Source organism: Patagioenas fasciata, chromosome 1 (genome assembly GCF_037038585.1).
Source record: "Patagioenas fasciata isolate bPatFas1 chromosome 1, bPatFas1.hap1, whole genome shotgun sequence".
In the NCBI taxonomy this organism is placed as follows: Eukaryota; Metazoa; Chordata; class Aves; order Columbiformes; family Columbidae; genus Patagioenas; species Patagioenas fasciata.
In genome coordinates this window covers 12,098,286-12,159,747 of record NC_092520.1, presented here as the reverse complement: position 1 = coordinate 12,159,747, position 61,462 = coordinate 12,098,286, and the positions used below count along the sequence as shown (strand labels likewise).

General features: G+C 40.2%; 1 protein-coding gene across 1 annotated transcript; it reads right to left on the bottom strand.

Annotated features, from left to right (window-relative positions):
* Positions 1-13,519: 13,519 nt before the first annotated feature.
* Positions 13,520-51,881, bottom strand: MTNR1B (melatonin receptor 1B). Its single transcript, XM_065851199.2, has 2 exons — positions 51,617-51,881; positions 13,520-21,031 (listed from the first exon to the last, which is right to left on the bottom strand). Exons 1-2 carry the CDS (start codon positions 51,825-51,827, stop codon positions 20,163-20,165), a joined length of 1,080 nt encoding a protein of 359 aa, XP_065707271.1. The 5' UTR covers positions 51,828-51,881; the 3' UTR covers positions 13,520-20,162.
* Between the last annotated feature and the right edge of the window lie 9,581 nt (positions 51,882-61,462).

Sequence of the window (61,462 nt, the reverse complement as noted above, 5' to 3'; positions counted from 1 at the left end):
TTACTTAATAAACCCAAATGGCTGTAAATAAAAAGGACCTTTTTGAATTAGTGAGTAAATAATAATTGCTCAAAGCCTTCTTGCCCCAGCAGACCTCAATTACAACTGCACAGTATGTCAGAAAACATTTAATTACCTTCCAGAGGGCTCTGTAATTCTGCTTATAATAACTACCTTCCAGAGGACTCTGTAATTCTGCTTATAATGACTACACCTCCCTATTACTCCTGTGCAAAAATTACCCTTCTGAAGAGTTTTTGGTTTGTTTCTGTTGCAATTTTTTATTAAAGGAAACAAACAACTCTAGGAAGGGTCTTGTTGCCTGCCCTTCAGTCCCTCTTGCCCAACAGAAAATTTGTTGTTGCTTAACTCCTTGTTTTCAGGGCTGGGTATGGTGCTGATGCTTCGGTGAGATCAGAGCTGATAGCTGACAGTTTGGTGGGATCAGATCTGGCATCAGCTGAAGTCACTAGCAGTAGGGTTCAGTTCTAATTTAAGACATAAAAATGAAAATTTTCATATATGAGCTAAGTGTCTAAGCTCACCTCTATGAGAAATCCACTCATAAAACTCACAGAGCACTGAAAGCAAATTTGCTGATCAGACACAAACGGCCCAACTGACCAACCTATGCAAAGGCTTTTAAAATTATCTGAAATGCCCTAGGGTTTCTCCAGAAATGTACACATTTCCCACAGGTCCTTTGTCATACATGCCTTAGATATCTCAGGTTATTTAAAACAGCATATTTCTTTCTAGGTAACTGGATGATATCTTGGTTATCTACTGTAGGGTCAGCTGAAGTGTTGCACAGATTCTACTGTATGATAAGGCCTTGGACACTCAGATCACATGCAGATATGTACATAAAATCCCTGCACTGAGATGTCTTAAGACTGATATCTTACCCTTTCCATAGAGAGTAATAATTTTGCTTCAGGCCCTAGAAAGGACCTATGTTATTAAAGTGGGATGAGAAGCAAGTCAGGCTATATGTGGCTTTAGCTTATTGCAGTTGGAATTGTTCACCAGCTCGTAAGTGGCTGAAAAATACCAGGAGTATTGCTTTGAAAAATCAGCCTAGCTCTTTTCTGCTGATGCATCTCCATGTGACTGAGTGTGGTGACAGAGGCCGTGCTGTACAGGGGATAATTTCCAAGTCTTGTAGTATTAGAGCAAGTTGGCTTCAACACTGAACACTTCAGACTCACCCTTTAGGCTTCACAGGAGCTTGAAGAGAGGGCTTCTCTGTCACATGGTGTGCGTGCAGTCCTCCCCTAGAAAGGATTTTTATGGTACTAATTGCAAAGGTCAGAAGAGCATGGCCTATAGCAAATGTCACCTCTGTCTGACAGAAACAAAGAGAACTATAAGCAACTAAGTAGGTGTTTCAGCAATTAAAGGTTCAGCTCTCTTTCTTGATCATATTAAGTAATATTTTAATCTGAAAGGAAACCCAGTCACCTTCATGAAACTGATATATCATTTGCCCTGTGAAATACCCTCAGTTTAAGACTGAAGATGAGTATTTCTGTCCACTAATTTAAAAACTGAAAATCAGGATAAAAGAAAGGAAGAAACAAGTTTGATCCTACTGGATTGGTAGTGTTTGTTTATTACGGATATCTACCAACATGATTCCAGAATTATCTACTTCCCTGGATTTTCTACTCATCTGTGGAGGAAAACTGGAACTGACATTTTATATCAACAACAATTTAAGATGAAGGAGTGTAGGTGGACCAAAATCAAGCTAAAACCAGTGACCTACTCGCTGCATCTCAAGGGCTGTCTAGAAATGCACCACACAGCTTACAGAAGTGGCACTGTGACACCTATGAGGTCCCATCAGGAAACCTGTAGGACCCTGCATGTCTTAGTGTGCTTGGTGGATTAATATGGCTGACAGGTGGCTTAAACCTCTGTGGCGGTAGCAAATTCGACGAATCCAGACGCCGGCATAAGCTCTTTGATCGAACGGGCGGGCCGGGCGAGAGTAAGGAGTCTAATTCAATGTGAATTTACCATCCGTACTCTTTAATGAACTCTTAAACAACACTGAATATCAATGTCCCCGAGACCACGTTTTTCCAAGCCTTATATACTCTATACCAAAAGGCCATGCGGCAAGCGCAGGCTACAATTGGTTACACTCACAGTCACTCATCCCCCCCCACTATGGTGATTGGCTGCAGGGCACTGTTCACAGACTGTTCATGCGCAGCGGCAACGCCCCTCCTGCAGCCTGGGTCGAGGGCAGAGCGGCTTCTGTTTACTTTCCTTCTGTCTCTGGTGTCTCAGGGAAATCCTTCCGTGTAGCACAGCCGCATCAAGCCCTGGCTTGTTCACAGCACACAGCCAGTAACTCTCCACAATTCCTCCTTTTTTTTTTTCTTTTTGGACAAGCCAGGATTGATTAGCTGTGTGTTCTAATCCTTTTTTGATATGTGATAAAAAACAACTTATACATAACATATAAATAACAACAACAATCAACGTAAACAGTGTACTTTGCAATAAACCTGAGGTATTCCATTGCCGTTTAAATATCGCAATGGATTGATTAAACAAATTCCAAGAACTTTGGTTTAAAGATACTCAACTTATAACAAACGATGTGCTGGGTGTTGATAAACTTACTCAAGAGGTAGTGGTGTTTAAAGATCTACTTATATAACTATAGTACGCATACATGTCACAGCTAAATCAATGCAAAGGTTACACCTCACTCTGTGACCTCCGAAGGTTCTGCTGCAGGGAATTGACTTGGTTGAGTTTGTTTCAACTCCGGCTTTACTGCTCGGCTTGGAACCCATAATGGACCTTGATCTGTGGAGAGACACATATACCCTCTACCATTAAAAATAACAGGTACTGGTCCCTTCCACAATCCAGTGGTGGGATCACGATATCTCACCATGAATTCCGGTAAAGTGTTTTTCCTTCCTAGTCTGATCTGATAATGATGAATGATCACAGGAGGCTCCTCATGATCTCCAGTTAGACATAAATAATTCAAGGTAAACAACACCTTTGCTAAACGCTGTTGACAATCTAACTCTTCCTGCTTCTGTTTGCTCAAATACCCTTTAATCATTTGATGTGCTCTCTCGATGATTCCTTGGCCTGTTGGGGAATGAGGTATACCTGTAATGTGTTTCACTCCCCATTTCATTAGAAAAGTTCTAACTTTCTGGCTAACATAGGCAGGGCCATTGTCTGTCTTAATCTTTTCTGGGACACCCATTACAGCAAAACAAGCTGCAAGATGTTTACATACATGTAGTGCTTTTTCCCCTGGTAAAGCAGTAGCCCATATCATTTTTGAAAAAGTATCAATTGTGACATGCACATATTTAAGTCTTCCAAATTCTGGCACATGTGTCACATCCATTTGCCATACTTCTAAGGCTTTTAAACCTCGAGGATTGACACCGATTCCTATACCTAACATCTGGCTTCCACACTGAGGACATGCCTGTACAATACTTCTTGCTTCATTTAAAGTTAAATCAAATTGTCTTTGGAGACCTCTGGCATTCTGATGAAAGCTCTCATGACTTTGTCTCGCTTGTTGGAATTTATCTGTTGGAGGCATGTGCTGTACTGAACTTACTAAACTATCTGCAATTTGATTTCCTTCACCTAGACCAAGATTCCATTGATGACTGCGGATGTGAATCACACAACAGGGTTCTTTTCTTAGATTTAAAATAGCTCTCAATTGTACAAACAATTTTCCTAATCGAGGATTATTCGATTGTCTTAACAGGGCATTTTCCATTCTGGGTATTACACCTGCTACATACAAAGAATCTGTGACAACATTTAAAGCAAATTTCAGCCAATTATTTAAGGCTCATATCACTGCCGTGAGCTCTAAAGTCTGCAATGAATCCTCTTTTGAACCTTCAATTAAATGCTGTTTCCATTGACTATTCTCTTGCCAGACACATGCTGCCTGGTGTCTTCGTTTTCCTGCATCTGTATATACTGTAAGGCCTTCAACAGGTTTTGCTTTTACTTTGCTTCTCTCTAACCACTGATTTGTTCTAAGGAATTGCCATAGTTTACCTTTTGGTTGTCGTGAATGTACCTTGCCTATAAATCCTAATAATGCATTCTGTATAGGCATCGAATGTCTCAGCCACCATTCTAAATCGGCTCCATTTATCGGAATACTGATATCATCTGGTTCCTGACCGCTAATTTCTAGTATTCGAGATCTTCCTTTTCGAATCAATTCTCCAATTGCTTCTGGTCTCGTTTGAATACTGAATTTTGGTTGGACACTGAGAAAAATCCACTCTAATAATCGTAAATCATTTTCTGTTTTCAATCTGACAGTGGCACAAAAGGAAGAATCTGTAGCAACATCTATGGGGAATTCCCCGTTTTTGTTTTGCCACTGGCAGATGATTGCACACGGATGTTCTAGATTGCTAATAAGGAGGGAAATTGGTCGATCAGAAAGTCTTCGGCTAGACCAATTTGTCTGTACTTTTTGTATAATATCAGAAAGACATTTGAGATGCACGGACTCTAAGCTTATTTTCTTAGCTGGATCACCTCCTTTTAGAAGTGAAGTAAGAGGTGCTATATCATTGTTAGTAATGCCTACGCAATTTCTAATCCATTGTATGTCCCCTAACAATTTTTGGACATCATTTAATGTTTGTAAATCAGTATGTAATTCAATTTTTTGTGGACGAATCTGTGCATCACAAATGGACCAACCAAGGTATTTCCAAGGTGCAGACTTTTGAACTTTCTCTGGAGCTATGACCAACCCCTTTTCTTTGAGTTTGATTGTAATTTGGACTATGGAATTTTCTGTGAACTCAGCTTGTTGACAGAACAGAATATCATCCATATAATGATAAATAATTGTTTGTTTCCATGATGCACGAATAGGTTGAAGTGCCCATGCAACATACATTTGGCACAGTGTAGGAGAATTTTTCATACCTTGCGGTAGCACTACCCACTCATACCTTTTAGCTGGTTCCGCTTTGTTTACTGAAGGCAGTGTAAATGCAAAACGCTGTGTATCTTGCTCATGTAAAGGAATGGTAAAGAAACAATCCTTTAAATCTATAATTAGAATATGCCAATTTTCTGGTAACATTACAGGTGATGGTAATCCAGGCTGTAAAGCACCCATGGCTTGCATTTGATCATTTACCTTTCGCAAGTCATGTAATAATCGCCACTTTCCACTCTTTTTTGGTATTACAAAAATTGGGGTATTCCATGGACTAGTAGAAGGCTTGATATGGCCTGCAACTAATTGCTCTTCTACTAATTCACGTGCCTTTTGCAGTCGCTCTTCTGTTAATGGCCACTGGTCAACCCAAACTGGGCTATCTGTTAACCAGGTCAATGGAGGGTTGGGCAACTGCTTTCCAGTGACCACTAAGGAAAAGGTGAAGTAGTTAACACGGCACCAAGTTGCCCCAAGACGTCACGGCCAATAAGCGCCTCAAGGCTGCTTGGCAATTCCATTACATACACCCTAAGGGTAACACATTGACCTTCAGGGAAACTAATGGAAATGGGATCAACACTTATATTTGGAGTAGTTTGACCCCCTACTCCAGCAACAGTGGAAGAGATTGATTTTTGAAGTTTCCAATTTCGTGGCCATTTGAATTGACTAATGATGGAGACATCAGCTCCAGTATCAAGCATTGCATTTACCTCTACAACAACAGTAGAATCAGACTGAAATAGTTGCACACGTAACATGGGACGCTGAGTCATTGATGAGGTGAAGCAAACTGCAGGACCTGTCGATCCAAATCCTTTATCACGCCTTTCTGTTGAGGATGCTGGAGGAACTCCTGGAAGCATTGGTAGGCAGTTTTCTAGTGCTACTACCTGAGCTATTCTACTCCCAGAAGGAATAAAAATTGGCGGATGCAGAGTGTAGGCCAGGATTTGAACAGTTCCTGTGAAATCTGCATCAATTATACCTGGTATTACTATAAGACCTTTGATACTAGCAGAAGAACGGCCAATCAATAGGCCTCCAATGAGACTATCTTGTCTAAATAAAGGTCCTTTAGCATTAGTTGGTATTCTATGAATTGCAGTATTGGTCAATGTTATATCTACTGCTGTCTCCACATCAACTCCGAGGCTTCCTGCGGTGCTTGGCTTGTTGAGGTGAAAGAAGCCTGGTTCACAGTTGGTCGCTGATTGTGATACAGGTTCGGAGATGTTCTTTGTGTCCTCGCGCGCACTCCGTTCGCGCTCACTTGACCGTTTCCCGATCTCCGGCAAATTTTTGTAGCATGAGTGTTAGACTGGCATCTGTCACACCAAACTGCTGCAGTACAGTTCGTTCGGACGTGTTCTTTACTTCCACAGCGATGACAGGAATTGTATGATGATTTACAGAATTTATTTGTTGATCGCTGAACTGCTGCTACAACTGGTTGCATTGTAGATGAGACTTGCTGGCTAACTTGTCGGAGAGATCTCTGCATGACCCCTTCGAAAGCGGCAGCCATCACCTCTGCACTTCGGTGTTCTTCTGATCTGGCTACTCGTGTCAGCATTTGTTCTACTGATGATCCTGGCGGCAGAGTTGCTAATATTTGTTTAGTCTTTGAATTTGCATTATCAAAAGCTAACAGCCGAAACATTTGATTTTTCATTTCTTCTGATAAGTCCGGATTTTGCATTACTCCCTCATGTAGCCGGTCAATAAAATGTGAGAAATCTTCTGTGGTGCCTTGGCGTATTCCGCTGAATGAGGGAGCTAATGGTCCCGGTAAGGTTAAGAAGGCATCTAGGGCAAGTTGTGCAGCTTTTCGGTGAATTTCAGCTGTAAATCGCAGTTGAACTTCTATGGTAGCATACTGTCCACGACCTGTATAGGCATCAGGTACCACATTGGTTAATGGGTCATTTGGACTGGTGTGTTTTGCTGTTTCTTGCTGCGCTCGTTGATACCAAGCTGATTCCCACAGGAGGAATTGCGCTGGAGTTAATAATAGGCGCATTAAATTTTGACAGTCCATGGGACACAATAAGTCAGCGGTAAAAATCCAATGCAGTATTTGTCTGGTCGCTTCTGAACGTATACCATAGTTGGTGATTGTTTGTTTTGCTTGCTGCAAAATTTTCCAATCGTGTGGTTCCCATACCGCTGAGTGTTCATATTTTGAATTACCGGTAGGGCTAATTTTGCTGGAGACCAATCACCTTCTAGAATGGCATCTTTGATGACCCCTGACCATCTGCCACGTCGGGGCTGTGGCTGGTCAGTAGAATCTATAGGCACCTTTGATTGCATTGTTTGTGAAGGGCAAGCTGGTTTTTGAAACTCAATTTGTTCCTTATTTTTCTCTACATTTGACAGTCTTAAGTTGTTCAAGCTTGTTGGTAATGACTTACAGTAACTGCTCTACTGCTTGGGGTGAGCCCAATGATGTAGGAGGAGGCTCACAAAAAACTTCCGCGGGTGCTTGCGGAGGCAAAGTTTGAGGCGGCCCCGGCCCCGGCGACGGCGCCGCGGCCGGTCCGGGACGGGCCCCCACGTTTTTCTCGGAGGGAGGTGGGGCGTCCGGCTCGGGGCAGGGCAGAGGCGGAGCGGTAGGAGGAGGGCGGCACTCAGGGCCTCCCACATCCGGACAGTCGACTAGTTGCACTTCCGCCTTCTTGGCACATTGCCCCAGAGACTCGGAGGGGGAAACTTCCGGTCCTTTGTTTACGAGCCGCGCAGTTTCTAATCCGCGTTGCAGATCGGATTGTGAAAGTATTGGCTGAGCCGGGACCCCGCGACCACCCCGAACGGCAGGCAGACCCCACAGAGTAGCCCACAGGCCCCTCTTTTCTTTTGGACGACAAGTTTTATCAGTCCAGGTTTGTTCTGGGACAAGCGCCTCCGCGGCTCTTAGGGCGGCACGTTGTTCCGATTTCATAATTTCTAATGATTCTAATACGGTTTTCCACAATTCTCTCACAGATTTAATTTCTTTCTCTTCTTCCCCTCTGATAGTTTTGTCCCACATAGTGTCCCCCACTGATCTCCATTCCGTTGGGGAAAACAAAAGTGGAACTTCTCCAAAGTGTCCCCACTTCTGAGCTAAAAAAATCAATGTGATTAGCTTTTCCTGTGACGATTCAATACCTCTCTTAGAGAGAATAGTCGTCAGCAGTGCCGCGGCTGTTTCAATATCCATTATCTTATCAGCGCGGTCTTAACGTAGGATGCGAGTGGCCAGCTCGACTGGTGCCCGTCTTTTGATACCGGACTAAGCACACTATCCCACACCCCGGCTTGGCTCCGTTTTTATGAACGCTGCTCACCGCAGTAATTTCGATCCGGAGCGATATGCTTTGCTAACGATCCATCCTTCTGCTACCATATGTAGATCCGAAGCGTTATGCTCTGCTAACGAACCATCCTCTGCTACCAAATGTGGCGGTAGCAAATTCGACGAATCCAGACGCCGGCATAAGCTCTTTGATCGAACGGGCGGGCCGGGCGAGAGTAAGGAGTCTAATTCAATGTGAATTTACCATCCGTACTCTTTAATGAACTCTTAAACAACACTGAATATCAATGTCCCCGAGACCACGTTTTTCCAAGCCTTATATACTCTATACCAAAAGGCCATGCGGCAAGCGCAGGCTACAATTGGTTACACTCACAGTCACTCATCCCCCCCCACTATGGTGATTGGCTGCAGGGCACTGTTCACAGACTGTTCATGCGCAGCGGCAACGCCCCTCCTGCAGCCTGGGTCGAGGGCAGAGCGGCTTGTGTTTACTTTCCTTTTGTCTCTGGTGTCTCAGGGAAATCCTTCCGTGTAGCACAGCCGCATCAAGCCCTGGCTTGTTCACAGCACACAGCCAGTAACTCTCCACAAACCTCTAGCAAAAAGACATTAACATGCTGTTTGGTGGAGGCTTATGTGACAACCTTATGTACAGGAATCAGGCAAATCTAAAAGCACCTTGTGCTCATGGATGCTCCAGAATCCACTCGTTTGGATAACATATGCGTAGTAAGCGTAACTATTGTGCCCCTCTGGCTGAGCCCTGAATATGGGGAGAAATGCAGAGTGTAGCTGGATCTTCCATACATCTCCTGTTGTTTGTTTCTCTTCCAGTAAAACAGAGATGAAATTTTGTAGATGCACTGACTGAGGGAACAGGAAATAACAGAAGAAATAGGCAGCTGATTTTTTTTTTAATATATTGTCTTTGAGATCCAGAAGATTTTTACTTGATTCTGCCCTGGTTAAAAGATCACCTTCTCGTTTAACCATGACAGGATGAAATCCCAGGATTTTTTTTTTTTTGCCTTTTATTTACTTAGCACATATACTTGCAGCAGAACAGATGCCGTATACTAGCCATGTATGATTACTGCTACCCTACTGAAAAAATGAAATCTTTAGGGAGGAGACTCCCTACTACACCATCAGGCAGCATCACCATTACGAGCACCATTGGCAGTTCTGATCTGCCTTGGTCAGGAAACTGTACATGTGTCTTGCATAAATGCATCAACTGTACTCATAGATTGCTGGTACTTATGCAGCATGGGATGAGGCTTCTTGCTTGTTTTGTGGCTGCATGGGAGAATTAAATGTTCTTTTCCAAGCACCTTTCAGTAACGCTAAGTGCAACCTGAGGCTGGATGGCCTCTATTTCTGTGTAGTTAATGAGCTAACAACTCAGATGTGACCACAGGTATATTTTCTTCTGCTGAAATCCTTGTCTTCTTCTTTTCTCTATGTAACTATGGAGATTTCTTTCTGTATAATCTAGAGAAAATGCCATTCCAACATGGGAACCTTCATTGTGAAGTCTGGAAATCATGCAGCAGTTTAAAAGTTTGAAGTTTAGAAAATAACACATTAACATTTAAACAAAGTGTAAACATAGTAGATGGCTGCTGAAGTTCAAAGTTGAGGATGTGAATTTTTTACAAAGGGCACTTAAAACTTCAAAGACAGAATCACAGGCTTTTGAAACTTGTAAGCTAAATCTTGCAGCCTACAACAATCCAGTAAATATGAATTTAAAAGGCTATGATAAAGAAGTACAGGGGCTCCATAAAAAGCTATGCAGTAGTTACCTGAATGAAGGCATCTGAAAAGGTCTCTTATGTTTAGTTTACACATTTTTTCAAAAGAATAAATAAGCTAGTTTAACACTTGAGTTACCAGAAGATTCTCAGTCAAATCTGAACAATCTGTCTCCTCATGAAGAGATAGCCATTATCCTTCCAGCAGCTAATGTCTCTGAAGAACCACAGGAAATGATTCAGCCCTTATTGCTGTCAGATATCATATAGCAGAGAAGAAATATGGATGTAATAAACAGTGGTTTATCCTGCTTTCCTAAACATCACTTGGGTGCCTGCTCCTGGTTTTCTTGGTGTGTCGCACTGCAGTCTAAGAGGTCTATCAGCCATACATTAAGTATGAGATGATAAAAAAATAGCTTGCCGAGTCTTTAAAGAGATTTTTAAAAATAATATTTCTTAATTTTATAATACTATACATTACAATTTATCTAATTCACACTATAAAGAAACTGCTTAATGTGTCACAGAAGTTAGCTGTCAGACACTTGGAAACAAAGAATGTGTTAACTACAGAGTTGGACACAGGACTACAGGTGGGGTCTCATGAGAGAGGAGTAGAGGAACAGAATCACCTCCCTCAACCTGCTGGCCACACTCCTGTAGATGCAGCCCAGAATATGGTTTGTTTTCTGGGCTGCAAATGCACATCGCCGACCAATATTGAGTTTCTTGTCAGCTAAAATCCCAAGTCTTTCTCCTCAGGGCTGCTCTTAATCCATTCTTTGCCCAGCATAATTACCACAACCCATGTGCAGGACCTTGCACATAGCCTTCTTGAACTTCATCAGGTTCACACAGGCCCATGGCTTAAGCCCGTCAAGGTCCCACTGGATGGCATCCCTTCCCTCCAGTGTGTTGACTACACCACGCAGCTTGGTCTCGTCAGCAAACTTGCTGAGGGTGCACTCAATCCCACTGCCCATGTTGCTGACAAAGATGCTAAACAGAGCTGGTCCCAATATGGACTTTTGGGGAACACCGCTTGTCACTGGTCTCTGCTTGGACACTTAGTTGCTGACTGCAACTCTTTGAGTGCAACCATCGAGCTAATTCCTTATCCACTGAGTGGTCAATCTATTGAATCCACATCTCTCCAATTTAGAGATCTCATGCGGGACAGTGTCAGATGTTTTGTTCAAGTCCAGGCAGATGACATTCGTTCCTCTTCGCTTATCCACCAACACTGTAACTCCATCATAGAAGGTCACCAAAGCTGGCAGACATGATTTGTCCTTAGTGAAGCCATGTTGGCTGTCACCAGTCAGCTCCTTATTTTCCATGTGCCTTAGCTTAGTTTCCAGGAGGATTTGCTTCACAATCTTGCTGGGAACAGATGTGAGACTGGCTGGTGGTTTCCCATGTCTTCCTTTTTTTTCCCTTTTAAAAATGAGGGATATGTTTCCCCTTTTCTAGTCAGTGGGAAATTCACCAGACTGCCAAGACTTCTCAAATATGATGGATAATGGTCTCGCAACTTCATCTGCCAGTTCCCTCAGGACCCACAGATGCATCTCATCAGATCCCATTGACTTGTGCACTGTCAGGTTCCTTAGATGGTCTTGAAACATTTCCAGAACTACAGTCTCATTACTCTGGAGCAGAAATATATCATTTGTTTGACCATTTATCTTACAGCAGCTCACAACAAATTTGTCCTCACAGCCAGTATAATTTGACCTTTTACTTGGATCTCTGCTCCCTAAGGCAGTATGATTTGTAGTGTCAGCAAACCTGTAGAGATCAATGAACAAAAGCACAGGCAGAAAATTTGCTTACCTGGGTTTCATTTTCAGTGATCCATGTAGGACTTGTTATGCTAACAGAGATTCCTGCTGCTCTGGAGAGCAGTCAATGTATGCAAGTAATCACATGTGCATGATGTGTGAAGTCTAGCAGGTCCCCATACCATAGATTGAATTATATGGCTGTAGAGACACATTTTATGATTTTTATTCATATGTCATAATTCAAAATTATGAGACATTTTATTACTCTTATCATTAGAGAGAACCTTCTGGGCAGGAATCTGAGTAACATAAATGTATTATTTAATAAGAGCAACAACAACAACAAATCCGGTCTCCTGTTTGCTGCATACTGGGCTAAAGACAGGCAGAATGGATCATGGTTTGCATTCATGCTCTTTGGTGATTGCTATAACTTCAAATGTTTTTAATTAACAAGCTATAAAGAAGATATCACCGTTTCAGATATGATTTTTAATTATATTTACCTGAGATAGTCACATTCAAATTTACTGTAAAATCTCCTCCTCTTTCCAAGAAAATGAGCACAAGGAAAAATCAGTAAGGTTAAAAAGAGCATGGGATGAAAGCCTTGTTATAACAAAGCTGTGGTCCTCTGGGGTGGAGCAGGGTAGACACAGAACAAAATGCATCAGTAGCACATCAGATTCTTTCAAATAAGACCATTTTTGATTCATAGGTTTCAGTTCAATCCATGCCATTTTTTTTTCTTACATTAGAAAAGGTCAGATGATCGCAGAAGTTGCTCAACAAGCAAATGTGCCTCTTTGGAAAATAGCTAGAGAATTAGATGGAGTATAGCACTCCAAGGTCTCTATTGTTTTTCCCCAAAGAAATGGTACTTGATGCTGTCTAGTTCCTTGCATGTAATGCGTTTGAAAGATGGTCTCTATTTATGAGACATTGTCTTCTTGTGTGGTGGGTTGGTTGGTTGGTTGGTTGGTTGGTTGGTTGGTTGGTTGGTTGGTTGGTTGGTTGGTTGGTTGGTTTGTGTGTTTGTTTGTTTGTTTGTTTAGGGGGACGTGTTTTGTTTTGTTTTTAAATTTTCTTTTTCTCTACAGAAACAAATCTGTGAAAAAAAAACCCAAAACAAAAACAAAACAGAAAAAACCCCAACATATGCAGAATGTGCTTTAATACGGATGGCTTGAATGACATATCAATTTATTATATACATCAGAGAGAACTATTAGAGCTATTGTGTTAACTTTTTGTATTTCCAGCTGAAAGTCAGGCATTGTAACCAATGGCCCAAGAGTATGCAGATAAATTGTTGCAGTAGCTTTTTTGTAGTTCATATCTGCTAATTATATAAAATAATTTAAAATACTAAATGTCTGCTTGAAATTTAGCAGCAGAACAGGCGCTCATGATATTGCAGTGACACCTAATTTAAAATTCATCCCACTTCAGAGCAAAGGGAAAAAAGTCTTTTGATTCACTATGTTTAATGATATCATGCTTTTTCAAATTCCTATTTCTTGCTGTGCAATTGTGTGAAGTGTTGGACTAAGACTAATTAACCCTTGCAGGAATCTAAGCTTATGAACACAAAATTTGTATTGATTCCCAATGATATAGTAATTAAAGAATGACAAAAAAGCTGCAGTTGATTAAAGACTGAATTAGGGTTTAGTATTTGAAAAGCATTGGGATCACTAGTTCTTGGCTTTAGGAATTATCATATGTAACTCAGGCATGTGGGACTGGTGAATACATTGCAAAAAGGAAAATCTATCTTGTATTTTTAAGATTACATATATATTGCATATACTTTCATAAATATTTATGGGTCCTTTTTAAACAAAGTAAATGATAAAGAAAGTAGAAAAAAGGTATGCAGCAGTTACTCTGGCTAAGAGCAACTTTTGACAAGGATTCTTTAACATGAAAGGGCATACAACTGCTTGAACCAGGCTAATGAAATGGACTTCTGGTCAAGTTCTGCTTGAGAATAATGAAAAGTGCAGGATATGATAATAACACTTTCAATGTCAAAAGTATATTGTATTTGAGAAGTCCCTAGATTGGTATTGAAACATAAAAGGAAAAAAACCCTAAAGCCTGATCTTTCTTTTTGATTGATTGATTCCTTCACAGAAAGATTTACTTCTCAACAGGCTCCAGCATTCGATCAAAGTGTCATTGTCAAGGGATATTAGATGACTTGTCAATACATTCTCTCTTCTACTGAGCTATGCATTGACTTCGGATCATCGAGAATATCCTGTGCCAGCTGACCTTTCTCACTATAGGAAGTCACATTAAATAGCATCCACTTCTCCAGTTGCAAGGTCAGGCTGCTGCAAATGGAATGGAAAGGGAAAGGTTTCTTCAGACTTTGCAGCACAAAGACTCGAATCCATGCAATAATCTCCTTCACATGGTACATCGTCCAGGAGGCAGCAAGGAGAAGGGCAACAAGGAAGGTCTCTATAACTGCATTGATGTTCAAAGGAAGGGTAAGGAGTGTGGGGCCCAACGAGATGCCAGAGAGCAGCTCTGTGGAGAGGAATATCTTATGGGGACTGCTGAAAGTTGGGAATCGCAAAATGCACATTTCTGCAGTAAAGTATATTTCACCTTGGAACAAGATTTCTTTTTGTTGTTGTTAATTTTGCAAAGCTTGTTAGTTTGGTAGGGGTTTGTTTTGTGTTTTTTTGTGTGTTTTTGTCCAGGATGAAATGGTTACATTTACACTAAACACATGCAAACACGTGATCTGCCACAAGATTTCTTTGTGAAGAAATTTAAAATTATGGTCACATGGCTTGCTTTCACAGGCTTTTTAAAAATTGTTGGGTTTTTTTTTTGTTTGTTTGTGTTTTGTTGTTGTTGTTGTTTTGTTTTTTGTTTTTCTAAGGACAAAACCCCGCTGTTCATTAGCTTGCAATTAAAACAACACAGCTGACATCAACAGACCTCACTTGTCACTGCCTATTATTTCTGTTGGCATGCATTTAGTTGATTTTATCACATGACTGTAGGCAGAAAGGAACCTCAGTAAGTTTACAGAAGAGTAAAATTATTTGATATGCATTTCAGACATAAAATATGATTTTTAAAATGCTGTTACTGTAGCCAGCTCTTCTTTATTCTCCCAAAGAATGATTCTTTATACAGCAATTTCAAGGCTTCTTTCTGTAGTCATTGATCGATTTGGAGCTTTCCATGCACAATGACATGAGATTAACTTGTTCTGTGAGTGGACATCAACGATATTCCATAGGACATTCCCAGCTGTCCCCAAGGACTAAAGACTTCAGGACTGAACATAAGAATTTCTACAATTGATGAATGTGACAATCCCAGGTCCAGTGGGCAACATAGTGGGTCATATTCTTTGTGGTTTCAACCTCTAGCTCCAGTCATTAAATTCAGAGTATCCATTTTTTTGACAAGTCATTTAATGCGGTTCTTACCCCAGAGTAAATTTATACCACAAAATACATATAAAAATATAGATTTAAAACATGGGTTTAGTAATATTTTTGTTACTACAGCTTGAGGTTTTACTAACAAGAGGATGAACAGAAATCAACTATGTGTTCTACAGCTGACATCCATAGTGGTCTCTTTGCATGCTCATTATAACTCGAGGCAAAATATTGATTTCTTATTACAGACCATGTATGCAAGATTCAGTTAAAATAGCAACGTATCAACGTATGACTGAAAAGAAATTATCTTCCACATTTTCTATTGAATCTGTAAATGTCTTTAAATGCAAGAAATTGTTCAGATGACCAAAACCGTGTTATATACACATTAAGAAATATATACAATCTTCCATAGATATTTGTTCATTGTGAAATTCCCAGACTTGTGCTGTTCTTTAAAAATACAATTGGGAAATAAAAATAATCAGTTTTATCTAAATGTGTCCTTAAAGGAAGAAGTGGAGAGACAGAAATGTATTTCTGCCCCTGAGAATGAGAATTATTCTATTTTGTCAATAATTTGGTATGAAAACCTGATCTCACTGAAGTCAACAGTAATAGGATTGAACCCTTAGCTCTAATTCTTCCTTGAGAGTGAAATTTTTACTTGCATGGAGAGACAGGATAAGGCTAATGCATCACTTCAGTCTCATTTAGACTTTACCACACCTTCATTTTACTGAAAGAATTTACAAGTGGTCTTCACCCATCTACATAAGGGTAAGCATTTTTCCTACTCAGTTCTATTGTAAGAACAATTCTAGAATATATTCATTTCTTTTAATAAGTAGAAAACACTTTTTTTTTTTTTTTAATCAAGATAACATGAAATACTTGAAAATACTGCAAATGTTCTGGAAACAGACTTCATCCCTGAGGCCCTGGTTTTGCCTTCACTAGTTACCTTGTGCAGAACACAGGTTCTACCTGACTTTCTTTCTCCTTTTTCTTAAAGTGTCTATGTCTGATACACTGGTATAAATACATTTATATAATGGAAATAGTATTAATAATTTCCTAAAAGATGCAAGGCTGGTATGTTCTTCCTGAGTATACTTTCAAATCATGTTATAATCGTATCACTTATATTGATGGTTAGTTACAATTCAAATTGCACTTAGATTTTTTTTCTTCAAATGTAAATTCAAGGAAAATGGATTTTGAATTGCAATAAAAGAGGGAGAAAATTAATTTAAGGCTTTTGATATAGGCAGATGGATACATTACTATATGGAAAAAAAATTGCAACATAAAGAGGTTTCACCAGGCAAGAGCTGCATTTAGTCATGCAAATTAACATAAATTTTATGAATTTGATTGATTTCCAGGTCAACTCAAATGCAATGCTTTATAATAATATGTGGTACAAAACTTACTTTGACAGACAGGGACTGTACATCAGGACTCAAGAAGTAACATCAGGACTCAAGAAACAACAGTACCTGGCACACTAAGTAGCTCCACTGGCTTTGCAGACACCATACAGAACAGGATTCCATTGAACAAATGTTGTAGTGGTATAATCCACACTGAACAATTTAGCACCGTTCCAAAAATTTTCCATATTTTTTGAGGAAGGATCAACTTTTGGAACACTTCTTTCTTTGAAAATGCATGACTATGTTCAAGTACTGTGTTTGGCTCTGGGATCCACAAGAAGGACATGGACCTGTTGGTCCATCCACGGAGATGATGAGGGCACTGGAGCATCTCTCCTATGACAGGCTGAGATAGTTAGGACTGTTTAACCTAGAGAAGAGAAGGCTCCAGGGAGACCTTATTGCGGCCTTTCAGTACCTAAAGGGGATCTAAGGAAGATGAGGAGGGATTCTTTATCAGGGAATGTAGTGATAGGATGAGGGTTAACACTTTTGAACTGAAAGAGTGTAGATTTAGAGTAGATATGAGGAAGAAATTATTTACTGTGAGGGTGGTGAGGCTGCCTAGAGAAGCTGTGGATGCCCCATCCCTGGAAGTGTTCAAGGCCAGGTTGGATGAGACTTTGAGCAACCTGGTCTAGAGAAAGATGTCCCTGCCCATGGCAGGGGGTTGGAACTAGATGATCTTTAAGGTCCCTTTCAACCCAAACAATTGTATGATTCTATGTTTCTATTCTATTACTCATGTGAGCTTCATTTAGTATAGTTGAGGAGGTACTAGCACAAGTATTCTTTTAAGTGAGCTTTAGTTTTTAATGTGCAGAGGTAATTTGTAAAATGGCTTCATAAAAATTTCAGATCTTCTTCCCATGAGTATGCAGAATGATAGCTGCTCACTTTTATGCCCAAGCAAGTGGTAACAATGTTTAGATTTGTTTTATGGAACTAAAACACTAATGGGAATTTGATCCAAATTCTGTAGTCTATTCTGACCCATGTCAGCAAGTGATAAATCACAGTCGATCAATTTACTTCTAATACTAGTTCATCTACAAGTCAGGTAATAAATTTTGTCTTCCAAGTCACAGTTTTGACTGCTCATAGAAGTCAGAAAAAGCAGGATTATCAATGAAGCAAACCTGATGTCCTTTTCCAAAAGTTTCCCAGACTCTTTAAATACCTTATTTATTCTGAGGGAAGTTTTCACATTGCATATATTAGCTCTGTGTTGTCTCTTGGTATGGAAGTCATGAGGAAAGACAATATATATCAAAACTGTGTCAGACTTACAAAATTATGTTCCAAGTAGAGACTACATTAATAGTAGTTGCTACTTTTAGCTACAATGTTTTTACTGTCTACCACTAGGCTAAATTTGTCCCATCTCTTTCCTACCCCCATTCACAAGGTTTTCAGCTTTCATCAGACTACTCTCTCTGAGTGTCAGGGTACCGAACTTCAGAGATCATCAGAAATTATTAGAGGAACATACAGGAAGCTACAAGAATCATCACATTTGTTACTTTGTTGTAGTTTACATAGATTTTTGGCAAGTAAATTAAACATTTAAAATACTGGTTCTTTGATGGTTATCTGTAAGTATAGCAACAAAAGGGTGATGTTTAATATGTCTTTATGGCTTCAGGAGCAGTATTTGGCTGTACAAATTAACATTAGTACAAAAATATTTTTCATAATAGCCAGATCAGGAAACCCAAACTGGAATGTAACAGCAACCTGAATTCCTCTTTTCCTGTTTCAATACCTGAACAGTGCTACTAAGAATAATGTGCGTTTCAGGTCTAATGACAAAATAACTTTGCTGACTGTGTCTTTGCACATAGATCCCTAATCTGGTTTAGAGATAATGCAAACCACACTGTGCAAATAACTATGAAGCTGTGGAGCATAACCCAAATTGTAATCTGATCTGTACAGTCACTGCTACAATGTGTTACCTGAAGCAGAATAAATCCAGTTTGGGTTTGGGCTGAGTTTGAAAAGAAAATGGAAAAACATCCTTTTATTTTATGAACTGTGTAAATATGATATGCAGATACACTAGTTATGGGATTGAGATCACCTGTCTTTGCCTGAAATGTGTCTACATGAGCTGCCCAATCTCTGTTACAGTTAATGAAGATACAGTCAGTGAGTTCTGTCAGTCACTTCCCCTGACCGATAAGGATGCCTGTTTCAAGATAAAATTAATAATTTCCTGTTACTCCATGGACTACAGCAGGAATTTAGAAAATAAACTATGTGCAAACACCTACACTGGAGACATCCCAAATTAGGCAAGATTAATTCCTGTCTAGCTATCCAAAGTGAGAGGTTTGAATTAGTAACGAAAGCTCATTCTAAAGTCAATGAGAGGAGATCAGCATCTTCACAAAGCATTTAATCTCATCCTTGGATGTGTATTTATAACAGATGGAAGGAAGCATATCTCCACTACAGGGAACCTTGCAGGTCAATTAAAGTTAGACACCAACAGTGGATTTTGTTAAAAATTGGATGTAGGTAAGTGAGGCAAGTATCTCAGATACCATTACCATCAAAAGGGTTTCTTCTTTGATCTAGTGTCATTTGAGATGATGCAGGATATCCTACCTGGCGGCCAGTTGTCACAGGTCGTATGCCATAATTTCCAGTCTGTTGTAAAGGTATAAGGTGTGCTAAAGTACATGAAATGACACTGCTAGTAAATGTTTAGGTGAATAAATGGAGTGCAATTAAAATTCAGTCCTCTTTAAAGGAAGAATATTGCATAAAGTAAATGTGTAAGAAATCAACCATTTATGTTATGATATCTACCACAAAATCAGCTGCAGAAGATGAACAGACTAAATACCCTGTATTCCTAATCTCAGTGTATTTAAGTATTAAAAACCTGTGAGGAAAGGCTCATATGTTAATATTTGCTTTTATACAAACATTCTTCTCTCCAATTTACCAGTTTGATTTAAAGATACTACTACTGCCACCAGTACGTGCACAGAAATGTGGTTTGGCTTATGTGTGGAAAACACTATCTGCTTCACCCTCTTTGTTCAGATACAGGAAGGAGGAAAAACTCACCCTGCAGCCTTGATGAGTTGCTGTGCCCACAGACAAGTACCATCACTACATCTTCTAAAAAGTGAGTCCTGACTTTGTAAGAAGAACACAAAACTATCACTGAAGTAAAAAAAAAATGCCTCATTTATATGTCCGGGAGCAGAGTTCAACTCTCAGAACTAAAACAGTTGCACTCACCTGCTGCTTTACTTCTGAAATGCGTTTTCAATTGCTACCTTGCACAAATCATGAATTGAAAGCCACGAGCTTTGTCAAGGAGATGATATTCCAGTCACAAAGTTTCATCCAAATGGAAAGCCCCACAAAGTAAGCAAGAATGACCAGAACATCACAACTGCATTCTTGGAGTTCTCCAGGACAGACTCCTGCATTGATTATCACACATCTACAAGGTATCAGTTTTCATTTGGTCATTGTTGTTTAAAGCAGGAGAAGGCTTGCTCTTCTGACCATCAGTCCCTCCTTTGGATGTGTCCTGGAAGAAAAGCCTTGGCGTCCACAGTGACATTAAAATTCGTTTGTATTCATTCCGAAAATTCTGGTTAAGAAGTCCATATATTATTGCATTAAGGCAGCTGTTGAAATAAGCCATGAAGTAGCTTATGATGAATAACCATTCAGGAACTTTTGGTGCCATTTCCATAGGATCGATGGCTACAGCCAGTCCAATGAAGTTTAGAGGTGCCCAGCAAAAGGCAAAAATCACAAAAACCACAAACATAGTAAGAAAGTTTCTGAAGTCACTTGGCTTCAGTCTTGGCTTTGTTTCTGACTTGACTCGTCTTCTGACTTGAAGCACTAAAACCCAAATTCGAAGGTAGCAGAAGCTCACAATGGTGATAGGGACGATGAAGTGAATTACCACAACAGCTATCGTATAGTAGGAGCTTGCAGTCTGAACAAATGTACAGGAATAGACTCGTGGATCATACTTTAAAGAGCCGACAAAAAAATTTGGCACAATTGCAATTACTGTTAATACCCAGATTAAGGAGACATACAGCATTGTGTTCCAACAGCTGTACACTTTCTCATAGGCAAAACTGTGACATATATAGCAATATCGGTTTATTGCAATTGCAGTGATGTTGAAAATAGAGCCTATTACACTGAGTCCCATCACAAAGCCACTCGCTTTACAGTGCATTTCACCCAACGTCCATCCATTGTGGAAAATAGCTAAGAGCACCAGTGGGTATGGATACAAGGCCACCACCAGATCAGCCAAAGCCAGGCTCACCACAAATGCATTACCTGGGGAAAAAGAAAAATATATAGGCATAATTCTGAAAGCAAGCATAGTTGTGAAGAAGAAGTAAATATATTATTTTGGCTATCTGCAATGCTAATTTTTTGATGATGTCAGCACGCAGCAGGTATATAGGACCAATAGGTAGAATACCACAGAAATATCTGCAGCAACATGATACTTCAAATCTGTTGGTGACTTGATTGTACCCTCCTTTCTACTTCTTTAATAAACAACCGTCAGCAAGCATATGTTGAGTTGCTTCAGTGTAGTTAACTCCACAGCTGGATTGAATAATGTGAAAAAGAAGCAAGTCTGAATTGTGGCAGGTAGGCAGACCATTATGCCATTCTAATCTGTCCCTGAAATACAACAGGCTCAACAGGCATCAAAGGAAGAGATATGCAAGTACTGGGTCTGTAGGGATTAGAAGGATGTGTTGGTTTATGTCTAAATTGCTACACAATAGTCTGTTATATAGATATTTTCTGCATGAATGGCCTACCTGTACTGCAGTTATTTTTCCACCCGATTGACTAAGAAAGTGGATATTGCCTTCACCATCCTCTGCAGAAACACATTTTAATTATACCAAGGAAAAATGCATGAATGCAAGATAAAGAATTCAAATTAATGGGAGGAACCTTTAGATTATTTTTTTGCTGATGATGTTTAAAGAACTTTTAGTGATGTAGTTGCCACTATTGTCTCTCTTTCAACAGTGTCATTTTCAAAAATTTGAAATTTCTGAACATTGTATCTAGGATATATTAATAAAATATTGAGATAGTAAACTATATTCCCGAAAAATTAGATTCTTACCATGGTAAGTAGTGCTTTCCTTGCTTTTTAAGAAAAACATGAAATCATTCTCTAGGAACTCCCCAGGAGACAGAAAATAGAGGTACTAACTTTAGATTCTTGACATTTAGGTAGCATAAAACACATTTCTGGTTTGCTTACTCACTTTTTTGCTTTTAGTCCTTCACAGTATGAATAGAAGTGCAAACAACCCAAGTAGCTTTTAAAACTGTGTGTAGAACGTAATTATTTTTTTAAAGAGCAATTAGATGCTCAGTCCTACAAATTCTGAGCTTTATAGTAAACATATATAAAAGAATTTCTCCACTTAATTTTAATCACAGAAATAATGCTGTGGATAATTATATCTTCATCTGGGAGCCAGAAAACCAGCAACTCTGTAAGATTTAACTGTTCACTCCACCTGCTCTATATTTGTAGCTTGCTTAACCTGACTTGAAGAATGGGGAACTCTTTTTCTCCCAGAGGAAGACCAAGCTCATCTGAATTTGTGCAGCAGCAACTGAACTTCATAGAACGCACAGTTTTCCATCTGTAGCTAGAGAGATATAGCACATCTCAGGAGTGGTGTGCAACTTATTTTACATGGTTCCTTGCTCTACATTTAGCAGTCCGTCTCACACTCTCTTTATACTTCAAAGGCCAAGTGTTATCATAGCTACAGTTTGCTGCGAGGCATTTCCATGCTATTTGTCTTAGAAGTAGGATGGAAAACCAATACCATTGCAGTTTTTTGTGTCCTCCCACATCACTGTCCCTCGCTGCTTTAAGGTTGAGGGGATCTAGGTATGTTGTTGGACCTGCACAAGGAAACATTTCCTGCTAGCTTTATACGTGCTAAACTGTTCTAAAAAAGGTGAATATAATTTTCAGATGCATAACTGGAACTCTTTGAAAATACATAAATTAATTTTTCTGTCTTACTCAGGATTGCTGAGTTGTTGGAAAAATGTCTCCAGTTTGGGGCTCCACACTTCAGGAAAGAAGTAAACCCTAAAGAGATCTAATCTAGAGGAAAGCAAATATCTAATACTTTACTAACTCTGAGAAAAGATTGAACAAACTAGGGAGAGGATTAAGGGGGACGTGATAATCTCAGATAAGTGAAGCTGAAAGGATATTATCCATTCTTATCACTGTTGTGGGCATAAAAAAGCTTCTGTCACAAGGTGGTTTTAGAGTAGACATTGAGAAAAAACATTTTAAAGGCAAGAAGAAGGAAGTGCTGGAACATCTTGGTTTGGGTTTGCAATTGGAGGTTGAAGAAAAAGTTAAATAAACATTTGTCAGTACTGGCCTAGATACACCTGATCCTTGTTTTGAGCACAGGAAGGATGAGATGAGTTTGAAGGCCTTTTCCAGCCATACGATAAATAAGATAAAGGACAAGACTAGCAATGAAGTAGGGGCACCTTTATCAGAACATGTTTACATCATGGCAACAAGAATTTATCTTATGTTTTTTCATCACTGTGTTTGACATTAGAAGATAGATAAGTCAGGAGAAAGAAAATATACTTTGTACTGTTTTAAAATGCCCTTTGGAGAAAGACAGAGTTTAGTCCAGAGTGTGTGTTAAGAATAATCTAATCTCTAAGGCCTCCCAGCATTGGTTTATACATAAAATGTAATTGTTCAGTTAAAATCAAGTGGGCATTCAGGTCTTTCAATCATATTTGGGAATTTATTGTAAAGTACATTTGGCAAGAGAATTTCAAAATTGTGTGTGTAATTTAGGACTTATTGAAAATTCCAGCTGCAATGAATAAGGAGAGTTAGCAATGAACTTGTCAAAAACTTAATATATCACTTTACAACACAGAAGAAAAATGGTGCAATATCTATAAAGGGCTCAAGTGATTTGTCACTTTTACGGCTGTTTACAGGGTCAAGCGTTCACACCATGCACTGCAAAATAAGGTCCGGTGTTTATTTTCTTTTGATTTGGCTGACTGCAAGATGAAGTTTAACATTATATTACTGCAATGAGTAATCTACAAAAGTAGAGAGAAACTGTTCTAATTCATAAAAAATGCATAATCAACATTTTGAGAAATTGAAGATCTTAGAAGTCCTGTAAGTGCTTGGAGAAAGTAAATCTTCCTTGATACACCTAAGACACACCGTTTGGAGTGGTCATAATTACATTAACAAGGAAATCAAAGAGGTAATTTTTTGCTAACTGTGACAAAATAGAAACCACAAATGCTCATCTAGTTGGAATGATTATCATTATTTCCATAATCTACTCAATGGACTTTGTTCCTGGATTTTAGTTTTATCAGGCAGAAGATTATATTCATTTAGAAGAAACATGAATTCACTGAAATGGAAATGCTCCTTAATTACAAGCAGTTGCTACTAAAAGCCAAATATCTAACCAAGGAATCAAAAAGATACACATCTGCACTGTTCTAAACATCGATAGCTGGGTGCATAGAAAAGGAAATAAGTTCTGATCTTCACTTTGGGTGCAAGGGAACTGGATCAATACTTCATGAGGCATGCTTGCATAGTTTTTTTTTACCTCGGTTAACAGGAAAAAATGAACTTTCACACCCTCATGCAATCCTGTGACTTGATATTGTAGGAATTTAATCACAGAACAAACTGTTTGGTAAGGTCTGGACTTCTAAGAAATAAGCATCTGCCTTCTGCAAAGACAATTGAGTTCTAATATCTCTACAAAAACCAAACAATTGCAATCATCAACCACTTTTTAAAAGGTTTTGCTTCTTGGTTTCAAACTGGCTGAAATGGATCATTATATAAATCATGAAGTTTTATTTTTTATCAGGTGTTGTTTTGATCATTACACATTTGAATAAGAAATCGTGACACATTGCAAAAAGATGTCACCCTCTTAGCTCTGTTTCTCCCCCCAGCCACAGTCATGTTCGTCCTCATGTATTCTTGTGCATCCATCACTGTTTTCTTCTTTAACATTCAGATGCCTGGTTTCAAGACAGGAAAAGTATTTGAATACAGACTGTTTGTCTCTTCCTCTCCTACTGTCAAACTTGTGGCGCTGTGGAGAAACCCAGGCAAGGAGTAGGGACAGGAAAGGCAGAAAGTATATGCATCTATTGGCAGATTTTTTAAAATACCAGTGACTGATGACTCAGGATAGCTGTTTTATTCTTCCATTTCCATATCCTAACCTTAAGGGAAACCTAGAGTCACTCTTGCAAATTTCTTACTTCATTATGCCTTCAGTTCAAATGTAAGCGGGAAAGTTCTTTGGACTTAAGGCTTAAAAACCCCTCTAATTATCAGTACTATGTTTATAAATAAATAGCCTTTTATACTGGTTGAGAATGATAAGAACTCTACGATATCACTCTGCCAACTACCTGTAGTTATTTTTATGTACTAAAGGAAGAGGAGCAAGATTTTTACTTTAATGAAGTAAATAAGAGTCCTATCATTATATAAATCATTCCTCTGCAGAGTTCACAATAATGGACATCTTCAAGAAGGAGTTGAACTAAAAACTAGGCATTTTTTTAGTGCTAGCTCACTCTTCAGACCCCTTTTTCATTCCTCTGCCAGACTACTGTAGCCCCTGTACTCAAAATTCACTTAAAAAAAAAAGAGTTCTAGAAGGCTTCCAATAGCTTTCTTGTTGTGTTTGCAATCACACAGCACCTCCAGGATGGACCAGGGATCAGACCCAGCCAGCATGGGTTTAGGAGGGGCAGGTCCTGTCTGACCAACCTGATTTCCTTTTATGATCAGGTGACCCACCTAGTGGATGAGGGGAAAGCTGTAGATGTGATCTATCTAGACTTCAGCAAAGCCTTTGACACTGTCTCCCATAATATACTCCTTCAAAAGCTGATAGCCCATGGCTTGGACAAGTGCACTCTCTGCTGGGTTAAGAACTGGCTGGAGGGCCGGGCCCAGAGAGTGCTGGTAAATGGGGCTGCATCTAGCTGGCGGCCAGTCACTAGTGGTGTCCCCCAGGGGTCAGTGTTGGGTCCAGTCCTGTTTAACATCTTTATTGATGATTTAGATGAGGGGATTGAGACCACCATCAGCAAATTTGCTGATGACACCAAGTTGGGGGGCAGTGTCGACCTGCTGGAAGGCAGGAGGGCTCTGCAAAGAGATCTGGATAGACTGGAAAAATGGGCTGATTCCAATGGGATGAAGTTCAACAAGGCCAAGTGCCGGGTCCTGCACTTTGGCCACAACAACCCCCTGCAGCGCTCCAGGCTGGGCACAGAGTGGCTGGAGAGCAGCCAGGCAGAAAGGGACCTGGGGGTACTGATTGACAGGAAGCTCAACATGAGCCAACAGTGTGCCCAGGTGGCCAAGAAGGCCAATGGTATCCTGGCCTGTATCAAAAATAGTGTGGTCAGCAGGACAAGGGAAGTGATCCTTCCCCTGTACTCTGCATTGGTGAGGCCACACCTGGAGTATTGTGTTCAGTTCTGGGCCCCTCAGTTCAGGAAAGATATTGAGGTGCTGGAGTGGGTCCAGAGAAGAGCAACAAGACTGGTGAAGGGACTTGAGCACATGACCTATGGTGAGAGGCTGAGGGAGCTGGGGTTGTTCAGCCTGGAGAAGAGGAGGCTTAGAGGTGACCTCATCACTCTCTATAACTACCTGAAGGGAAGTTATAGTCAGGTGGGAACTGGTCTCTTCTCCCAGGCAGTTAGCAATAGGACAAGGGGACATGGGCTTAAACTCTGCCAGGGGAAGTTTAGGCTGGATATTAGGAAGAAGTTCTTTACGGAAAGAGTGATCAGGCATTGGAATGGCCTGCCTAGGGAGGTGGTGGACTCACCGTCCCTGGAGGTTTTTAAACTGAGATTGGACATGGCTCTTAGTGCCATGATCTAGTAAATGGGCTGAAGTTGGACCAAGGGTTGGACTTGATGATCTCTGAGGTCTTTTCCAACCTAGCCAATTCTGTGTGTGTGATTCTGTGTGTATGTATAAAGAGAGAAGCTGTGCTCAGTTTCTAGACAGACTCATAGTCATAGACACAAGATATCACTTCAGGGATGTAGGGTGTTATTCATTCTGTTAGTTACTTTTATACAAACACTAAGCATACAAACTGCTTTTTTGCTCTAGTTTTTAAAGTGTTCACAAAATAAATGTTCACAAAATACACAAGGTGAGTCTAATCTTATGGTTCTTTCTTGTAAGTTATTACAGGTAAAAAAACCCCAACGTTTTACAGTCTTGATCATAATTCCAGATTTCTGCAAGTGGTAGAAAGTGGTCTGCATACAAAATCCTTCCTCAGCTGTGACATCACCTCTCTCTAGTAAAGGCAACCTTGATCCTGATCTTAGGCTTGGTATGGAATGTGCTGGTGGTGGCTTGTAATTTGCGTTTCTGACTATCAGCAATTTGTGGAAACAAAATGTTATTTTTATAGTTTTAATCTTAATGTTATTGTCTTACATTACATTACACTACATTATATTACATTATATTGGTGCAAATTATCTGCCTTTTAGGCCTCTTTAATGACTGCTGAAGATAATGGCAGAGTTGCTATAGTCTTAAAGAAGACTATTTTAAAGAAAATAAATACCTCTTATTGATAAGAATATGAAATACTGAAAACATTTCATCCATATAACAAGAGCAACAACAATGAAAAAAAATGAACCACTTGAATTATATTTGGCTTTAAAAAAAATAAAAAACAACAAAAAAAACACACACAAAAAAAACAAAGCCTAAATCCATTTCTTAGTTCCTACAACTTTTAAAAGAGCAGATCTTACTTTCAGACAAAGAGAAATAGCAGTGAGTTAATCCCAAGACATGTTAGTCATGATTCACTACAAGAAGTGGCTTAGTGGATCTACTGTTTGAGTCTAGACCAGGATGAGGATGGAAGAGCCATATATAACATCTTGAAGAAAGCAATCAGTCCTTCAGTCAAGAAGGCTGTTCCCCTTTAATCTCCCCTTGTCTATAACTACTAATTAGTAATAGAAACCATGAAGCTCTGATGAAGTATTTCCCTGGATTTCCTGTGCAACATCACCTTTTGAAAACCAGGCTTAAATATAATTTCCAGGCCTACAGAATTCTCATTAGAGTGAGCCTCAAGGTCAGACCAGACAAACCAGGAGCATACTCAACTAACAGCAAATTGGTATAAAAGTGACTTCATGTGTCTATGTCTCCACTCCTGATTGTGTTAGAACAATCCTGAAACTGAAACTAAGAACCAATTTGCTCAGCCAAACCATTTAAGCACAGATTGTTCTAAGCACCAGACTGAGTGCAAACCTAAGCTAGTTATGAGTGGTTTTCCAGATGAGAGTTCAATATTTTGACAAAACAGATTATTACTGTAATGGAACTGTGTAGCTGGTCCCACTCCTGAAACTTCTGCATTATATATATGCCCATGTACACAGGGATACTTGCTATTTCTTCACCTGATAATCTTTCCCCAAATTTCAGTTAGTTTTTAGCATATTTTATGAAAGGATTGCATAATAAAACAGAAGGCTATGCTATCAGAGCCAGGGCTTCTGCTAAACTCCCAGGTGGTGGCTTTTAAATGGAAACCCTGGCCACTTTATTGCTGGTTCTTGAAGCTGCCAGTGACACCTACCTTTTCCAACCTATTGTATTTTCTACTGGGCTTCAGTTCCTACAGTTCTTGCAGCTCATTTCAGGCTTGATTGTGAGAGTTCTTATTAAGGTTTGCTCTTTAATGTGGAAGGAAAAACATTTCTCTGGAGGCACTGAAGAACTGGCATGAGGTAGGCTGGCAGAACTAAGGACTACATAGATTTTTGTTTCTCTTTCCAGAGTGGCTGTGCGTATTTGGCTCAAATGACACGCAGGGAGATGTTAGCTGCTCCTGGAGAAAGGCTGATGTTTCTTACTTCTTCACTACTAATTTTTGTCTCTTGTTTTGGCTAGAGTGGTAATTTTTTACAGTATTTAAGCTCTTGTAGTTCTTGATTCTTTGTTTAAATATATAACTTTTAAATCTGTTTAAAATTACCTGTGTCGACTCTTATTTTTTCTCATAGTCCATCAGAAAAATAAAACCTACTACCCTAAATCAGATGAAACTCCATTCATGTCAGCAGGAATGAAGCCACCAGATGTAGATAACGGCAGCAGGTAGAGCAGAGAATTAAGTATTTCACACACAGACATATGAATTCCCTGTGACACTACAAGCCAAGACCTAGGGTAATCTTTGATTTACTGAGACATGTTAATCTAGTATAATGTTTAACAATGTGTTACTAAACAGAAAGTTTAACATAATGCTTAAAAAAAAGTGCCTGATGGGTTTTTTTTTTTTGAATATGACAGTTTAAAAGTGGTGATACACTGCTTTGTGGTTATGTTTCATTATTTCAGATGTTAGTGGGATACACTGCAGACATTGATGTAATGGAAAGGGACTGGCAATGTATTTTCATTACAACCACAGTACTTTAGAGACTCCAGCAAAAAATATAACATAGACAATGAATCAAGACTGGTCTTTGATCTATGGAATATTCAGGTTATTTCTTTTGAGAAAACGTATGTTCTATGAAACTGTTTAAAATATTTAGTGAAAATATTGATCCTATGATATGTAAAAGGAAAATTCTCTACCACCGCTGGTAGTACTACAGGCAGAACAGAAGGGGAGTATTTACTGGGGTAATTATCCCTTTATTGTGCAGCTCCCCAAAGGCTTTGGGAGAGCTTCCTGCTCAGAAGAAGTCCAGGCACCCTGAAAGTCAGATGTCTGTGTTTTCACATAGAAGTCTGGAATCCAGACTAAATAGGGTTTAAACCTTAGTCATCCGCTTTCTGGATGAAAGCACTACGCTGTTATGCAGAAGATGAGAAGAGGAACTTTTTGTTTTAAGATGAAAAAATACAAACACCCTACAGTGGGATAGTTTAGTGGAGGATGCTCTGTACGTCCCTTGTTCAGGCTGTGCTGCAATGCAAAGAATGCGGGATTCACAGGAATAAAAGCTTACCGTATAAAAACGAGCTTGAGACTGTAGCTTAGTGACCTGCAGACTGCTGGACTGGGACAGACTTGTGTTCTTGGCCCTACATCTGCAAATATGAGTTGGTGCTGGAAGCTACATGTGCAGGAGCTGAATTTTAGGCTTGTAAGCCACAGCTCTCAGATGTCAACATAGCCTTGGTGAAAAGAGGCACCTCAGTTGCACCGTTGATTAATACGTTTTTGAGTTCATGATTTTGGCTTGCTTGGCAGCCAGATATGGATATAACCCAGTGAACAAAACCTCAATTTTTTCTGTGTGCTCAGGCTTCTTCTCCCTGTGGTTAAGTATGGAAGCACTGGTACTTGTTGAGGGTTTGCTACCATGACTTTCATAATAGACTGCAAGTGCAAAAAATATTTCTAATGCTGTGCTGTTACAAACTTAGTAAAGGTTTGAGATTTTTAACTCCTAGGTGTGTAATTTTACTCACCTATGGCTTTCTCTGGTGCAGGTAGGGGCAGTGGTGACTCTCTTGGTACCTAGTGCACCAACCACAACAGAAACAACACACTGTATCATCAATCAGGGCAGAAAGCAAAAGCAAGTGGTTGGTTCTTTTAATGTAAAAATCTCATCACTAATCAGAGAATATGTTTATGGGGTGATAAATACTTTTCTGGGCTCCTGATACTTTCTGATAGTGCAGGAACTTTCCTGCTACTGGGTGTTTTCAGAGAGAAAAGGGGAAGCAGAAGAGACAAGAGAGGCTCTTCTGAGAATTCCCTATTGCCTAGTGGTTAGGACAGTTCCATGGTAGAAAAGCTTTTCTTTGAGAAAAGACTTGAGCCTATGTCTCCCGTAGTCCCAAGAGACTACCCTACTCACCAACCCTGCTGCTCTTCTGGGGTTAGCCTGTTTGTCTCTTTATAGGTTATGTTCAAGAATTTCACCCTAGAACCAGAACACACAGGTTTTCACTTATACTGTAGAGTGCTCTTCATCAGTATGTTTCAAAGCAAAAGCAAAAAAATTAAAAAAAAAAAAAAAAGTCTAATGATTTAACAGGTGGGAAACAGAGAAACTGAGACAGACAGATGCAGAGACTCTACCAAGACACAGATTAGGAAGAACACTCTAGATTCATGAGCCTTGCTCTTCTTTATTAGATAATAGCACCTCTGCTTCACAGAAAGGGTTGTCAAGCACTGGAACAGGCTGCCCAGGGAAGTGGTTGAGTCACCATCCCTGGAAGCGTTTAAAAGATGCACAAATGAGGTTCTCAGGGACATGGTTTAATGGTGGACTTGACAGTGTTAGGTTAACAGTTGGACATGATGACCTTAAAGGTCTTTTCCAACCAAAACTATTCTATGATCCTATTAGGTACACCGTGAAAAGAATGACAGTGCCTGTCCAGCTCACTGCTCCAAAATGACACCATAGTGGCATGGTGGTACTGGGTGTTGGAACTAAGAGAAAGCCTAGAGCTATTGAGCAGAGCTAGTCAAATTCAAAGCAAACAAGCTGGGGTGGTTGCTGCAATAGGTAGTAAACATGTGGAAATCCTTAACGAATCTAGCAGATGCAAAAAAATGTATCTGTATTCAAGGGAAGGCTGGGGAAATACCTGAAAGAGACATCAGTTGAAGGTTGCTAAACAAATATAACATGCTTGGTTCAGGAAACCCTTTGAACTGGAAGGAATCACAACTTGAGAGAATGCAGGAGAGAAGTATCATATAGGGTTGCTCTGTTCCCTTCTTCTTTTCCTGAGTGCCTGCTTACATCTATACTTAAAGACAGAGTATGAGGTGGGGTATGCCCTGTATAGGTCTGTAACTATACAACTCCTTTTGTGATGAAGACAGTAGGCTTCAGTGGCACCATTCAGAAGAACAGCTTCTTTTCAGTCTCCCTTGTTGTGGTAATCTGAGTGGTATGATGTGGCATTCTCATTTGGGTCCTTGCCAGCTACTCCTCTACACAACCAGCCCAATTTTGTTGACAAAAAGGCTGGAAGGGGCAATAACCTTGTTCTGTATGCCGAGCCACCTGCACCTGTGCTGCATTTTGCAGCAGGCTAAGGGCTGAAGGTCCCTTATACCAATGCCCTCACACTGGAGTCAGTGGCAAAAGGCCCTGTCGTTGCTGCAAGAATATCTCCAGGGTACTGCTGGTTTTCATGCAGGGAATGAAGCCAAGACATTTACTCCAAGTACTCACCACTGCAGGCACCAGTGACTGCCCAGCTTCAAAACCTCTAGTTGCTGAGCACAATCACTAAATAACAACAAAAACAGACTGGTTTTTTTTCACTAATTCATGAAAGAAGTTTTGTTTCCTGTATCTGTCAGTACTTATCAGCTTAATTTTCTTCACTTGAAGTAATCACAGCTGTTGATTGCTTCAGCCAAGGAAGAATAGGCAACCTACATGAACAACTGCAAGTAAGAAAACTCATTTACTGCTGACAAAGGGGCTAATATGAAAAGCTGTAAAACACAACAGGTGCCATTTAGTCAGATCTTATAAATAGCTAGGCAACTTGTTATTGCTAATAACATTTTTTTTCAGGATCCCAACACTACATTGCATCTCATAGAAGAATGAAATATGTAGCATTTTGTAGGATAGGATGTTATTTTAAGGGGGGGGGGGGGAAGAAAAAATAAAACTTGGTTCAGATCAGCTATAAAAGACTGAGGTGTGGAAATAAACCAAGTAAGGACATATCACTGCTATTACCTTCATATTTGCTCCTGCCTTTAGGCTGAATTTGTGTCAAAGGAAATTATGTTGGGTTTTTTTCTCTCTTACATCAACAAAACAGCATTCAGGTCCTTAGAACAGCTTATCTTCCACCTTCTTTTAGAAAGCAGGACAGGAAATTGAGGAATGAAATAATTTTGTGCAAACAAAAACCATGTTTTGTGATGTTAAGCTGGTAGGTTTGCAGGTTTTTTGAGCATTCACTACCAGATCAGTTGAATTAAAAATGAAACCAACCAAACCAACTCAGAAACAAACCCGCAACAAACCCCGGAACATAAAATAATTATATTTCTAATATAAGGCCCAAGATATAACAGAATATATGTAAAAATATCAAGCAGATATATTAACTGAATAAAAGTGGGACTGTTACAGACTTTGGGACATACTCAGCACCAGGAGATTTGGTTAGCTATGGTCAGCTGCATCTTCTAGCTCTGCCCAGTAGACCCATTTAAACAGAACAGAGTATTTTGACCAGTACAAATGTTGGGTTCTCCTCTTGTGGAAATGAAGACCTGTAAGTGCTAGCTTCCATGGTGATTTACTAAACTGTTCTGTGAGAGAAGATGAAGGACCCACAGCATGTGACAGCTGCACAACCAGAAACAAGTAGATGCAAAGCACATACAGGTAAACTAGTCACAGCTCCAAAAAGAAATCAAATCTAAGCCTATTATTACTGCTATCTACATTTAGAGGTTCCCATGTTCAACTTCCAGACATGGTGCAGGGTCCTAAGACAGCCTTGGTAATTCTATAAAATGGAACCTGATACACTGTAGTAAATATAGCATACAGGAACATTTAATACGGGGAATATTTAGGCTGACAAATTGCTAATGTTTCTAACGCTTGCTGGAGTCTCTTTATTATGATCTTCTTTTCCCTTCCCTTGTTTCCTACTTTGCCAGGGAAGAAAACAGACGATACTTGAAAATGTCCATTACAATTTTTCAGTGAGGAAAAGTCTTACCCTTTTTGTTCTGAGCTTTTGGAAGGCCTCTGTATATACGCACAACTGTATATACGCAGGGAGATGAATGTCTTCAGAAGCTGTTGTCAGCCTGTGCCATCTGCTGCTTTTGGAAACAAGGTCTTAAAGCAAAGTACACCAACATGATTCATCTTATAATGATACTCATAGGTTTGTAAACAGATGAGTAAATAAACTGCTTTTACAGAAAATTATTGTGTGTCCTCTTCTAAAGTATTGGCTTGTTTGTGTTTCAATTCAATACAGATGAAGTGTGTAAAGATCATTTCCTGAATTAAGGTCTTTCTGAGAGCCAGTAAAAGCCTTGCAAAATGACTACATAAAAACTCTGTTCTGGCTGGGCCTGTGATTCGTGATAGTGGTGAGACAGTTAAATGAAGGGTGATAGGCATAGATATATAACCAATATATTCACAGGATAGTTTATATTGGAATTGTTCTCTGAAGATCATCTAGTCCAGCCCTCCCATTCAAAGAGAGGTCAACTACAGTAGGTTGTTCAGGGCAAAATCCAGTAAGCTTTTCATTATCTCCAGCCATGGAGACTCAACCACTTCTCTGGGTGGCCTGTTCTAGTAAGGAATGGGCATACAGGATATTTACTGTTTCACTAGGGAATGGGGAAAGATGCAGTTGGTTTTCCAACCGATGAGAGCTCTGCTTGATCTACTAAATAGGAGAGGGTATCTAAGTTCATACCTGCTACTATGCAGATAGAGAAAAGACACGGTCATCAACAGCGAACTAGAATTGCTTGTTCAGAAGAATAGTTCCCAGCAGAGATTAGAGGAGGTGAGGCTTCGTGTTGTTTATGGTTGTGTCTTCAAATTCCTTGTGGTAGCAGGATCTGAACTGCCTCTGACTGGACATAAAGGTCTGAGCCAAACAGAGAATCTGGATCAACAAACATTCACAAACCTTGGGGGTGGAAGGTGGAGTGTGGCAAAAGCTGCATGGAAAGAGGGAAGAGGCACCAGATCCTAGCAAAAATATTTTTGGAAAGCAATTCTCAATAGCTTTAGCAAGGCCAGAAATTTCCTTCTTATCTAGATACTTAAATACTAGGTCCATCTTACCCAGGCTGCAGAATTCTTTTCCACATGTTACTTTGAGGATCTTTGAGCACTGTGAACTACGACCAGCCATTCAGACTAACTCCTTGTGGGGGTTCTGACTGTAACCCAAGTGAGCAACCTGGTGGCCTGTAATCCAGAAAGAGCAGTGGGTGACTTCTGTTTGCATAAAGTACCGAGTCACACCTGGGTGAATACACCTGCAAAATGGGTCATACCAATATAATTTTTCCTAAATCAGGCTCAAATGGAAATCACTTTCGTATATACTGAATATCACATGAGAATGTTGTGTTTGAAAGTCATGTATTTCACTATTTTGTTTGCCTTCTGTAAGCAGACCAGTTATTCTTGCTTCATATTTGACCAGGAAGCTGACTGTATAGCAAGTTTTACAACCCTTATGGTCCTAGCCTACCACATGTTTCATAAGAGTGACTGAAGAAGATTACATGGTTTTGAGCTTATCTAACCAGAGGCACAATTACAGGACCTCAAATCAATTAATTTTTGCTCAACTTTAAAACAATACATGTTGAAATTAGACTCTGGATTGTATAGTTAGTGTTTTATATCTGGGACCACAATCATAGGTAAAATCTTTTAAACTATTTCAACCCACTTACCAGTAGATCATTTTTTCTAGGCAGATCACTATGGTTAAACCATCTTTTTACAAGGCTTGTTTCAACATCTGACTAACATTTAGCCCATTTTGCTTCTAATGACTGCAAAAGGAAGCATAAAAAATAAAGGAAAATTTTGCTTAGCATGAAAACTGATTCAGAAAAAGATCTGTTGTCTGTGGGCTCTAACCCCACCTGTGAATCTAAGAACAAGTATTTTTGCAGTCACTTTGGAGGTCTCACAGGTAGGATTTGTGTCCTTGAGTAGAACTACTCTATTTTTCCACAGCACAAAAGTTACTTTCTCCCACAATACTTTATGCCAGTAAAATACTTGGAATATGCCAGTATACTGACTGACTTTTGGCAGGGGACCTTGAATTTTCAATTTTCTTTCTATCATGACCTCTAACTTAACAAGACAAAGGCATATAAAGATACTAGTCCCCTATTAATCAAATAATTGGTGCATTATCTGAGGCCTCTCAATTTAACAGAAAGTTCTTTATGCCATTTTCTGTCAGGTGAATGTGCTGATGTAATTAAAAGTGTGAGACAGTGTGTTGCTTTCTTTTCCCTTTTGGAAAATTATTTTTATGTTTTAGTTGATGGTTGGACTTACTGATACAGAAGATTCATGGGAGTTTACCTCCCGGCTGCTTTCAATATTGCTGTATACTGCGAATGCGGAGTTCTGCCAACACAAACTATAATTTTCCAATTATTTATCAAAAGGCTAACCCTTGCTTAAAATATGACATGCAACCAAAACTACTAATACTAATACTACTACAAACATATTTCCAGCCTCACTTCACTTTCCTGTTTGGTCTTTTCCCAGCTGGAGTAATGAAGGAGTGAAAAACTAGTGGCAGTAAACAATAACAGACCACATTAAAGTCACAGGAAATTTACCACTTTTAAACATTTGTGCACTGATAAAAACAAAAGTGCAAGCTTTTCAGAAATCAGGAATCTCAGAAGTTAGGATGCGTCAAAACCTACCTATGCATCAGTAAGCCAGTGCTGTTAATAGAGTTCTGCCAATTATGTCAAATAAAGATCTTTCCACCGGTACTTAGGTTAAAAGACAAGTTTTTTGCAGCAAATTATGGTGTCATGATAGAGTCTTACAGAATAACCATATCACAGACTCTTTCAGGTTGGTAAGGACCTCCTGGGATAACTAGTCCAACCCCTCCTGCTCAAGCAGGATCAGTGAGAGCAGGTTCCCCAGGACTGTGTCCAATTGAGTTTTCATATCTTCAGAGATGGGGACTCCACAGCCTCTCTGGGCAGACTGCTCCAATGTTTAACCATTCACACAGCAAAAACAGTTTTCTTGTGTTCAGATGGAATTTCACAGGTTTTAATTTGTACCTATTACCTCTTATCCTCTTGGTGGGCACTACTGAGAAGAATCTGGCTGCTTCTTCTTCACCCCTCCCACCAGGCATTTATACACGTTGATAAAATCCCCCAAGCATTCTCTTCTCCGGGCTGAACTGTGACAGCTCTCCCAGCCTGTCCTCATACAGGAGATGCTCCAAGCCCTTAATCACATTAGTGATCCTGTAGTGGACTTCACTCCCCATAAGTCCATACCTCTCTGCACTGGGGAGCCCAGAACTGGACACAGCACTCCAGCTGTGGCCTTACCAGTGCTGAGGGAAAGGATCACCTTCTTTGGCTTGCTGGCAGCACTCTCATGCACCCCAGGAAGCTGTTGACCTTCTTTGCTGCAAGGGTGCATTGCCAACTCATGATCAGCTTGTTGTTCACCAGGACCCCAGGTCCTTTTCTGCCAAGCTGCTTTCAATCTGTATGTTCCTCAGCATATACTGGTGCCTGGGGTTGTTCCTCCCCAGGTACAGCACTTCACAACTCCCTTTGTTGAACTTCATGAGGTTCCTGTCAGACCATTTCTCCAGCCTGTCCATCTGAATGGCAGCATGACCTGAGTTAGCAACCACTCAGTTTTGTATCAGACCATTCATGAAGTTAAACAGTATTGGTCCCAGTATTGACCTCTGAGACACACCACTGGTGGCTTGCCTTCCTACTAGGCTTTGTGCCACTGATCACACCCTCCCTGGGCCCAGGCATTCAGACAGCTTTTAGTCTACCTCACTGTTCATTTATCTAACCCCTACTTTGTCAGCTAGTCTATGGGGATGTTATAGGAAATAATGTCAAAAGCTTTACTAAAGTCAAGGTAAACAATATCTAGTGCTTCTCCCTCATCCATCAGGCTAATCAGGTCATTCTAGAAGGCCATCACATTGGTTAAGCATGATTTTCTATTTGTAAAGCCTCATTGATTACTACCAATCACCTTCTTATCTTTCATGTTTTTGGAAATGGTTTCCAGGATTAGTTACTCTATCAGGTATTCATTACTTTATTAAGGAATCGGAAGTGGTACCTTCTTACAGCGCCCTGTAATTTTACTAACTGCTTGTCTTCCAGCCATTAATTAAGTCAATTTTTGCTTAGGCTATGATATAATTGATATAAAAAGCAATAGCTGAGATTGAGACATGAATTGGAAACATGTCGCGTAGGCTGAGGCTACCCACAGCTTGAAATCCTGTCTTGAAAATAAGTTATACAAGAAATTTCCTGGAAGTGTTGTGGAAGACATTTCAACTCTCCAGATAAGTTCTTTTGGCCTCAGTGGTACTGATAGTGTTTGGGGGTAAAAGAAGGAATAAAGAGCTGCATCTCTTACCATTTCCAAAGTACTTATCTCTCAGTCCTTTGCAGATTATGTTTATTTATATATCAGGAATGAAGCACTGGGGATCTGAATCGTATTATTCTACTCAGAAGAGAATGCATGGTCAGTGCTGGTAGAGCTTTGAATAGCATAGTTATCTGGTTTAATGTAGTTACCAGTGAAGTTGCCGGTTTTATCTGGTAGTTAGGTACACTTTAATAGAGTAGTTAGCTGCTTCCTATAGGAAAGCTTCAGGAAAGGTCATCTCTTTTCTTCAGAATGTTCACAAGTATTCCTTGTGTAAAGCAATTCACATCAGCTTTTTGTGAATTCTAACTCTGTAGATAATGCAATTAATCAATTTTATACATAGATGTAAGGTGGGAGCTGTTCCTGAACAGCTTGATGTTCAGTAAGTTCCTTGGCTTGTGAACACTTTGGGAAATCTGTTCTTTTCACTTCATTCATTCAGGGCCTGTTGCAACAGAACAAGGGTTAACGATTTAAAACTAAAGGAGGGGAGATTCAGGCCAGACATGAGGAAGAAATTTTTTACAAGGAGGATAGTGAAACCCTGGCCCAGGTTGCCCAGAGAGGTGGTGGATGCGCCATCCCTGGAGACATTCAAGGCCAGGCTGGATGGGGCTCTGAGCAACCTGATCTGGTTGAAGATCATGGCAGTGGGGTTGGACTAGGTGACCTTTGAAAGTCCCTTCCAACCCAAACTCTTCTAAACTAAATATGATTCTATGATTCTGTGATTTCATACTTAGGTAGAAGTAATAGCATGATGGCTCTGCGTATCTCTGTGGGTAACACACACCATTCTTGTTGGCTCTTGGATACATATGGGACGCAGTTCTTAAGCCTGAACTCAGAATTTTTAACAGCCTCGATGAATTAGGCTAAACATGCCATCAGTAATAGGTGGCTTCACTTCAGAGCACTCAGCAGATGTTACTGTGTAGTTTACTATAATACATCAGAATGGGTTTGCTTAGGTGCTTCCAAGAAAATTGAGGAATTAACTTCTATCTGAGAAGCTAGAAAGGGTGGTCATCTATTTTTGAAGGACAACATGGAAGAAAGTACAGAGGTGTGTTAAAGGTGCGTGCTGTCTTGAATTTGCAGACCAGAAGGTTTGTCTGAGTGAAGATGGAAATTCCTGTTAAGGTGATGTGTGAAACTATTTATTTGTAACAATTAAAAAATTACTCCCTATCTGTTCCATTGAGTAATACCTGATTTAAAATGAGTTGGCTGGAATTCTCAGTCTTTTGAATATAGATTTCCAAGAGTCTCAAAGAACCGTAAGTTGTACTTCACAGAAGGGAAGGATGGGATAACTCCCAGTTTGCATGCAGTGACTACGCCACCTGCATGTCTTTACTTGTCTTGAAGCAAAGTAGCATGTTTTAATATAATGTCTTTTTACTTGTCAGTAGCAAAACTGAATAGATTGTCTACTTCTAAGAAAATCTTTTAAAACACCTAAAGACTACAACACTGATTAACTTCTCCATAGACAGGGTTTGCACAGCATGAGTATCTTGAATAGACACATTTAAAAAAAACACAACACCTATGCAGATAATATTCAGTAAGTAGATTAATTTTACTAGATTGAAGAGTAGGAAATAAAAATAGCTGGATTGATTGCAACAGATTACACATATTCACAGGGGATAGACATCTGACATAAGGTCCTTGTCCTTAGCTGAACTAAAATAAAATGCTGTGTATACAGAGGTAATTAGAAAATTTGCACTGAATTCAGAATGAGAGGATACTGAGAATTCCAGGGAGGATTTGAGCATACCTTAGACACATGAGGATGCTATTTATAGGTCACTGTCTGTTTCGCAGTGATATATTTTACAATTTGATGCTAGCTCTGAGCTTATAATTAGTTAACATATTTGCAAGGCTGATGTGTTAAGCAGATATTTTTCCTGTTAGCCAGACTGCCAGCTCCAGTGGCTGTATGTGATATCTTCTGACAACAATAGTTGCCCTCATTGTGTAAATATGGCAATCTAAACCAACAGATGAACAGATGTTGTTCTATAGCAAAAAGATTACAATGTTTGTACATGTGTCATGTCATATTATTACAATCTTCATACAGGCATCTAAACATTGAAAATGAGCCAAATCCATAAAAATCGGATGAAAAAATTAACTTTGTGAGGTTTATGGTTTTTATTTCAGATGTAATTTAAGCAGCATTTATTAAAAAGGATAAACAGATACCTTCATAACTAATAAATAATTATAAATACATTAATGAATGAACAACAATGAAAATAAATAAATAAATAAATAAATAAATAAATAAATAAATAAATAAATAAATAATGATCCCCGCAATCAAGATTCTAGTCATTAGATGAATGTGTTTAGGCTGTTTTTATGTGTTATCATATGAAGATGTGACTGTCCCATATGCAGCGGAAGAGTCAGGGAAATTCTGAGTCTGTGATATAGCTCAGTCCTTTTCAGTATTGAGACCAAAAGTAAACTAGAAAATTCCAAAGCAGCTACTGTTGTTAAGAAGGACAATGGAGTTGCACCCACAGTGTTCGAGACATATTTCTGTCAGTATTTGCTGTCAGGAAATCTGTTTCATGACCGTATCAAGACGGTAGCTTAAAAACTAAAACAACCACTCAGATCAGTTTTTAGGAAGATGAAAATTACCATAGCTTTTCTTCTTTTCTGCAAAGGAAAAATTTGGTTTTGTTTTATCAGCTCAGGATAACATAGTTGTTTTCATGTGCATTCTTGGGAACAAGGTGATGTACTTGACAGTCTACATCAAGGTACTAATATGTGCTTCGAAAAGATAACTTATAAGAAGCTAAAATCTAGAGCATATCTGAAAATACTGGTACTCAGAATAGACATGGATTGAAATAACAGTAGAATTTACTCCTAGAGGTTAAAAAAAGGTTATTACATATTTTAAGTAATGAATGTGTTCTCCTATAACATCCGCAATGTTACCTGGTGAATATATATCTGCTAAGAACAGATGAAAAAATTAGACTTTTAAAATGAGCTGTCCTGGCTCTCTGTGAGTAGATTTGATCTCTTAGCTCTTTGGCTCATTGTGTTGAAGAGCGCCATGAATCCTGGAATTGCTTTTGCTGGTCCATCCAAGAACAGAGCTTTACTGCAGAGAGGTCATGTCTCATGCAGTCAGTGAATCTTGCAAAAGCAATGCCAGTCCAGAGCCCAGGAGAGAGCTGGCAGCAAAGGGAGTGCTGCTAGGGCACATTGAAGCTGCCATAATGCAGCTGCTAAAAGGTCCTTCTAATTTCCTGTATCTGAGGGTATGTTTGCATTTGTTATTTCAGGGAGATAAAAGAAAACTGTGAGTTAAAAGAAAAAAAAGAAAAAAGCTTCTGTGACTGTGTTACACCTATAGAGAGCCTGGCTATGGTGTTGCAGACAAAGCATCACACTAACATCACCCTCTGCTCTTCCTTTTGCTCAGAACATGGGTGGAGTGGACTTGTGCCAAATGAAATACACAACATAAACATACCATTAGATTATTTGGTTCAAGAAGCCCCTTATACTTCTTCAGTCTAACTAAATGCATATCACTCCAATTCCTCTAAAGATAGGCACACCAACATCTCCTTTTACCAAGTGGAATAGAACCTATCATTATATTCTAAAATAAAAGTGTCTTGGAGCTGATCTTGGCACTACCTGTTCACTTATCAACAAACTGACCACATCTTCTACAGGATAAAAGAAAATTATAACTTAGAGCTATCATCAAATGTGGTATTGCTACGTGCTTCAAAGGAGGATACAAAGTATCTTATAGCTGTAGAATAAGATTCCTCAAATTGCAATTTTACTGTAACCCTTAGGTGCTAGAATTTGTTTCACACCAGCCACTAATATATTCCATACTTTCTCCAGTTTTTGGTAGCATCAGCCTTTATGGCTTTGAACACTCAAAATATTCACAGAAGAGCCAGTAGATCTTTAAATTTACAATTTCCTGACTTCCACAGTTTACTTAGCATTTCAGAAAGTGACCTCCATTTTAGTATTCTCCATCTCCAGATTATGCTGAACATGTCCTTGGTCTTGTGTCATGATCCTCCGGATGATGAAAAAAGTTTATTCTAGTCTATCTACACTAAGGCTACACATTCTTTCATATACAGTGTCATATAAAGCTATCTCCTATTGCTTTTGAAGAAACTGTTTATCTCCTCAGGATTCCCTGTGATGCAGACTGATACATAGATTATTTTTCTCCTTTATGATGTTTCTGTACTCCTAAATGCTTCTTTCAGTCCCTTTAAGCTCATAATTTCCTTACAAACTTTCTACTTCCAAAATATTTCAAAATTTGGTATTCTTTAGATTTCTTCTCATCTAGAACATTCTTAGGCCTCTGATTTTCACTTTTTCTGAATTTACTTGGAAAGTTTACTTCCTTGCACTGAAGGATACCTCCTTTGTTAAAATAAGTTTCCTAATTTCCAGATGAACAATATTGGTATTTGACTTTCTCTTCTACCAACAAGTTAACAAAGTTTAAAGTCATTCTTTTATAAGTAACTGTGAAGATTTATTTTTTCAGCGGGTTGCTGTTTAAACCAAGTCTCACAGAAAAGAGGATGAAATTGGTGATGAACTTATTCTGTTTCCTCTCCAAGAAGAGATTCTAATTAGAAGTATGAGATGAGTCATGGGCACATGACTTAATAATTCTAGAAGTGATGTAGAAAGACTTGGAGTATCTATCATTCAGAGGTATTCTCTGAGAAGTGGTTTCATATCTTCATGGACAGACTTCACCATATGGGAAACCAGCTGGCAATGCAAGTTGGCAGAATGAACAAAAAGAACTTGAAATTGAGAGGTGGGAAGAGAGCCTGAGAAGCAATCATATCATAACACCTAGGGTAAGGGAAATTTTGGCTTCAGGAGGGTGATGGCAACCAATATGGAAAATAAGAGCTCAAAGACTGAGAAGTTTGACCTGAGTGGTAATAAAAAGTGCATAGAGTCAGCAAAAGAAGGCCTGGAACTGATGCAACAAAATAGGGGACCCAAAAACAGTGAAAAATTCAAATCAAACTCTATGGAAATAACTCTGTTAGAATAGAATTGCATCAACAATCAGAGAAGAGAAATATAGAACTGAAAGGTGTATAGACTTCATAAAAGGAAATTAAAGAAAAAAAGAGGATGATGTCCTGGTGGAAGCAAAAATTACATTGGGGAAGAGTTGTAAGGTCTGATCTGGTTTGGACTAGGACAGAACCAATTTCTCTTTCAGTAAGTTTTCTTTCCAGTTAAATTTCTCCTAAGTGACTACACATTCTGATGTTGACTACATGTTTTTCAAACAGTGTCTGCTTCTAAAATTGATAACACCTGTTTACAGTTGTTACCAAGGTGATGGTAGGATTGGCATGCAGAGAGACCCATATTTATATTTATATTTATCTCTACAGGAACCAAGGTCACTGTTAAGTATCTTATGTTCCACAGTGAGAGGGTGTAAAAGAGTCGAACCTACAGGCAGGAGTAGACAGAACAGTTAACTCAAAATTGGCCAGCAAAGTATTCCATGCCATACATGTCACACTCAGTTTAAAGCTGAAGGATCATGAGGATTGCTCTCCTTTCATGGCTGGTGTCTGAGGAGGACTCTGCCTGTTCTTCTGCCTCCAACCCCAATCCTGATCCATGTATTCCTCAATCCAGTTCCCATCTGCTGCTGAGTCCAGTCCAGGACTTCCCAGAGCCTGCCCCACAGCCTCAGAAGTGGGAGCCTCCACATTGCCAGTTCCATCATCAGGGAAGCTCAATATTGGTTTTGTATATTTTCTATTATTTCTCTTATTATAGCTAATCATACTCATTGTTATTGTTTTATTAAAGCTGTTTCAATTTTTCAACCCCTAAGTCTCTCACCCTTTTCTTCTTTCCCTTTCCCTTCTGGGAGAAGAGAGTGTCTGTGCTCTATTTCAATCTCCAGCCCAGACTTAAACGGTGACGAGACAACGTGCAGGAAAGTATTAATATGCAGAAACCTGCAGCAGGATGAGATCACTTCTGTCTTAGTAGGGAAATACTAATGGAAACAATTTAAGGTGGGACACTGGAGCTCCTCATATGCAAAGGAGATAATAAACATACTAATGAGTATTGAGTTCCAGACATACACCCAGTAGATTTCTTCAACATAGAGTCTGTTTGCCAACATATCCCAGCCTTTGTTTTGATAAAGAACAAAGACATCCCTAAAGAGCCTGTCATAGAAAATAAGGTTGTATTGAAAGCAGATGAGATTATTTTGTTTAAATTAAATGGAAGAATAGACAAACCAGACCTAACTAAGAAGGGGGTTTGCATGTTCCGATAAATAAAAGAAGCTAATTAGGAAAGTGATGTCTGCTGTATTGAGGAGCTGAGGGATTTGAAAGTGGAGGAAGCCTGGCATTTCTTTATATGGAAGATACAAAAATGCTCTCTGGATCTTGCATCCAAAAGAGAGGGGAAAATGTTCCAGATCTAGCTGGAGAAAAAGTTGTCTCAGCATGGATACCAGGGCAAGAAGCAAGGCTAGAAGAAACAGCACAAGATATGTCCATCAAAGAAAACTGCCGGCACGAGCAAAATTGATAAAATGGGAAATGACAAAAAAAATCCTAAACTTCATTTGCTTTGCAAAAACTTCTAAAATGAATAAAATGCCCTTTCACCACATTAACAAAATGAAAAAGGAAATCAGAGTTACTGGGGGACAGAGAATCTGAAAATCAACTTAAACTGGTTATTTATCTGAAAAAAGATTTTACTATACTTTCTAGTAAGAACAATAATGGTGGACTTGGGAACAAGGCAGTCTGGCAAGGAAGGAATTAACATATCTACAATAAAGTAAAAATGTCAGAGAGATTGAATATACTAGGTGGCAGGAATTTTCAAATGTGTTTTCTCAGAGGTAGTGCCAAGGGTTCTGAAAGGACAGAGAACTACATGTGGGACTTGTAAAAAGGGGCCAAATGTGTTCTCTGGTTCTCATTGCCAGTAGGGAGGCACTGATTGTTCTCAGACTGTGGCACACAGAGCTTGGCTCCCACACACATCCCAAAGAGCAATTTTGCCATGACTCACCTGCAGCTGTGGTGCTCTCACACTTTACTACTCATTTCCTCTTTCCTTGCTATGGTGCTGGCACAACTGCTGTTTCTTTTTGCATGAATGGTGCTAGCAAAAATTCAGAAAAACAATTAGGGAGTAATGAGAAAGCTAACAGAGTTTTGCCACGTCTGGAAGATTTATCTGTCTACCACAGAGTATGTGCTAACGTGGCAGTTGTATTTAAGGTGGTGAATTGGTTGCAGAGGAAGAATGAATTGAGAAATCTTCAGGCTTTTTAATCTCATCTGAATTGTAGGCAAGGCTGCAGAAACAAATTTGGAAGGAAATGAAAATTAAAGATGCAAGTGAAGACAAATGGAATAAAATTCAATGTGAGCTTATACAAAGTGGCTGTACCCACTAATCAGATCATTTTTACTCAATAAAAGCTGGACTTCGACTCTCTATACCTGGGAGGTTGTTCTAAACTCATCTAGTCTTGGAAGCACATATGTTTGGGTATCACACACAGTCTGTTGCTACCACTGCCTGAATGGTGACAGAAGAAAATGGTTGGACTGGAGGGAGATAACCTAGATTGAACTAATTTTGTCTGATTCAGAAGTATTATGTCACAAAACACAAAGAGAACTAATGAAATATTGTGATAATACAAAGTTGAGAGCCCACATTGATACCGAGAAATGTCAAGATCTTTGTTTTCCATTAGGACTAAAAGAGTAGAAAGTGGATAGAGTATAACAGCATGAGGCATGAGGTCAGGTACTGAAGGAATAATAATTGTGTGGACTGAAAAGACAAAAGAAAGAGAAGAGCTACATTAGCAAGTGACTGCACCAAGAAGAGTCATCTATATAATGTTATCACAGAAAATGAAAATGTGGCTCCAAGGTACATCAGGCTCATTTTGTCCATCCAGGGAAGGACAGAGCAGAAAAGAATGTCAATATTATTTTTGGAAGGTATTGGTGGTACCTCACGTGTGTTACTGTGAACAGTTCAGTTTTCTCTTGTTCAAGACATATTAATTCAGCTGGGATAGGTGAACTGGAAGGTCTAAGACAAGTGAAATGAAGAGCCTGGTTAATTAGAGGAAAGTAAAAGCATTTGCCTTGTTTACCATGAAAAACACAGGTTGAGAGGGAAATATGTGTTTATTCTCCATTAATATGACACAAGACTTCTCACCAGGTAGAGAAATGATCCATCCAAGTTAAACAACAATTATAGTTCTACAAATAAAAACATCCACTATAAATTAGCAAGTAATAAGCACAAAGTTAGAATAAAAAACATGTTTGAATTCTAGTATTATTGTAAAGAGATAGAAGAGCTTTATTTTAAGTGTTGGGTTCAATGAACTTGTGTAAATGTTGAAGTCATGTTCCCATTGATTTTTCAATATTGAGCAGCTTCAAGGCTAGAAATCCTGAAGGTGAGAGAAAATGTGAAAGCAAAACACACACATTCCCAGGGCTAAGAACTCCATGGATCCAGGGTTCAAGAAATTGGGAATACAAAAGCTGAAACCATAAAAGTGGTCTCTCAGGCTCTGCTCATCAGAATATATTAGTGTCAGCATCACTACTGATACTACAAGACAAGTTCTCCAAGTGGTTTCAGGACACAAGAAGCATTTGAACATCTCAGTTGTACTGGTAATGACTTTTTTGTTTGTTTTAATGCCAGCCTTATTGGGATCAATATGATATCTTGGAAGACATGCAGTGAGGAGAAAGAATATGTTAATTTAAAAACTGAACTTGAAAATTTACTGGAAGAATTACATGATGACTTCTGATTTCATATATCGATTCCTTCTCACCCAAATGTAGGTGACTACATTGTGATGGTTCTTCTTGATTCTCTTTATTTTTAGTGGAAATAAATAAGCACTTTTATGGGCTGAATCAGGTCATCCTAACGTAGATGTCAAAAATAAGTTAGATTAGTTATGCCCTGAAAATGTTTATTTTTCTCCATTAATCATAAAGGGAGCCCAAATGAAGAAGTTCAGAAACAGGTATCACCACTGTAGTCTTCTAAAAGGTGAATTTTACCCAGGAGACAACTGTCCTCTATCCCAGTGGACAGAAATAATAATAAAGGAGGAATAAAGAAGAGAAAGAGAACTGTTGTGGCCAAAGAGATTAAGAATAACTGAAAACAGCACATAACAATGGAGAAAACCTCCCCTCAGCTATATTACAGAGATGCGGAGGGAAGGCTATGGAAAGGGAAATAACATGGAAAAAGAGTACAAGTGTTGGTTATATTGCCAAACATGTTTATTTAGTAGACAGATGACTACCAAAATTACAATTCTATGTGCAGGAATGTTTTATTTTGTACAAATGTTCATATAAGAAGTATTTTCCATCTCTACAGCCATACACACATTAGATAGAGTTAAATATGCAAATACACCCATGTGCTTACAGGTAAAAGAAACATGAATTTTTAATTAATTTATGTTGCAATAGCACCTTGCTATTTGAATGGAAATTAGAGTCTCATTGTCCTATGTTAGTTTTTATATATAGAAAGGAAAACAGTGGAGACGATGAAGAGGACTGACACGATGCACTAAAAATATCACTTAGTGCTAATGTATTCCTTGGCAGTGCACCAAGGTTAATATTAGGTCTTTTGCCAAAAGTCAAAGGATCCCAAGTCCTCACTACACTTTGAAATGAGATTGAGTTAATGTGCCTAATTCTCACCCCTCAATGATTTTATGCTGGCTTTAAGGCCAATGCAATACAAATGGTTTGCTTTACCTCCTCTCTCCTGTGGGAGATGCCTTGGCAGTTCCCACCTTCTGAAGTGCTTCCTACTGGGTTCTTAGCCTAGCTCATAATGTAATGGTTATAGCTACAGCTATACAAATGCATCCTGACATTCTTAAAAGCATCTAATGGTTTTGATTGACTTAATGCACCTTCAGGACACTTGACCATCCAGCAGCCATTGAGCACATGTAAACTTTAGCATGTCAAAAGTTTAGTATTTTAAGAGCTGCCTTCAACTGGGCATGCTTAATTGAAGACACCCAAAATCAATAGTTGCTTTGGAAAATTCAGAACACATTTGATATTTCAAATAGAAAGACAGGCTAATTTATTTTATTAGTTCCATATACAGAGTTTTATTTAACTTTGTAGTGTGTTGGACAAAGTTATTCCTATCCCAAATTAGAAATGACAAAAGCATTAATTTCTGTAAATTAAATCACTTTTAGAGCTCAGGAGTTGCTCAGCCTCTCACAGAAAGACTGGGTGCCATTATGTAAGAAGACAAGCATGTAGATTCATACCAATTATGCTATGCATTACTTGGAAGAGCCTTCACAAATTTTCCCCTCCCCCTCCAAAACCAAATTTAAACGTGGGAAAGAGGCTTCTGTATGCTATGAAACAATCCTTCTCTTGTAAAGCTGGCAAAATTCCCACTGTTTAAGGAGTGAATGAGCAATCTTTAAAAGCACCAATCCTACTCATTCGCCATTTTTCTCATGCTGAGAATAATACTTACCAACATAAAGGCTAAAGGGTCATCTTATTTCACTCCATTCTTGTACCTCGTAATATATAATAGCATTAAAATAGATTTGCTTTTGATCATGCTTTAATTTTAAGGAGTGATGCATAATCACACTGTTTGCAATTACCAGATTTCTTTGTAAAGCCTCTGACAGAATAATGTTGATAAACCTAGAAATATGCTCAAGCCCTGTTTTGCCTTCTGAAGAGATTATTATTTGTACTACAGAAATGGGCAGAACTGCTTAATTCATTCCTCATACACCTGCAGCTTATTTGAAGTCCCAGACTCTCATCCCTATCCAAGAAAATATCTCATTAGCTTCTTCAAAGATAATTGAGTGTTCATGGCACTATAGCTGTTTGTTTCTTCTCCATTCAGCTGGACCCCCGCCATCTTGTCACAGCCATTTCACTGGCTTCATCTTCTCTCTTTCTGACATCCTCTACCACAAGTCTAACCCTTTTCATACCATGTTTCCTCACCATTTTACTTTCTGCCACATCTGGTCCCCTTGCGTGTACATATATGTTTCTGGTTTGCTCAGAAAGGAAAACCTGTAAATCCACCTGCTTGTCCATCTTCTTTCCTTGTTGGAGGCAAAGGGCTCCCAAGCACTGCCTTAGCTTTCCCCTACCTTCCCATTCCCTCCATCACTTCACTCACTTCAATTTGCAGTCCTCTTCCACCCTGCTCCTTAGGAAATTTTCTCTTGAAAGACCTCTGTGGACATTTACCAAACTATCCTCTTACAGTTTCATCCTCAAGAGCCATCTCTTCCTGATGGAAAACTAAGAACTGGCAATTTAAAAGGTATTTAATTGTATGAAGATTATCCAGAAGGAACTCCCTGCTATTCTTCATGATAGTTATCGAAGATGAAGAGATCCTTGGGACAGGGTCAGTGACATCGCATTAAGGATGAACCTAGAAGGAGATCAATTAGTAGGTATTTGAATTAGATAAGAAGACCACGTCTTATTGCAACAGCCTTAGGACTCCACAAAGCACTTTGATCAATACCTTGAAACTTTCTCTTCCATGCGCCAATCACTTCCAGTCCGACCCCTCCTCTCCGCTGCCGTTCGAAGGAAGGAAAGGGTTCCGATGAGAGCTCCTCTCTTGCTCCTCCTCGGCCGGGATTTGACACCTCGAGCCGGTCGCGCTCACCAGTTCCCTGGGCCCTCACCTGCCCGGAGCCCAGGCGCGAATCCCCCCGGGAACGCACATGCCCCGGCGCCGAGGAGGCCGGGAGGGCGTCGGAGACTGAGGGGCCTCCCTGGTGAGCAGCTCCCCCCTCCGCGGCGGTGCGCGCAGATCAGCTCCGCTCCGCTCGGCGACCGCTGCTGCCGGTCTGCGTGCGGAGAGCTCCGGTTTCCGGCACTGCCGGCTCACGGGGGGCACCGGGTAAGGCTTTACCGACCTCGGTATGGCTCCGCTACCTTCAGCAGCGGCTTGGGTGCCTCGGATGTACAACCCAAAGGACCGTGCCCGGTGCCCCGAGCAGCTCCCTCCCTTTTTCTTCCCTTGCTTACCCAAACCGCGCTTTCAGATGTCCTCAACTTCGGCGCTGCCCCGCTGGCATCCCTCCAGCATTTAGACTTGTAATGACTAGGGAGAGGAAGTCTCATCCCTCTATAAACTGCTTCTGTTCCTAAGCATAATTTGATTTAAAACAAGGGCCAGTGAATGCCTATTTCCAGTTAGCAGGGGCTCTAGTCACTACACGTGAAACATGATAGCGCTGGGACAGCGAGACCCGTTCAAAAAAACCCACAAACAAAAAGCACCCGGGGAAAAACAAGTCGCCAGTTCTTCCTCCTGACTCCTGGTGAGGAAGCATCCTGCCGCCTCTCAGGTGTGAAGCTGGACCGGTATGATACACACCGCGCTCGGTCCGGTAGCGCAGGGGATGCCATGCGCCTGACTTCCTCAGCTCCCGGCAAAATTTTGTTACCCCCACCTGCGAGTGCACCGCAAAAAGATGACATTCAAGGCTTGAAGAAGCGAGCAGTTTGGGGAACTGTTTGGTGCCACGGGAACTTGAGTAGATACACCCCTATTTCGGGGGTAGCACCTGGCACTGCAGCAACACCCAAGAGAGAGCCGAGCTTCACATCAGTTAACGACCCGGGGCAACAGCTGCATCAGCGCGGGGGGGCGGGCAGAGCATCCGCACAGAGCGGGGCAGCCGTGAATGAGATAAGAACTCAGCCGGGACAAGTCGGTGCTGACTCCCGAGTTTTTGTAGTTTAAGACACGTGCAAAGGTGAAAAGAGAAAGCAAATAAGTTTAGCAAATAAATCACACAGAGCCACGTTCTAGCGCACACACACACAGAGAAAAAAATATAGACACGACTGAAGGAAAATATCCCACTTTATTTGCTGCTTTCTGGTTGAAGGACATTCGGTGAGGAACAAGAAAGCCGATGCTGAGAAAGGCTGTTGCAAACTCCGATGAAGATTCCGGAGCGAGGGCTCAGCCGCTTTCCTGCACACGCCCAGAGCCCCATCTTCAGAAGAAACCTCTTCAGCAAGTCTTAAAGTTCCCTCTTTCTTTCTCCGACCGTTTTGGCCACGCTTTTTGCCTCCGGTATTTTAATCGGATGGCACCGATTCCCCTAATCCACAGAGACTAGACAATGCCTCATTAAGAGCCAGTTAATGACCTGCATTCCTCCCTGAGGGGCTAGAGCAGGATAGAAAACAGGCTAAGGGGAGCGCAGGGGCAGCTGCCAAGGACTGAGGGCTTGGAGGTCCCTGCACACGTTACAAGGCAAGAGGGGGACCCTTTGGTTCCCTGCCCTGAGCAGGTGGCCTGCCCGAACTGCACGGGCGGGCTGGGCACCGCAGGGCAGCGAGAATCGGGACCAGGGTGCCCGTGGGTCTCCGGGTGCTCCTGACCGCCTGCCGGGGCTCGAGCCCTTACCTGAGTTCCTGAGCTTGCGGTTCTTAAAGACGGAGATGATGACCAGCAGGTTGCCCAAGATGTCCACCACGGTGGTGAAGATCAGCACGCTGGACAGCACCGGCACCACCCAGCCGGGCCGCGGCGCGCCCGCCGCCTCCCGCTCTGCCAAGCCGAAGCGGCCTCGCCCGCCCGGGTCGCAGCAGTTCCTCAGGGAGCCATTCTCCAGCATCGCGCTTCGGCCGCCTCCTCACCCCGAGCGGCCGCTGCCCCGGCAGCAGCGCGGCAGCTCCGCTGACTGGCCGGGCGGGAGAGCGGGAAGGCTTTTAACGGCCGCGCCGCGCGCTCTGCCCCGCCCTCCACCCTGCGGAGCTGCCGGGGCGGGGCCAAGGGCGGGGCAAGGGCGCGGCTATCGCCCCCCCAGGCTGCACGGGGAAGCCCGGGGGCGGGCACTTCGGCTGGGCCCCGCCCCGTTGCGCGGGAGGCGGCTGCGGAGGCAGGCGTGCGGGGGCGGTTGGCGGGAGCGGCGTCCCCGGCGGGGCGGGGGATCCCGGGCAGGCGAGCGCCGCTCGGTGCCGGGGCGAGGGCAGAGCAATGGAGGCGGCAGTGCGCGGTCAGCCCCGGTGACAGCTGGCGCGACTGGAAAGCCCGGGAGAGCCGCGGGGATCGGCGAGAGCGGCGAAGGGCCGGGCGGGGGCGCCTGGCGGAGAAGCCCCTTCCCTAAGGGAATCCCCGCAGAGCCCCCGGCCCCGCCTGGGTGCAGCGGCGTCCCGGCGCCCGGCTCCGCCACAAGCCTTATGGTTTTGTTTTTCTCTTCTCTTTTTTGTGTTGTTGTTGTTGTTGTTTGTTTGTTTGTTTGTGGGGTTTGTGTTTGCTTTGTTTTGGTTATGTTTTGCTTCCCGAGGCTCACCCCAGCGTGTTCCCGGCGGTGCAAAACCCGGGACCCCCTTCCGCTGACCGCCCCCAGGCACTCGGTGCACCCAGCCGTTTTTTTTCTGATTAATTCCCTCCTTTACTCTGGGCTACAGAGCTATAATAAAAAGGTTTATACGCTTACATTGACACGGACTTATGCTTCGTGTTTGAATGAAACAGGGTCAGATCAAGACTAAGGACAACACCCGTAGGGTGATAACTACGAAAGTCACAGACAGATCATGCTCGGAACCAATGTCAGCTTTGGAAAACGTGTGTGTTTCAGGGGTTTTTCTTTTCAAGCTGCAGGAGCAGACAGTAGGGCACCGAGGGACTTCACTCTGAAATTAAGTTAGAAGCAGATAGCTTCATTTGGGATGCCGAAGTGACATATGCCATATGTCAGTAAGCGTTAAATAACTGTGATGCCTGCGGCATGGGGACAGACCCTGCCTGTGTCCGTGCATGGCTTCCAGTGGGGCTGGCACAGTGACCCAGTGCCACTGACGTTGACCAGTGGGTTCCCATAGCATGTGCTGACCATTAGAGCTGCAGACATAACTCGCAAGGGTTTTGCATTGTTTTCAGGCCAAAGAGGCCACACTGGATCATTGTCCTTTTTTTGCCCCACTTTTGAGAACGATGCAGCGGCTACACCTGTAGAAGAGGTTACTGTGTAGTTGTGGTCTTCCTTTTTGTGACTGTTCAACACAGAGATAGGTATGCCCCGTAGCTTTTCAAGACTTAGATCTTGAGGTAACCTGATAACCTGAGGCGAGTTTCTGTCCTTTCTAACAGCAAATAACTTATGGCACATTGCTTGAGACTTACTTCTATGGAAATGTGCACTTGTGTAATCAAAATACTACAAATTATTGTGTGGACTTATTATTCCAAATTAAAAATAGTTTATTGCTGTTCAATTTTAATGTATTCCTAATCAATTTTAGATACACTAAAATAATCCTGGTTGGAATGAACTTAAAAATGTGCATATGGATTTTTGCACCAGTATTATTTATACTGATTAAAAAAAATCATACTTCACATGCTTTCTGTTTAATGTAGACAATATGTAAAACATCATGATCTTTTTCAAACTACAGAATGAGTTATATTGGCTTCATGGCTTAAACCAAAGACAGACTGCCTTATGAGAATTATCACTCCTGAATAGTTATTTTGTAGTTCCGCCATAAGAAGGTAATAATTGCACACTTGACAGAACAGGCTTGTTCTTGATGGAAGCAAAAGTTTACTTGATTTTCTTTCTCCAGAAGATTTAAAGTAAGTTTATCCAAGGAAATGCCTATTTTCTGTATTCATCAGTGCAAAGAAGGATTTTTCTCCAGTGAATAATCTACCTTTAAGAAGAGCTTTTGCATTACAGTGTCTCCCTTTATCTACCTCTGCTGCGATTTCCCTTTTCAGAAAGTTAGTATCCTCACTGCCTGTTATCTATGTACTACTTTAGTCTCATTGCCTTATTATGGAAAACTTACAGATATTATCATTTATTTTTATGTCTTGGGCTCTTTCTGGGCATCCTTCCAGAGTCTGTGTAAGTGCTTTTAGGAGAAATTCAAATTTTGTTTTCTGTTATTACTACAGGATTTATTTTTAACTGTTTGTTAAAGACAGCTTAAACTGTCTCTGAGCATAAATGTAACTTTTCAGGGTAAGCTTTGCTCCTGTCATTCTCCAGGTTTGCAGTTCATCCACCCAAGAGGAACGCTATATATTTCCCATCACACACAATTGTTATGTATCATCACTCATTTTGTTTTACAGCTCCCAAAAGTGCGCCAACTGATTTAGAGAAAAAATTAGAAAACTATGGCCTCAACTTGGCCTGAAGTATGAGCCTGATACAAAATGTGAAATAAAATAAGTGTTGCTGGTTTTGTAACACTGGTCTGTCTTTTGTGGCTGTGCTGGCATTTGACAGGAGGGAAACAAGTAGGTAGGAATAAAAATGGTAGCTGTCCTGCCTCAGCAACCTGTAAAGGGCAGGTTCTTCATCTGATCTGAGTTCCCACTCTCTTCATTTACATCAGTTACAAAGGTCAGAATTATTATTGACACTTATCTGTAAAAGGATAAGTTATAAATGTTATAAATTTGCTCTTTAGAGTGATTGATTAAACTGCATTAAACAATCTATGGATGCTCTTGCTCGGCTTTATAGTAGCGTTATTTCAAATTAACTAAATTCCCTTTGAAAGTGTTTAAGCATGTTTAAGCCTATTGATTGTTATAGTTAATACGAAATAACTGATTGTTGCAGAGAGCACTTAATCTCAAAGAAAAGGGTATATTCTTCACAGTTGGGTTGTTAAGACCTTTCTATTTTTCAGTTTGGGAAACTTTCTTCCAATTCTGTGTCAAGGAAAAGTAACTGTTATATATTTCTTTTTGAGAGCAATCGAAGTTTTCCAAGGTAAACTATATTTGTGTTGCAGTGTAAGACCAGGAATTGCCTTGATGGTGGAGCAATCCAATATTCCATGCATTGCTCTGCTGCCAGAGGCTGTACTCTCTTGTTTGCCCTCCCTCCTTCCCCCCTTTTTTTTTTCTTTTCATTCCAAAGACAACTGCCTGCTTCCTCAAGATACATTTATGTACTTTGTTTTCTCTCTTTTGTTCATTTGATTTTTCTGAAGGGACCCATCTCTAATTGTTCACAGAAGTCAAAATTTTACATAAGCATGAATGAAATTTCAGGGCAGAGGTTCCTATTGGTGAAATCTCTTGAATTTTGGCTGTTCCAGTAGAACAGAAGGATAAATTCTGTCTCTTCTCTGTTCGTTGTATCAGCACACATTTCTACAAGAAGCACACCCTTTTACAGAAGCCCCTGTTTCTACAAGACCAAAGGGCAATTAGAGCTAAAGTGTTCCTACTTTTAACTGTCTCAATTTGAGCTGACTGTTTTCACATGGCAGAAGCTGGAGTTTGGACTTCTGTACCACTTCCATTTCTATCCAATCTTGACTTTTTTAAAGTAGTTCTTTATGTATATTTCTGTCAACTCAAGCTCAGCCACTGTATAAATGAAAGGCTGTTTGCCTGTCCACTGCTGTCATGAGCCCATACAGAAAAGCAGTATCTCCTTTAATAAAGAAGAGTCTGTCTTTTCTGTAGGAACAGAAGATTCACTTAGTAACATTTTACGGTCTGCATTTCATCTTTTGTCGTGCAATGTTAATGTTTTTCAGGTAAAAATCAAAGCTTTAGTGGGTTATTTTGTTGTGATAATTTTTGAACCATTTTTTTCCTGCTAGAAATTTTACATAAACTGAGATCTATCATTTAATTATCAAGAATTTATTGGGTTTTTTTAGTCACATTGAATTTCCATGGTACATAACAGGATCCTTTTGCTTGGAATTGTCAATAAAAAGAGTCATCTTGTTTTGAAACTTTAAATAGATTGGGCAAAACAAAGATGGGGAGTGGGAAGGGATTTCAGTTGGGTACATCTCTACTTCAGAGAGAGATCTACTTCCAAAGGACAGTGTGTTCATTGTGCTTTCATCATTGGCTTCAAGTCACTCCAGGGGAGATTTAGATTGGATATAAAGAAAAATCTATCCATGGAAAGGGTTGTCAGGCATTGGAACAGGCTGCCCAGGGAGGCGGTTTGAGTTCCGATCCATGGAGGCATTTAAAAGACATGTAGATGTGCTTCTTAGGGACATAGTTTAGTGGTGGACTTGACTGTGTCAGTTTTATGTTTGGACTTGATGAACTTAAAGGTCTTTTCCACCTAAAATTATTCTATGATTGTATGGTAGGTGTGGAAGGCTGACGGAATAGATAACCTTGTGCATGCCTTTCTGCTGAAACTGAAGAGGAGCTTTGATGACTTAGACCAGATCCTTCAGTATCAGGTGATTAAAGGTAATTCTCGCTTGCTGAAGATTACTCCAAGGCATCATAACAAGGATAGAACTAAACCTCAGACTCCTGATTTGGATTCAGTGTCAACATTTGAAAGCCATCCTATCTCTAAACATGCTTACCTATTCCACCTTCCTATTCTTTAGCGTAGGTAGATACACACACACACTGTCTATGTCTACTTGTATATGCACTACTGTTACTATTCCACTACTGGGACTGTTTTACAATTTGTGTCGTGCTTTTCTAACATATAAGTGCTAGACTGGAATGGAAGAAACTGATTTTCACTCAGGACCCAAACTAATACTTGAGCTTACATTTTCCAGGGGTGAAAGGCTATTTCCATAATCCCACATAACCCTTTGACTAATCCTGTTTAAAATGGAAAACCGAGCCAGAAGAAAATAATTGGTTTATTTTATTAAAGTGAGCTAGCACAATCCCTTGTTCCTGCAGCATTCAGGTACTGTTATCTCTGTCCTTCAGCTTGTTTTTGCAAGCAGCTGCTAGTTTTGTCACAGCCAGAAGGCCAAGATGGGCTGGGAGTGAGCACTGGCAATCAGGAGGTCCCCAAGTCCTACTGGTCACCATCCCATGGATTTGCCATGGCACTGTGGATAACTAACTTCATTTCTTTGTTTCTTTTGTCGCACTAAAATGAGGCTAAAGAAACTCTGTTATGTATTTCTTGTGAGGGAATTGAGAGTTAATCAGTTAATGATTTAAAATGTATTTAATTTTGCTATGCAGCTTATTGTCTTGTTTAAGTTAATGCAGAGCTGTCATGGATGGCCTAAGCTGCATAAAGACCAGCCTGTATCTCTCTGCCAATACCAGCAGTAACAGATGGTCTGCTTCACAGGGTTGACCATGAATTCAACATGAGCTAAAATTTGGAACAAAGGAATAACTGGGTTGGGTGAATCAAACTAGTTCACAACTTAAATACCATTTTTTTTTTAAAGAAAGGAGCCAAGTTTCATACTTCACCAGTGCTGTCCCAAAGACAGTATGAATTGTGCTGTCTTGAGCTCTGACACAGTGTCAAGCTGTCACCTGAGATATGAGGGTATCACATGAGATCTCTCAAGTGGCTGACACAATACACACAAGACACAGTTACAACTGTCATTTTACCAAAGGGTTAGAAGTCTGGCTCTTTCATTTCTAGCCAACTCCTGATTTTCAGAAAACCTCTGGAAGTATAAAAACCTCAAACCTTTAGGCCATGACTCAACTCCAGTGGAGTTCACAGAAAATTTGAAAGTTGTTGGGAGGGGCTAACAAAAGGACAGATATGTTGATAGAAGGCCTGATTATCTAAAGTCCAACTTCCATAGAAAGTTTAGGTTAGAGTGCCCCAGTACTCAGGTTGCCACCATCTAGACTACCTAGTGCTGCATCTACTTGGTTCTTGTATGCCAGGGAAATCAGGACTGGAGCTGGAACATGATGGACTGATGGTAACAAAAAGCAAGTTAGACTTTGTGATTGCTTGATTAGAATAGATAATTTTCTGATAACCACCACCACACCTATCAAATAGCTTAGCTGGATTTGTTTTTCCACTGTTGCCTCTGATTCAGAGCCAACAGTCTTGCCCTTTCACTTTGATAACTAACAAGAGTAAGCAGTGAGTCAACTGTGGTTGGTGGTGTGGTGCAATGTAAGACAGATTGGAAGATAGAACAATAGAGCATCGTGTGAATTGGAACTTAATGCCTGGGTTCATTGCCTTGCCTGGATAACAAAATCTGACCCACTGCATTATCTGCCACCCTGTTCGGGGGTAATGCATTTAGAGCCATGTATCTCTCTTCAGTGACAGCCAATGTAAAGTCTAAACACCACTTCAGATACTGTAATGGTGTTCAAGAGAGAAACATTATTGTAGTAACTGAAGTGCTGTAGTGCTCTTGTGATGATCTTCATTACAGGTGAGTTTCACCTATTAAAGTCTTCAAAGTGAAGTGTGGTTTTACCCATATTATATCATTCACTGCACTAGAGTCTTCTTCTACTTAATGTTGAAATTATCTAGACTAAGTTTTGAGTGTGTCAGTTTCAGAAAGTGTTAAAAAGAATCTCCAACTACTTTTTCATCTCAGGTGCAGTAATCACGCTTTTCTTCTGGCACTCTCCCAGCACAAAGGACAAAATCATATTAGAGGACAAAGTTATATTTATGGTAAATGTTAACTATTCATGCATTGACTGGAATTCATTAACTGGACAAATGCCTGGAGGTATATTTGTGAAAGTGCTTCAGAATTGTTTTTTAACTCAGTATGATTATTAACTCAAACAATAAGAAATGAAATTCTGCTAAACTTGGTATTGCTGACATGAAGGATATGGCTGAAAGCAGAACATAAAATTAGGAATTCAGGAAGCTAATTGGAATATGCTGTGCTGGCACTACTTTTAAAACTAAAGAAAAGAAGAAAAATTAGTGTGTCTAGCTTGGCTTGAAGTACGTAAGGGCTGCATGGATTATAGACAAATGTTATGGGACATGGATGAAAATTAGGAAAAGAAGAGATGACAATCCTACACTACTGAAAACAGGATACTTGAAAAATGCACTAGTGTGAAGGAACAAACAGGTCTGGAGTATCATAAGGGGATGGACAATTAGAACTATTTGACATTTAAGGTTTTTTCACAGGAGGGAAGGAAAACAAAAAAAATTCGAATTTTTAAAGTTAAGGTCCTGAAAATAGCATATAAACAGAAATAGTGTATAAACAGTCTTTTTCAGTGAAGAATAGTTTTCAAAAAAAGCAATATGCTACTGAGATATGCAAATTGGCCATAAGCAATTATTTTGACAGGAGAAGCCTAATTATCAATTCCTCCACTTTTGGCATGAACTAAACTTGATTAGCTTGTGGAACAAGTCTAGCCCTTACAGATATTGAGTGATCATACAAAACTGTGTCATACAGTGACACAAAAAGGTTTGAATTTAGACTTTACGAACTTCAACTTTGCTATTTGTCTGACACTTTATTCACTTGAAAACTTAAGCTGCAGTTTTCTGGCATTTTTCATATGTCATGTCCTGGTTTTTTTAATTAAAGAAAGAAAACTGGAAGTTGAATATTCTGTCATTTGGAATTTATTGACCTTCCTCTGGACTGTCACTGATAGTGAACATTATATATTTAAATTTTCTCTACAGCTCTCTTCTGTTCAAATTAATGAGATAATGACTAGTCACAATTAGTTGTCATTCTCTCTTTTTTTTTTACCAGCATTAAATCAGTCTGAGGTTATTGAGTTTCATGGCTTTCAGCAGAAGACGGGAGATACTTAGGAATCTGGATTTCATTCCGGAGCTGGGAAAAGATTTGTTTTTACGGTTCTGACCTTTCAGTCTATTTCTCCTCTATTTGTTGATTTCTGCTCTATCCTACCCTGTTCCTCCATATTTTCTCCCTTCTGCTGGACCACACCTCGTTCCTACTCTCATCTCTTTTTCTTACCCAACTTGCATTGTTTCTATTTGCTTTCTCAGACAATCCTTGTCTCCCCTTTTGGGATCTCTCTTTAAGATGCCAGTACCTCCCTTTCCTCATACGTAGGGAGTCTCCTCACCTGGCAAAGTCCAGTTCTCCTTTGGCTGCTGTGAAAGTTTCATCTTACCCTTTTCCCTACTTTATGGTTTCCCAGTATCACCCTCCTTTTCCTGCAGTTCAATATCAATCAGTCTTGCATTTTCTTTCTCCCCTGCTGCTGATCCCTCTTTCTGTCCCCAAGTACCTGTACCTCAAAGTATTTTGTCTTACCGCTTTGTTCACTTTTGATTTATGAAATTCTAGCCTAGGCTTCTAGAGCAGACTGGTCTTTGTAACAACTTTGCCTGGCAGGTTGTTCTAACCTGCCTTTTCCTCTCACTAGGTCCTGCTTTGGACTTGCATTGGATTGATTTTTGTCCTCTCCACACTACGTCAAGAAAACATCCTTTGCGTGTTTAAGGGTGTTAGAATGGTTTGGGGACAATGAGCTGAGAGGAGTCTTTTTGCTTTTGTTGCCAGTCATAAACCCAGGTCAGTCACTCTTAGAAGAGGCATTTCAGGGGAGACCTTTGGAAGAAGCTGTAACCTTCTATTGAGCTGTGAACAGTAAGGTGAACGTGAATGGAAAGAAGTTGAAACACGCTCAACCAATATGTTGAGGTGGCATTTGTAAAAGTCACAGAGGAGAGAATGCAGAATCTCTGCAAGTTTCAGGGCATTCACCTTTTGGCCAGAATTAGAACTTGAGGAAATCTCAGACATATTCAAAGAGAATAATAGCTACAGACAGGTTTGCCCTGTACATTTGGGGACAACATGACATTAGCCTAAAATCTGGGTCTTAGCAGTTCAGATCCACAGGATGCATCAGCAGCAATTTATGGTGTGGGACTGTGGTGGGGGTCAGTTAATGCATGTCTTCTTGAGGGTTTATAGCAGAAGAGTTGATAAGCCTTGAGTTTATTGCATCTTCTGGGAAAAGGAGGTAGAGGCATTATCTCCTAATCAATATTTGCCTGTCCATAGTGTCTGTGGTCTGCAATCTTATATCCATATATGCTTTTGTGTCTGTATGCTCTGTCATCTTTAAGCTCTTTTTTTTTGCCATCCTTTAGAATAAACTGGACCCCTTTATTAGTAATCATGATTACCCTTTCTTGGCTTCACTCTCCTTCTGTCCTTTTTAAATAAGAAGGAGCTTTGCCATTCCTGAATTTCCATCTGAATACCTTATGAAGCTTTCATAATTTCACAGGGATTTCCTTTATTTTCTTATTCTTTGCCCTAAAGCCAGCCAAACTTCTGGGAGGGTAAATATCAAGTTTGTCATAGACAATGCTGGTGCTGTAACTGTAAGAGCAGAAAACTACGAAGCCACCTTTACTGCACAGCAGCTGATCATGGACCAAACAGAAACAAACTTTTTGATCTTGGTTTTGTTTGTTTTTTCCCCACCAGCACAATTGTAGGAGGTTATTTTAAAGGCTTCCTCAGAGACCTTTGAAATGACAAGCTTTCTCCTATC

Coding starts and splice junctions, on each gene's coding strand:
- MTNR1B (XM_065851199.2), bottom strand. CDS start 51,827: ATGCTGGAGAATGGCTCCCTGAGGAACTGCTGCGACCCGGGCGGGCGA. Junction 21,032..51,616: donor CCGCAAGCTCAGGAACTCAG/GTAAGGGCTCGA, acceptor CTTTTTCCCCAG/GTAATGCATTTGTGGTGAGC.